Source organism: Malania oleifera, chromosome 6 (genome assembly GCF_029873635.1).
Source record: "Malania oleifera isolate guangnan ecotype guangnan chromosome 6, ASM2987363v1, whole genome shotgun sequence".
Taxonomy (NCBI): Eukaryota; Viridiplantae; Streptophyta; class Magnoliopsida; order Santalales; family Ximeniaceae; genus Malania; species Malania oleifera.
Genome location: NC_080422.1, coordinates 61,337,146 through 61,409,234, shown reverse-complemented (window position 1 = coordinate 61,409,234; position 72,089 = coordinate 61,337,146). Strand labels below are relative to the sequence as shown.

The 72,089-nt window shown below is 36.8% G+C and overlaps 1 protein-coding gene across 8 annotated transcripts; it reads right to left on the bottom strand.

The window, feature by feature from the left end:
• Positions 1–15,436: 15,436 nt before the first annotated feature.
• Positions 15,437–66,280, bottom strand: LOC131158282 (uncharacterized). 8 transcript variants are annotated; one of them, XM_058113032.1, is made up of 9 exons: positions 65,906–66,280; positions 65,246–65,698; positions 58,406–58,466; positions 32,002–32,249; positions 20,406–20,610; positions 20,129–20,260; positions 19,874–19,974; positions 19,665–19,783; positions 15,437–15,884 (listed from the first exon to the last, which is right to left on the bottom strand). In XM_058113032.1, exons 2-9 carry the CDS (start codon positions 65,624–65,626, stop codon positions 15,818–15,820), a joined length of 1,314 nt encoding a protein of 437 aa, XP_057969015.1. In that variant the 5' UTR covers positions 65,627–65,698; positions 65,906–66,280; the 3' UTR covers positions 15,437–15,817. The 8 variants fall into 8 exon arrangements, with proteins under 8 accessions (XP_057969015.1, XP_057969019.1, XP_057969022.1 ...); XM_058113036.1 differs by having other exon boundaries at positions 20,409–20,610; XM_058113039.1 differs by having other exon boundaries at positions 20,409–20,610; positions 65,246–65,806; positions 65,906–66,273.
• Between the last annotated feature and the right edge of the window lie 5,809 nt (positions 66,281–72,089).

Here is a 72,089-nt window from a genome sequence, read left to right as displayed (position 1 = left end):
TTTACATGCTTTTTTATTTACGTTCCTGCTCTGGTTTTCTTTGATTATAAGTAATCATTAGTGACAAACAGTTTGTTCTACAATAAAGAAGCCATCTTTACATGCTTTCTCTTTACTACTTTCCTTTACTACTTTGATTTACATGCTTTCTTTTACAGCTCTGATTGTGATGAACACTTAGTAGACATGATAGCACTTCTACAGCTTCAGTCAGGTACATGTAGTAGGCTACGGTCTCCCATAAAGGTTATCGTGATCATTGTGATAGAGTATATTCTGATTCCTGACCGTGCTCTGTACGATTGGTGCATCCTTGCTACCCTATGCCATCGAATGGCTCCTTGGACCGTTTAGCCGATTCTCAGTTAGCTTAATACAATAAACTAACAGAACTTAGATTAAGCACACGACATCTTGAGTTTGATTAATGATTAAGCACTACTTTGTAGGAGTAGGGTTAATATAGATTTTATTCGCTTTCCGGTAGATTGTTAGAAAACACCTTGAAAAAAACCATCTTTTTACTTTTCTTTCACACAAAGCTACAATAAACTGATTCATAAGTTGTTTGATAACTGTGCTTTAAGTCCCTATGGATCAACACTCGACTTCCCTCACTTTCTACTAAACTTGAAAATAGTTAGGTTTTATAAATATTTTTTTTGGTAGTTAAAGACCCAAGCCTTGGCGAGCCTACCAAATTTTGGCATCGTTGTTAAGGACTTAACTACAGTTATAAGCCAACTTCCATTTTAGAGTATTGTTGCTTTGATTTTATTTTTTTTCTTTATTTTAGTTTTTGTTTGCTGATTCTAAAGTCTTACGTTTGTGTGCTTTGAGTGTGTATGTTTGGTTTGCATTCTTTGGAGCTGGAGATGGTTCCTCTAGACCCCGAGATTAAGAGATCCCGTAGGTCCTCTAGGAAACCTACCTCTAATCTTGACATAGTTGAGTCGTTCGAACTTAAATTCATGGTTGAACGACCACTGGGTCCCGCTGACCAAATATCGGAACCCTAAGCTCCCCGCCTACCTGTGGTGGGAGAGCAACCCCTTCGGCCTCTTAGAGATTACTTTGTACCTAATGCATATACCTCGCCATCTTACATCCAGTTCTCGAATATTCAGGTAGCTCCAATTTGAGATTAAGACTTCTATCATCTCCATGCTACCCACTTTTTATGGGAACTCCACTGAAAATCCTTACGAGCATCTAGATGAATTCTTAGAAATTTGTTCCACCATCCGCATCCCCAATTTTAGTGATGATGCTCTCCATCTTAGGCTCTTTCTGTTCTCTTTTAAGGATAAGGCCAAATATTGGCTGACGTCCTTAGAGCCGAACTCAGTGGCCAACTGGGCCACCATAGAGCATGAGTTCTTGAAAAAGTACTTCCCAATTGGGAAGACGAACCAACTTTGGAGAGCCATCACAAATTTCACACAGACTGATGGGGAACTCTTTTTGAGACTTCGGAGGGCTTTAGGGACTTACTCCGTAAATGCCCACATCAACAAGTCCCAAAGTGGAAATTAGTCCAAACCTTTTATGAAGGGTTAGTTGAGAGAGATAGGTTGATGGTTGATGCATCGTGTAGAAGTACTTTCCCACAAAGCATGAGAATGAGGCTTAGGTTCTCTTTGAGAACCTTGCTGAAAACTCTCAGTAGCATGTGGTTGCTACTCGTAGACCCTCCAACCCCTCCACTTCCACATCAAAATCTAAAGGAGCCTATGAGTTGGCATCAGACCATGACCTCGCACCAACTCTGCACACAATAGTTCAAAATTTAGATTGGTTCTTGTCCTCAAGACAACAACCACAAACAATGGCATGTGCAAAGGTATGTGTCATCTGTTCTAATCCTTCCCATACTTGTTACATTTGCCCACATGCACTCTCCCAGCCTGAGCTTGTGGAGGAGGAAGTTAAATCCACCCACAAGTGGTATGATAAGTCATCTAATGATCCATATTCAAATACGTACAATCCTAGGTATAAACAACATCCTAACCCTAGACATTGCAAGCTCTGGGGTTTCAAATCCAAAGATCTCAAACATCAACCAATGCTCCACCCTCACACCCGTATCATAATTCTCTGAATCCTCCCATGCCTACCCTTCGCTTGCCTTCCTATCGGCAACCGCCTCCTTCTCAGCCAACGTATGATTTTTTTCAAGAGACGGTGCGAAAAGCCCTCAAGGGCATTAAGGCTGACCACTACCTTCACTTTCACTCCCAAACTATCGTGAACCTAGAGGCCACCATGGGGCAACTATCTTCCACCTTGAGTCGGAGAGATGAGGGAAAATTATCGAGTCAGCCTTTGGTGAACCCCAAGGGACAATACGAGGTGAAATGTGAATCAGGCGCTGGTTCCTTCGCCATATCCTGAGCAAGCCTAGGCGGTGACCACTCTCCAAAGTATAGGATGACAGATAATGGAGCCAAAGAGCAATTGAGCAAGGGAGAGAATGAGGAAGAGAAGAGGGTAATACCCAACGTTGATTCTTGCACCCTATCTTCCTCTAGTTTAATACATAAATTGTCTATTCCCACACGTGTCACTGGAGGGACCAAGCCTCACTTTGCCCCTCATATGGCATTTCATGTCTCCCCAGCATTAGCCCCTACAACTTCTCATGCACAGTCTTTATTTAGGAAGGAGACCTCCATTGAGTCCATCTGGGATGCATTTAGAGAAGTAAAGGTTAATAAGCCTCCCCTATATGATGTCAAGAAAACACCTGTGTATACTGAGTTCCTTAAGGATTTGTACATGCAGGAGCACAATTCGAGGGTGCATATGGATGGATTAGTAAAACAGATAGAGTGCATGTGCTCAATGAAATTAGGGAACCTCACTCCTAAACTGAAAGATCCCGATTCACCCACTATTTTGTGTATAATTGGCAATTACACCATTGACAGAGCTCTTTTAGATTTAGGGTCAAGTGTGAACATCCTTCCATACTTGGCTTACCAACAACTTAACCTAGGAGAGCTACAGCCCACCTTGGTTACATTGTGTTTTTCTAATTGATCCAGAAAGAAACCCTGGGGTGTGGTAGAGGATGTAGTGATCAAGGTGGAAGAGTTATATTACCCCGTTGATTTCATTATCTTAGATATGGAGCCTTCTATGAACTCGATCCCTGTCCTTTTAGGACGACCATTCTTAGTCACGATAATGCCTGCACTCAATACTAGACAGGGATTATGGACATCTCCTTTAACCATAGGAAACTTCAGCTGAACATATTTCATGCCCCCCAACATCCACTTAAAGTCATCCAAGTTGTAAACAAAGACTTGATTGATAAAATTCTTAAGGAAAAGGCTCCCTCAATTATATGAAGGGATCTATTAGAAGAAATATTTTAGCTCAAGAGTCCCTCTACATCTAGCCTAGAGGATCCTTGCGAGCTAAGTAGTGAAATTCATAACTTAGACCCCAACCTAGTGGGTAAGTTGAGGGTATGCAACACAAGGGGTGATAAGGAAATGAGGAAATATATTATGAATTTTGAACCAGGATGAGTTCGGAATGAGCTTAAGTGAGTCCAGCTGAAGACGGTAAACTTAGAGATTTCGGGAGGCAACCCGAGAATTTTTCTTCCTTTTTTAATCCTGCAATTAGGGTTTAGTGTTTTAGGAGTAGGTCACAGGTTAAGTTGGGGGTGCGAATGAGGCATGACTAGTTCACACGTGGATGACCTGGTTGAGTTCTACACGTCTGCTGAGCTTCCAAGTTACCACGAAGCTCGACCATATTCATGCTTATCACTTCTTTTGGGGCAACTTGGTAGGGTCTCTAAATTTTTCCGGACTTAGGAATTACCGAAAGGTTCGAAAATGTCTGCGATAAGCACTGCTGGTTGGGTACGACCTAGTTGAGAGTAATTTTTTCCTATTTAAATCAAAGGGTGAGACCACAGGCTACCAGCACAAGAGCTGGTGCACCCTAGTCGAAAAAGTCAAACTTCATTTAAAAACCTATTTCACCCTCGACTCTTCAACTCCCACCCATTCCATCTCCTACCCCCTTTCTCCCTCTATCATTCCTATCCGGCCATGATGTCTCCTCATCCAATCATATGGCATGATTTGTCCAGTGACTCATCCCATGATTCGTCCCATGACTCATCTTAAGTCTTATCCCAACCCACCGCCAAACAGCTGCGGCTTCGGGTCCTGCCATGACAGGGATCTTCATCGATGGGTAGACTGACTCCAAAGGCACAGGAAGGGGCTTCAGATGTGATAAAAGCTGCACGAGTATGGATTTGGCACGAAATTGATCTGGGGTTCATCCTCGAGGCTAGGAGGTCCGGCATAGTTCAAGGAGGTGATAAGGGCACCACGCGTGACCCTCGAGGATGCACAATTACCTTTGATGCCCTCTATTGCGTTGCCTACTATTGAGCAGCCCCCAATTTTGACCCCAAGGCTTTAAGAGGTCAGGTTCCCTCAATCACTTCCATTTTGCACATTCAACCCGACTCTGCCTTATGATTCCACCACGAAGCTTTCGGAGCCCATGCCTGACCCACAGCCACTACCTTACCTTTTTCAATTATACAAGTCACTTCTACCAGCTAACAGGCCTGACCAGTCGGTGCCACTCCAAGTTCTCCATCCGTGTCAACCATGTCCCCCTCTTTCTCCCACTCAGCTTCAATTCTTGAGGGAAATGGCGGTGGCCCATGATGCCGCGTTTGCCACACCACTGATATTTTCCTCTGCTTCGGATTCAGATTCCAACTCCAATTAAAGTCAACTTGGTTGTCTTTAGGATCCCAATTATACCCGCTATGCCAATGTCCTGTGCTTTGGCATTTTTTGTTTTTCTTTTCTTTTCTTTGTATTTTCTTCGGTACCACCATGTTTTTGTTGGCAGTCCTAGCGCTTGTAATACTTTCTATCTACAGTGTATTTCCATTTTTAATTAATGAAAAATCACATGGTGTTTTTGGCCTGAGTCTTTTGTATTTCAGAGTATCTATGCATGCTTTTATCACTTATCATTCTATGTGTTGATGTAGGTACACCATTTACTTCTCATTGCACCATGCAGTGTTTCCTCTACCATGCATCCTAGGTTCTTTCTTTCAAACACCTCAGAAAGGGCACTGAAGTTCTAAGTTGGGGGGTAGGAAACGCTACATGGCACATTTAAGCACAAAAATGACAAAATTTCAAATTTTCATTGAACAATGTTCCTTTTATGCCACACTAAAACTGTTCATACCCTTTATATACTTTTATATAACTTATATGCTACATGTATAAGCTTACCAGTTATATGATTTTATTATGCTCACTAATGAAGTAGTGAGTTACTTATGTTTAGTCTTATATGATATGGTTAATATATGCTTTGAAATTCTAGGATAGTTGACTAAGGATTCATTCGTGTTAATAGGGTGGTGCAAAAACTAGTATTTACATGGTATCTCACGAGGTTAGGATGCACTTACACATGATTTGTTACACTTTGGGTTCCTTGAGAGCACTGAGAGAACAACTATGGCGACTATGACACCTTGTGAGGTATTGTTAAGCCTGTTGATCAATTCTTGAGTTGTTGACGTCAAACTCTGAGTTTATAAAACTTAACTTTCCTTCTATTTTCTGGATATTCCTTGTACACTAGTCTCTTTTCTTGCATTTGCTAGCCTAGAGGTGACATCAAGTGGGGAGATATAAACCTAGGTCTTGTAGCTTACTCAAGACATGAAAATTAAGCCACCCCTAGAGAAAGACTTATTTTGAGGACTCCTATTTGAGCTCAATTCCCATTGGTGGTATAAAGACAACATAAGAGTGTAATGATTGTCCTAACTGACCATGAAAAGAAAGAAAATGAAAATAATGAGCAGAAGAAAGAAAAATAGAAATCGAAATGTAGAAGAATGAAAAGAAAAATATATACCTACTCCAGATGAATATAAAAAGGTCAAACTAGGGACACGACACCACACTTCTACACTTATGAGGAGTTTTCAGCTGACCAATGCATTTTTTGTATTCACGCCTAGTCTATGAATGAATCAATCTAGGGTGGTCTTAGTTGGATGTGGCGAGTAAGTTAGAAGATGCTAGGGTGAAGGACTCGACACCTTATAAATAGGGCTAGATTCCTTTCGAGACTAGTTCACTCCATATTTTAGCGTTGTTCCTTAAAATATGTGAGATATTTGATCATGACATTCTTCCTCACATATAAGAGTGAACCCATTTTATTTGAGTGATTTTGTGGGAATACAGGTGAGGTTGAGTCAAGATGAAAGTTTTATAGGTGTCCAAGGGTACTTTAAGTGTGACAGATCATACACCCTACACATGCCTTGTGACATTGCCTTACACTTGAATTTACATGACTATATTAACTCTTAATTGCAGTTGCTGGTTGATTATCTGTGAGTTATGCTTTTCTTGACAACTATATTATGTTGAGACTTGCATGAGTGATTCTCTTTGGAGTTGTGTGTATAGTGAAGTCATGAAGGACAGAGCTTGTTTGTAATTGGGTGATATACCTGTATGTAAAATGGTATGACAGTGTTGCATGTGCTTTTATCTTATGCTCATTGGAAATGGTGTTTGTGGGCATTGCCCTAAAATCCCTCACGAGACTACAACTCATCCACTAGGGCCAACCTAAGGGTTTAAAGTCTTGTTGCATATGGTAAATGCAAACGTATTTCCCACGAAAGAGGAGGTAGATCGGATTTTGTAGTTTTATTATATTTTTCTTTGCTCGAGGACTAGCATAGTGTAAGTTAGAGGTCATGATGAATCCCTAAAATGCATGATTTTAGACCCTCAATTACCTTTGTTTATTCTCTTTTATCTTGTAGGTAACCCTTTGTTAACATAGTTCAGAGTTATGTAAGGTTTGTTCGTGTTTTATGGAAAACAGGTTAAAAACCATGAAGTTAGGCATTATGAGAAGCAAAGGGAATATTTAGGACACTTAAAGCTCAAGCCAGATGTTTAGCCAAGTCTCTAGAGCTTCGGTGTGTTCAAGGAAGAAAGATCTTGTTCGACCATGTGGAGTGACTAGCTACCAAGAGGGGCAACCAAGGCAATAGATGTAGACTCCAAGGTTCAAGCTTGAAATAGAACAACTGCAAGGTCTGGCCAAGTTATCGACATAGTGACTCTCTAGGGCGACTAGGTCTAAAGACTAAATCTGACTGAAGACAAAACTACTGAGAGTCTCTACCAAATGCTCGACTAGAGAGACCATTATGGGAGATAGAGTCAAGTTCCTGAGATTTCCTAAAGCTCGAGATCCTGCAAGTCTCGACCATCTACTCGACCAACAAGATCCGATTGTGCGACTATGTTGAGAAGATCTGAATTCAAATTCCTACTTTCCCGGGAGCTCCGACCAGGGCGCATTCGAGGAAGAACATGGATGTGACCTGGTTGAAACTGGTGATTTGTGTCATGAGATACTTGCAGAAGTTGCCATTTTTGAATCTCAAATCTTGTAAACTCTAATGGATATAAGTAACAGCTATGAATATGTTCTCTAGGTTACTCTTTGGCCGATTTTGGGTTAGTGACAAACTTGAAACACCATTGAGAACCATTATATATTAGATTTACATGCTTTTGTATTTACATTCCTGCTCTGGCTTTCTTTGTGTATGAGTGATCGTTAGTGAATGACAATTTTTTTTGCAATAAAGAAGCCATCTTTACATGCTTTCTCTTTACTACTTTGATTTATATGATTTCTTTTACAGCTCTGATTGTGATGAACACTTAGTAGATAGGATAGTACTGCTATAGCTTTAGTCAAGTACGTAGTAGGCTACAGTCTCCCATAAAGGTTCTCGTGATTGTTGTGATAGAGTGTACTCCGGTTCCTAACCATGCTCTGGACAGTTGGTGCACCCTTACTACCCTATGCCATCGAATGGCTCATTGGACTGTTTAGCCGATTCTCGATTAGCTTAATACGGTAAACTAACAGAACTTAGATTACGCACATGACATCCTAAGTTTGATTCATGATTGAGCACTACTTTATAGGAGTAGGGTAATATAGATTTTATTCGCTTTCTAGTAGATTATTAGAAAACACCCTGAAAAAGGCCATCTTTTTACTTTTCTTTCACACAAGGCTACAATAAACAGATTCGTAAGTGGTTTGATAACTGCGCTTTAAGTCCCTATGGATCAAAACCTAACTTCCCCCACTTTTTACTAGACTTGAGATTAGTTAGGTTTTAAAAATATCATTTTTGGTAGTTAAAGACCCAAGCCTTGACGAACCTACCAGCACCCCTAGCTCCAAAGAGCAAGATCCAAGTCATATCTCCATATATCAAAAGCATGGATTGAATAGCCATCCACTTGGTCAACCATCTAATTATCTTCCTTTCTAAGCTTTCCTAGACAGTTGCTAAGTCTACCTTTTGATGCTTGGTTGCACAATCTAACAATAAGTTCTTTCCTCACATGAGAGAACTTCAGAACAAGTGAGGTGCTATATTTCCAACGAACCATACGTATAACAGTTGAATGCAATATAGAAAAGCTATTTTCCCTTTCTCCCAACAAAAGTTAAGTGAATACAATGTCTCAACAAGGAGAGTTAGAACCGATGCTTGCCCTTTATGCTCCATTTTTTAAAATACCATAGCAACTCCATGGTCAATATATGTGTGGCTAAAGGGGAGAATAAGTCCATGCATGGCCAATGCCAATAGTTAGAGTCTAAACTTGGAGTCCCAGTCATCAAGATTCTTTTTAAAGAGTTTATCTATCTCACTGCAATGTCATCTTTCGGTCTCATCTTTCTTTTGAGTCTTCCCATATAGCTCATTTGTTTTACCCCCCCCCCCTATGGATTGGATAAATACTCAGACTGATTAGTGTTTGGATCATAGATGAAGACTTTATCATGAGTAGACTTTGGCACTTGTGGCAATTCTTCATACCCTTCAATTAGTGGGACCATGTCAGTTGGTCCAAAGGTGAAGCATCAGTAGATTGGATTCAAATCTTGGATCATGAAATATAAGATCTTCCAATCTAACCCCACTCTAAGTGCATCCGTGATACAACCATAGTTTGTTGTGAATTTCCTTTGATCATCCTATGATAGGCAATTCTAACACCCTAGGATTATGACTCCGTATTGCTTCTTTGTCCATAAACTTATTCTATCCAGTAATGTACTTTAAAGATATGATGGCGTAGCATACCTTTCTATTGCATGTTGTTTCTCCAAAAGGTATGTCTCTACTTTATATTTATTGGTCTCACTAACACGTTGTATAACTATGCAATTCAATTCTACAATAGGTAAGACAATATGCAATGTTATGACATGTTAATATGCCCCTAAGGATCATGTCTATAGCCCTTTTTGTCCTAACATGTTGTTCATTTGCAAACACAGGGTAAAAGCTCTATCTTAGGGTATAAGATAGAGTTTTCTAGTGCATGGTTAGGCTCTACATTTCATAAACTCTAAATGCTCTTAGATTGTCTCAAAGAGGACAAGTCGAGTGAAGGAATTTTCATAAGACCTATACAAACGAAAAGCTCCTTGAAGGACCTCACTACTTCTTCCTTCTTCTACAACCTACGAGGGAATGGATTCGGGCAGAAGACTCATGTGTAGTGAAGATGTGTGAATAGGGCACTTATAAATATGCAAGGATTCATGAACATGACAATGCATTCATAAGATGAAATATCACTTCACAACAACAACATATGTAATATAACATAGAGGAAAACACATGCAAGCACACTTAACAACATAAACAACACATAAAACCACACATAAGAGGTGAACCAACTCTCAAATATCCCCAAGGAAGTCGCTAAAGTTTTTGACACCAGGCTTAGATGACACATTTTGATTTGCCAACATTTGGTGACTTAATAAAATTAAAGTAAAATGAATCAAACAATTGGTACTTTACTTACCCTTCTATTTATAAATGGATTCGCTACTTTATTTTTATTTTTGAAAAGGTAGAAAAAAAGGAAAACATTTTTTTAAGAAAAGATCTAGTTTAGGAGTACCATTGTGAATAGGAAAGGTAGACTTTTAAATCTTCCTAATTTGAGTTTTAAAAGGTCTAACCCCTTAAAGCACCCATTCCAATAATGGTTACTACACTTACCCTGTGTGTGTGTGTGTGTGTGCACCCCACTTTAAAGTTCAACGATTTGAGAAAAAGGATGAAAATTAACAAAAAATAAATTGTACTTCCAGGATTAGGTGGTTGATCACTTGTAGAGAATGGTCAATTGCTTCCTACAGATTTTCTTCTTTGTTGTTTTCTAAAAACCAAATTTTCTACCCTCGACCCCTTTTGAAAAGGCCTTCATAAATTTCATGCAGAGGCATATACCCCATGAGAACTCCACTACTTCTAATTTCTTTTCAAATCCTCAACCAAAACATACCAAAACAAAGAGAAAAGAAAACACCTAGTTTTTTAGTTGTGGCTAAATTTACCAAAGTAGATTGCCTACATATCCTACATTGAAGAAATCAAGCCACTTGTAGTTAACCAAAATATTTTCAAAAACTAATTTTAGAAAACATTTTGATGAGTTTTAAGAAAACATTTGGAAAAACTTGAGTTCTTTGAAATCACTTGAAATCCATATTGAAAAACTTTTTTTTTTTTTTTTTTTTTAGAAAATTGATTTTTCAACAAAAAAAAAATCCATAAAATAGATATTAAATTCAAGTTAAACCTTACAAAAACAATCCTTTTTTTCCACCTTCAAGCCACTTCATGGATGATTGCTTTGAAAAAAAAATTGTATTTTCCTTGTTTAAACTTGAAAAAATGTGGATTTTTTGTGGGGGAACCACAAAGCTGCCTTGGAATATATTTTTAAAAGATTTGGAAATATCCAAAAGTCATATCATGGATGTATGACTAAGAATTTTTGAAAACTTTGTAAAAACTTGAAAACTTTGTGAAAACTTGAGTGAGTTCATTTTGAAATGAGAAACTTATTTTTTTTTTTTTTTTTTTTTTTTTTATGAAAACCCCATGAAAACCTATGGCAAAACAACATTCAAACTCAACCAACTACACTCTATGAAGTGTAAAGAATCAAAAGAACTTTAAATCCTAGGGAAACTATGAAAATGTCTAGAAATGTGCAATCTCTAGATTTGGTGATTGGCCACTTGCAGAGGGCGGTCAACTACTTAATAGCCTAACGATTATTTTTTTCCAAATCAACTAGGGAGCGTTCGACTGTTTGAATAGATAGTTGACTGCCTACAAACAAATTTTATAAAAACAACATTTTTGGCTTTTTGAATATACTTTTTTCCTTGAAATTAAAGTAGAAACATCCTAACACCTTTAACATGTAATATTGATACAAATTAATTGGAAACCATGAAGCATTGAACACGAACATTCAAATAACCACCTTTAACATGTAATATTGACACAAATTAATTGGAAAACATGAAGCATTGAATACAAACATTCAAATAACATCAACATGTCTCAACATACAAGAACCCATAAAACATGTAAAAATAAATGAAGAGAAGGGATAGACACTAACCTTGCTAAAGAAAATGCTTCTGTAGATCAAGTGGATGAACTCTCTTTTGAATTCACTCCCCAAATACCCACAAATAAATAAATAATGAAATATGGAATTCTCGCTTTATTTCTTCAACCAAATTCCCTATTTAACCCCACAATACACTTAGAAAATCATTTCCTTGCCCCTACTTGGATGTGCCCTTATTTGTCTCCCGAGAGGTCATTTATAGATTTTCATCGGAATGAAGAGAAAAGCCTTTTTGAATTTGAATTTTAAAAATTCAAATACAAAATTAACTACCATTAACTCCCAACCACCAACTTCTAATGCCACTGTTTAACATGTGGCAATCTTAGGACATATGGTATGCCTAAATCTCCTAGCTAATCACAAGAGGACAATACAAAAATTTAATTTTTTTTGGGACTGATCGATCGCCTAAATGAGTTGATCGGTTGTCTATTAGGAACATCAAATAGTAATGTTGGGAAAAGGGGTCGGTCAACTGCTTGAATGCACCAGTCAACCATCTTAGGCTGTTTTCTTTTCTCTTTGTATTTTTTCCCTAGTTTTTCATATATTCAACTTGGTCTTCATTTTATTAAGTAAAAAATGACTATCGACAACCAAACCATTGCTTCCTTTTCTTACTTTTTATTTGTAAATCTAGTCGCCACTTTTTTTTTTTTGTTTTTGAAAAGGTAAAATAAAGAAAAACCTTTTTTTAGGAAAGATTTAGTTTGGGAATACCGTTGTGAATAGGGAATGTAGACTTTTAGATCTTCCTAATTTGAGATTTCAAAGGTCTAGCACCCTATAGCACCTATCATGATAATGGTTACTACACTTACCAAATGAGTGAGTGAGTGAGTGTGTGTGTGTGTGTGTGTGCGCGCGCGCGTGTGTGCATGTCGCTTAAAATTTTTAAAATTTTGAGAAAAGGGTAAAAAATCAGCAAAATATGAACTTTCTAGATCAAGCGGTCAATCACTATGGAGAGTGTTTGATTGCTTCCTACAAAATTCTTCTTCGCTTGTTTTCTGAAATCCAAACTTCCTACCCTCGACCCCTTTTGAAAAGGTCTTCATAGAGTTCATAAGAGGCATATGCCCTATGAAATTGTACCATTTTTAGTTCCTTTTCAAGTCCTCAAATGAAACACACCAAAACAAAGAGAAAAAGGGCGCCGCGCCGGGGGGGGGGGGTGGGGTGGAAGGGGAAGCAAAGAAAATGCTTAGTTTTTTTAGTTGTAGCTGAATCTATAAAGGCCCATATATTCTCCATTGGAAGGATCAAGACACTTATAGTTCATCAAAAAAAAAAAAAATTCTGTTTTAAAAAGACAAGTTTTATAACACATTTTGATGAGTTGTAAGACAAAACTTGAAAACACTTGAATCCTTTGAAACCATTTGAAGTTTATGTTCAAAAACCATTTTTGCTTTTTATTAGAAAACTAATTTTTTGACAAAAACTCAGTAAAATAGAGACTAAAATAAGGTTAAACCTTAAGAAAAACTCATTTTTCCACCCTCAACCCACTTCATGGGCGATTGCTTTGAAAATGATATTTCCCTTGTTTAAACTTGAAAAAGTATAGATTTTTGTGGGAGAACCAAAAAACCACCTTGAAAAATGTTTTAAATGGTTTTGGAGAACATCCAAAAAGCCACATAACAGGTGTATGACTCCAATAATGTTTGAAAACTTTGTAAAAATTTGAAAACTTCACATGAATTCTTTTTTTTTTAATGAAAATTTTATTTTTAATGGAAAAACCATGAAAACCCCTAGCAAAATAGCATCTAGACTTGACCAAACACACTTTAATGAGTATGTAGACTTAAAAACACTTATCTATAGAAAACTATGAAAAGTCCAAAAATATGCACTCTTGGAATTTAGCGGTTGACCGCTTCTAGAGGGTGGTCAATCGTCTAATAGCCTAATGACTACTTTTTAAAATCAACCAGGAGTCAGTCGACAGCCTAAATGAATTGGTTGATCGCTTGTAAGAAAATTTTAAGAAAACATGCATTTTTTGGCTTTTAGACGTGACTTTTTCCATGAAATTAAAGTAAAAAACAAATCCTGACACATCTAGCATGCATTGTTGATATGAATTAATGGAAAATTCATGAAGCATTGAACATGTAAATCCAAGAAAACATTAACATGCTTCATTATACAAAACTCATAAAAACATGTGAAAATGAATGAAGTGAAGGGTCACACTAACCTTATTAAAGGAAAACCCTCTATAGATCAAGTAGAGGACTCTCTCTCTTTAATTCATTGGATGAGAGATGTGGTTGTCACCCTTTCTTCCTTTCAACAAAAATCCTTTTTTAACCATACGAAAACTCTTGGAAATCCTCTCTTTGCCCCCATTTGGACCAACCCTCATCTCTCTCCTAAGAGGTCCTTTTATAGACCTCTAATGGAATGGAGGGAAATGACTTTATGCATTTGAATTTTGAAAATTCAAACTCAATTTAGTTATAATTAACCATCAACCACCAACTGCCAATACCGTTGCTTGACATGTGGCAACCTTAGAACACAACATACCCAAATCTCCCAACCAATTATGAGAGGACAAAACAAAAATTCAAATGTTGTTAGGGTTGATCGACCACCCAAATGAGCCAATCGACCGCTTGTTAGGGCGCCAGCAATAAATGGTGAGAAAGGGGTTGGTTGACCATTTCATGTTACCTTCCTTTCTCTTTGTTTTTTTTACCTAATTTTTGTATGTTTAAGCTTGGTCTTCATTTTATTGGGTAAAACATGACTATCGACACTTGTAAAACTATAAATAATGTTGTATATTTAAAAAGTTTATTTTACTAGGCTTAATAAAATAAGGAGGTAGAGGAGCATATATTAGTTTAGAAAATATTAAACCTTATTTAGAACTACTTAAAAATAATTAGTGCTTACTCCAAAAAAGTACTAAATATAAGTACTTGTTAAAAATATTGTTTAGCTTGCACCCAAATAAGTAAATACCTGCTGCATAAAATACTTTTTCAAAACTACTATTTTAAAGAAAAATAAGTGCTTTTTGAGGAGTAATCAAGAATTAACGATCATGTATTCATTACTTGTACATGGTTTAAATTTTTTGTATTAGTTTTATTAATATGTTGATGATATTGAAACAGTATGGTTCTTGATGCAAACAATAATTCAACACTAATCTTTTCATAAATTTGTAAATTTTTTGTAAGTACAACATTTTCTCAAAAATACTAGCACCATGTCAAAAATAACTATTAGAAGCTCTTAGAGTCAAAGATTATTGAGTTTTTATATCTTTAATTTTATTGAATTTTTTAAGCTAACTCAAATTCTATGAACAAAATTTCAAGGAGATGCCTTTCAATGAGTCGTTTTTTTTTTTTTTTTCCCCTTTCTATAATTGCTTTGGATTTTAGTACACATACTACAAGGAAAACTGTTGCATATGTTTGCAAATCTGCACGTAAAATACATTTTTAAAATCATTCTGCTCGATTTAGGGTGACAACTTTATTAAATCCTACATTCCAACTTGTGACATTTGACAATCATTTTTTTTGGGATGGGTGCCTTCCGCCCGGCAATCACCACTTTTTCAAATTACATATATTTTTCGCACTTAAATTGGAAGCAAAATGGGACCGTGAATTTCTCACATTCCAAGCAGTGGCATCACATTCCATGACACGTTGAAATAAAGGGTAATGGTCATTACTGCTGAAGGCGAGTCTTCCTAGAAGACAGCAACAGCCGAAGATTTCTCAGCTAAAGAAATTCGGTTCTTGGGTCGGTCAAACAACACTTACATAATTGATTTAACATTAGATAATATGATTGGGGCATCATGAGGCAATGTAGATTTATATAAGATCAAACGCTCCTTGTATAATACCAATTCTCTCTACAAGTCATTATGCAAGAAGGAAGAGAGGATTTGCCCATGTACAAAAACGCAGGATGTAACGTGATATGATACAAACCTGCAACCCCGCCCTGAGCATTTTTGCCCATTTTACAAAATGTTGCATTGAATATAATCGATGCTTTAAAGTGTATAACCTAATATCTCAAAGATAGTATACAAAGGATGGCTCACATCAACCGACTTCAATTCCAAGCCAACATTTTTCACAATACATGGTTGGTGCGAAGGGCCAGCTTCATCGCCCCTTGGAGCCATCATGTATACATCTACCGACTTTCCTCTATAATGTACAATTTACGGCTCAAGATCTCCTATCCAACTTCCTTTCGCTAGATCTTTTCTCTTCTGCCTCTCGCCGTCTTTGTTGCCTGGCATTTTAGAAGATAACACATAAAGCACAAGTACATCATAATGACATTCAATGAGTGAGAAGCAAATATAAATGCATCATGACTAGCACTTGCATCCAAAATTTCTAAAATTCAATAGTAATACGATAATCTTATCGACTCCTGCTAACCTAAAGAATATTAATACTATAAGATTATCAACTCCTGCTAACTTAACTTATATTAATCCTTTGAGAGACATAATACACCATTTCATATTCTCTCCTTTAACATTGCTAGATCTGCCTTCATGATTTAACGCAGCCAAATGTTATAACATAAATTATGCAATGCTTGCCTAGGCCATCAGGGTCAAAAGATAATTTCTGTCATAGTTTGCTCACTTTTGAAGATCTCTCACTCACACCTGCACCCACATCCAAACAAACACCCCCCCCCCCCCCCCCCCCCTTTTTTCTTTCCCCAAAGAGCCCATGCATCCATTTAAATGGATGCAAACTCCCTCCTTACTCTGGACATGTCTCAAAATTATGATAATCTATTTGAGGAAAACAAACAAACACCACCAGCCATCGAAGCTAAGATTTGTAGACATATTACTTGATCTTCTGTTTGGATACTTCCGCAACATGATAGTTGTCACAATCCTACGTTGGATGTGTACTAGAAGATCTTGGACTCATAAGGGTGGTTTGTGCTCCAACCATGTGAGGTGCCTTTATAGGATAAAACCATGAGGCTAATGGGCTAAGGCAGACAATACCTCACTAGAGTTAAGCTTGAGACCAGGAATTTAACGATACATGATTTTCTATTTGGTCATTTATATATATGAATACTGTTTTAAATGTCCCCATGTCACTCCTTTCAACCTTATATCGCGATGTCATAAATCAGGGTGGATTCACAATTCTTTATTTAACCAGATTATGCTAGTATAAGCTAAATATTTAATTTTAGATTTGTTGACAGCATTTGCAGTATTCTTATTGATCTTCACTAATTGCAAATGCAACATGACATCAGGGGGGAGAGACAGAGAGAGAGAGAAAGATTCATTAAGAGAACCAAAAATTGAATATCTTCTTCAGTCCCATCTTTAATTGTCAAATCGACGAGTTAAACTGATAATTGAAAAAGAAACCTGTAAGTTATAAAGAATATACTACACATTGAAAAAAAAAATTAAAAAATAAAAAAAGAAACAAAGAAAAAATCCCAAAATTAAAACAATTTATTTAGGAAATCTTTCTTCAACCCCTTCCCATTGACGCTCTGCCCTTTCTTTTTCTTACTCTTTCTTAGATCCAGCCCCAAGTTCTTAGGGATTAACCTCCTCCAAGACCAGTCAATTACAAGGCCTTTTTTCTCCAAAAGATCTTGATCTTCCTTATCATTTGCCTCCAACTGTGGCAGGATGAGATTTGTCCCATGATATCAGTATATCCTGCTTCCTCCTAACCTAACAACTAAAAGTATGTAAATCAATTGCTTCACCTTAAAGATTGGATTTTCTTTCCAACTCTATGTTGGATTCATTGATATGCAAGAGGCATTATCCAAAGAATAATCCAAGTTACAACCATAGTGAACACAATTTTCATCCAAACAATAATCCATTATCAAATATAAAATGGCTGTCAAGATCACTTTCCTCATATGACTCGTCCCCTAATTTTTCATTCACAACCTACACTCCACTTTTACAAATATTCTCTCCAAGGCCACTCTCAGCAGTAGACTGAGACTCCAGAAGCAAAAAACTATCATCATCATTCCTTCATTCCTTTTAAGCATTTTCTATGTGCACAACTTTGCATAAAAAATTTGATAAAATATCTGACACATCAGTTCCAGAATGAATTGCCCTCATGCAACAAGCCTCCTCTTAGAAATTTCAGCCCTATATTGAGAATCACCCCTTACTATTAATACCAGAAAAGCCCTCATGAGGCTACTGTTTAATGCAATCATATTCAACGTGGCCTCCTTGATCTTTATACATAACCCTGCATATCTTCACCTCTAGTCTCTTGCAAGTTGGTGGCATTTTCTGGTAGTATCAAATGTTTATTCAACCTCTATTCACGTGTTCATAAAGTTCAGTCATGCAAAAATTATGCTGAAAACCCTGACATCAAAACACACATCAACTCATGAAGGTAGGTCGTTTGATTAGCCTATAAAAATAAGTGCATCACTCTACACATTTTAAGTATACAATCAGCTTCACCAGGAAACTAGAAATAAATACTCATAAATTATTAGACAGGTGAATTATGTCAAAATCAATCTGGAAAATATTTGCCATGTCAGGCAACACCCATTCCAATAAGGGTGGGATGTAGCTCAATAGACATCCCAAATGTTGGATCATAATCCTGCAAAGGTGCATATAAGGACACTAATAAAATTTTTCAATAAAATTATTAAGAGCACCATAATCACTCAATTAATGTTGATTCAAAAATTAAAATTGCTGTAGTGAAGAAATTCAGATGACTGACTCTAATTCCAAAGAAGTTTTTGTAATAGCCCTGATAACAACAAGATTAACATATTTTGTTGGCCATTCATGAAATTATTTCTTATGACAAGAAAACATGGACTATTAAAAAACTATTTGAGTGCAAATTTTTTTATTGAAATGGAAGACAGCTGCATTGAAGGATTTAGAGAATAATTCAACAATTTGAGCAAGTCCTCCTTCAAGCAATAGAGTCTCACGATTTAAAAGGTGTAGTTTTTCAAGCCTCAAAGGATTTTCAAAGACTTTGGACAACCAGTTACTTATTTTCCTTTCAATGTTTAAGGCTGTAAAGGTTGTGCACATTCAAAGCTCGAGCCAAGTTAGAATCAGTGTCATCTTGGGATCTTAATTTACAGTTAATAGGCCCATAAAATCAAGTTTTAGGTTAGTTTGGGCTGAATTGGAAATGATCAGATGTATTATATATTTTTTTATAGGCCAACTTATCAAGAGTATAAATTCACTGCCAGTAAAGAACGGTTGATAGACCCGTGCACAGACCAAAAATTCTGTTCAGCAAAATTGGTCTTACAGTATCTCTAAATGAAACAAACAATCCAAATTGGCTTCTGCGAACAGGAATATAGGTTGACCAATTGGCCAAAAGACCATTCAACAAATACTTCTCCTTTGCTGACATAATGGCTTGTTTTTGGAAAACCAATATTGGACTGATCTACCAATTTGTTGCAGATTCCTTCACAGAAGCTATTTTCCCAACTCTAACTATTATAGACTTCTCTCTTCTAGGCTAGGGTAATGCTTATCCCCTGTATTTTTTCCTCCTTTCTTCTCTCAATAAATTTCTTTTCTAATAAAAAATTCTAAATAGACCACTCTAAATTAAATTTAGCACCCTTTTTTCTCTTTTTTTCTTTTTTTTTTTTCATTTACTGAGCCTCAGTGACCTTTAAGAGTTCAACAAGCTTTAATTTACACATTCTCATACTATTTCTTGTAAGTTATCAGATGTAAATTCGCATTCCAAGAGTGTTTCTTCTGCAGCCTTTTTGCTGCCCATTATGTAAGTGTGAGTTAAGGGAACTCTTGTTGCAAATTGTGAAGGTGCAGGAGGCACCACGCATGCTTGGGGAACAGAAGGAGCCATGTTTCATGTAGGATGCTTAGTGGAGAAACACTCAAGAAAATGCTCACTGAGGAGAGGGCACATGACCAGAGTAGTGCAAGCAAAAACCCTAGCACACGGAGGAAAGGTACTATGAGCAAATACAAGCCTTGAACAGTTGAAACTAGCATACAGAACTTACGCAAAAGCAGTGTATCCAGCACCAGCATTAGCAGCAGATAAAAGTGCTGCATGTCCACCAACAGCAGATGCAGAATCTTGTCCTGCAGGTGGCACAGGATTCCTTCTATCACCATCCACCTGAAACCAGAAAAAAATGGATAAAGAAATGGTTATTTACTAATTTTGTTTTGCATTGGCAGGACACATGCCCATACAGTAGATGAACACCTTATCCCACTTTGATTTCTTATTCTGTCTTGCATCACGAGACCCCACATCAGCAGCAGTTGGAACTGATGGCAACCCACTAGCAGCCACAGTCGACACACCTGCAAATTAGAGTAATCCATCAAGAAAGCAATGCAGTTAGACATTCTTCCTACCAACTGACAAAACAGGAAACTTCTTCCATAAGTCACCATGTTCTTCTTATGAAGGTTTATTTTGGCCTTTATGCCACAGAGAAAGAAGGATATTATTTACCTGGCATGGGCAAGTTAATTTTTGAAGCTGCCGCAACACTTCCAGGTTGTGATCCTGCAGGAACAAATTCAACTTTTTGATTCTTCTTCTTTTCTTGCTCTCTTCTCTCCATTTCACGCTTCATGTCAACCTCTATTTAAAAAAGGAACAAAATTAAAAATATGAGCAGTTGTTAGGTGGAAACATTCTAGATAATATATGCAGGCAGCCTTGTATGGTTCATCATTAACTTCAGAAAAGGAAAAGTGAAAGAGAGACTGAAGAAGAAAGTGCTAACCACCTATCGCATCATAGTAGTCACTTTTGTCAAACCCATGAGGGTCAAATACATCTTTACTGAAGCACGACCCTATCTGATCAATATCTTGATACCTAACTGCGTGCAGCAAAAAATCAGGATTCCGATAATCCTTCCTATTGCGGACTTCTGCATTGAAGCTCTTTCCAAATCTCTTATATGCAAGGAACTTGTTTATTTTCTCCTGCATTTGAAAAAAGATGAGTGTCAGATAAAAATTCTACACTAAACGCAAAAGATGCATCATGAAAAATAATTCCAAGGAAGTGGTGTCTGTTGGAATTACCGAATTAATTCTGGATGTTTCAAATTAAAAAATATATATGTTTAATAAATATTAATTTAATATACATTAAATTTAATATATTAGTTTTAACGTTTTTAGAATATTAACTATTACTTTAATTATATAAACAGTGATCCAGCTTCATTTCAATATACCAGTTTTCTTCATTGAAAGAACTTTATCTTCTAATCTTTCTTGAGATTTATATTTTTTTAGGTAGCTAAATGACATTACATCTCCTATAGCTTTGGTGTTTGTGAGTGCACACAAAACCGAGTCATCTGAGTAATCCACAAGGTCGTGCGCGTAGTGACTATATGCACCTAGAAATGTTCTCCGTAGGCGCAAAATTGTTTTTAAAGACAGTGGTCCTTCCACACCTAACTCCTAATAAGTATCTTGTTTTTATCTAATATTAATTTTATTAGTAAATATTTTTTTCCTTCTATTATATTTCCGACAATGTTTTCCAAATGGTCAAATAATGAAAGGTAAGCATGAATTATTAAGCTAATAAATATAATATGGATGTACCTAAAAATTTGGCAATATGATTGCTAGTTTCATTTTTGGCCAAGACTATGCATTCACATAAGCCATGTCAAAGACTTAATAAAAATGGATTCACACATGTTTGCACTAAAAATCTAAATCTCTAGGTTCTCAACAGGACTATGGTTGATGTACAGAGACTGAGCTTCATCTTGCAAACATGGAAGGGAGCAAGATACAGATTAAAAGCACAAAACTGTTGATTCCTTAGCAGTTGATTCTCATTGCAGCTGAATTTGTTACAGGCTTTTTATGTCTATTTAGCTCTGCTAAGTTATTTTGGATAACTACGATCATTTAAAAAAGGGGAAAAAAATACTTGATTTTATTTGAATTTTATGATTTAATGTACCTAAGAACCACAACTGATTAGTATTCAGATTTTAATAATTATTCAATTCAGAAACTTCTCTTTCTTACCTGTTTAGCAGATATAGGACTCTTCGCCACGGTTTTGATCCCTATGCCTTCATTTCGATTTATTTAGTATCTCTGGTTACAACCAGGTTTCTAAGTACATCCAATTCTTCTCTATTGTGCATTATGAGACTAAATAAAAATATTTAAGCTCATCTTACTCATATGTAGGAACAAACTAAACATGATAACATATATCTTAGCCTCAATCTAGCACCAGTGGAAATTTTCTGAAAATTGAACAATGAACTCCCTCCCTCCCCCTCGCTCCATGATTGCACTTTTCAAGAGCGAAAAGAGAGAAAGAGATCACCAAAATACAATTCAGATAGAAGGTAATCTGGGATTAGAATATATAGGCTAAAGGAAGGTGGTGGGACAGCGAACACAGGCAGTGAGCTGTGGACAAGGGTTGTGAGGGTGAACATTAGATGGAGAAAAAAAAAATGACGTTATAAATCAAAGAAAAGCAAGGTGAGCTTGAGTGCAATGGCATTTTATCATCAGATGAATTTTGCAAAGAATACAGTTGTGAATTGGACATTTGGACAGACCATTGGATTTCTGTGGATCACACCTTCCATGTATCAGAGACACCTATTATAAGTCTGGAAGAGTTACAATTTTTGAGAAACAATTTAATGAAGAAGCAGTTAGTTGTCAAGTTGGTCAAAAGGGAGTAGTATTTTTTACCTGCACCAATTTCTCTAGAAAGAAGGTTAATGAAAAAAGATATTGAAACACAAACTAATGGCTAAGATGTACATGTGGCTGTGTGCACCCAGAGGGCTAGCAGTTAGATTTGATTACGAAAAAAGCAACATGATGAAAGATTCTTGAATGCTCTATAAACTATGATGGAAAGGGTTTGAAAAGGGGATCCTTGAATTAGTTGCTCAACAGTTTTTATTATTTTGAATTTTTGTAGTTTTTTCTTCCTTCTCCAATTTTTAATTATTTCCTCATTCAGATTGTATTTCTTTCCTCTCTTCTCTCAATAAATTTCTCCAATTATTACAAGAGGCCCTAACTTAATGAGACGAAAACCGAAGTTTACTCTTCTTCAGGTCATGATATAAATGTCTTCATCAAGTACATCCCATTAAGCAGAACTGTCTTTATTCATAGTGTTAAGGTGGTCCAAAATACAAGAAATTCCAAAGGGGTGGACTTGGGTTTGGCAGCATAATGGCAACACTGTTGACGGGCACAACTACGTTATTGCTCAGATTGTTCAATGGCAGTCAACTTTGTAAAATCACAAGGGCTCTCTAGCAAAGGAGGCTTCTCTCATAAAAGGGTTCTCTCGCAAAGGAGGCCTCTCTCATAAATAAGCATGGGATCTCATATTTCAATAATATTAATGACCATTGATAATTATCAGAAGGGCCAGGGTGGCTCCCAAAAGGGTTCCTAAGTTATCAGCAGACAAGTATTGATGATTCAAGGATTAAGGGTGATAGCTCCCAGGAGGTTGTGGGATTAAGGGCAATTCAGTTAAGGTTCAAGAATCACAGGATTTTGTCACCTTCTTTTAGACGTATTCTTTCGGGATGTTGGGGGGTACTTCACTGTCCAATCTTCAAATGGATTGGGGGTGGCATTAGCGTAGTTAGTTGAATTGTGAAGAATGTCCTATCCTCCATCTACCACACTATGCTTTAGTTTCTTTTTTTGATCAGTAAAAAAAGTATATTTTAGAAGGGCATCAAGGGAATGCCAAACCAAAGTACAAGAAATCAAGCACCCTGAAGGGTGTTAGAAAGATCAAAAATTACAGTAAACTCATTTTCTACTAGTCCACTATACCAACTACTAACTACAGTAAACAATTGCTCTTTGCTAAACTAAACCATCAATCTTGAATTTTTGAACTCTTTTCTGTTCTCTTTCCATACACATCATAAAAATGCGAGAGGAATGAGAGAAAGAATTACTCTTTTCCTTTGTTGCCCGAATCCCTCTCCAAGCCCAGAGCTTCCCTTTAACAGATCTAGCCATAACCCACCTTTGCCCGATAAGAGTCAGCCAGATTCCAAAGATTTCTAGTCCAGGGGCAATGGAGGAGGGTATGGTCTACTGATTCAGCCTGCACCATGCAAAGGGCGCATCTGTTGGCAATAGAGAACCCCCTACTCTGCAAGTTGTCCAAGGTCAAGATCTTACCATGAGCTGCTTTCCAGGAAAAAAATGCAACCTTATTTGGGGCAGCTGTCTTCCATAGTAGAGACCAAGGGGACCAATGTTGATTCTCCCAAATAAAAAGTTTCTTGTAAAAAGATCTAATAGTGAAGACCCCCTCCTTGTCCAAGGACCAAACAGGAAATTCATGAGTGTTTTGAGGCTGGATCTTGTAAAGATGGCTGTAGAAATCAGCATGCTGGTGCAGTTCCCAATCTTCCACATTTCTATGAAAAGGGATATTCCAAAAAAAAAAAACCCTGAATTGATGCTTGAAGTGTCGACTAATGCAAGCATCTCTATCACAAGCTATGTTGTAGTGGCCGGAAATGAGACACTAAGAGCCTCTGAATAAATCCACACATCATGCCAAAAATAAATGTTGTCTTCATCCCCCCACCTGAAAGAGAAAAAGTCATTCCAGCCTTTCTTAATGTATTTCCACACCCCTACGCCATATGGTCCTCTACCAGCCGAGGAGAACAACTCATTGTGCTCAAGCCCATATTTCATTGCAACAATTTTCCACCAAGGTGATCCTTCTCAGTCATGAATCTCCAAAACCATTTTCCAAGAAGGGATTTATTGACAAATGCAAAGGGACTTTAAACCCAAGTCTCCTGAACTGATTGGCTGTTTCACCAAGCCCTATTTGACTAGGTGGAATTTGAATTCTGCCCACAAGTTCCCCAAAAGGAACCTCCTTTGAATCCTTTCCAATATTTTGGCAACAGAAATTGGGAGTGGGAGAGGAGACATGAAGAAAACCGGAAGGTTCATCAAGATGCTTTTAATATGAGTCTCCCTCCAATTGTGAAGAATTTCCTTTTCCATCCTACTAGCCTTTTCTCAAACTTCTCAATGATGGGGTCCCAAACTCTTTTATCTTTAAATCTTACTCCAAGAGGTAACCCGAGGTAGCTGATAGGGAAGGATCCTAATTTGCACCCCAAGAGACCTGCAAGGAGAGATCCTCCTGAACTGTCACCAATCGGAATGATTTAGCTTTTCTCAAGATTGACTTTCAAGCCTGAAACAGCCTCGAACGCTACTGAAATGCAACACAAATTTAGAATGTATAGAGGATCATCCTCACAAAAAATGATGGCGTCATATGCAAACAAAAGGTGAGAGACCTCCAAAGATCTTCCATTACTGCCGACTCTAAGACCTTTAAGGAGACCTCTATCAGAGGCTTTTTCCAACATGAGGCTCAGCACTTCCATCACCATAATGTATAAGAAGGGAGACAAAGGATCCCCTCGTCTCAAACCTCCAGAGGAGCAAAGAAGTCAGAGGGGCATCCATTTATAAGCACTAAGAGGCTTGGAGTACTTATGCAATGGGTGATCAAACCATGGTTTTAAAACCTAGTGAAGCCACCGGGTCCGTCCAACCAGTCCGACCAGTGGTCGAACCAGTAGTTGAACTGGTAATGTCTATACAGTATAATATGCAATATGTATATATAGGCATATATACAGTATAATATATATAATATACAGTATAATACTAGGCATATATATATATATATATATATATATGCCTAGTATTATATGCAATAATATTTTATGGCAAAAATAATATTACACCACATACATAAATATTATAAAGACGTTAATTGTAATCTCACACATTAGTTCATTGAAAGTCAAAAAATAATGACTACTGGCCATCTTATTTAAAATTTTGAATTACTTTTCTTGTTTTCAAAAAATATTCTTTATAATTTATTATAATTTTTTATCCAAAAAAATATCAGCTGAAATTGGTGTATTTGTCGTCCTTGCACGTGGCTATTTTATTATTTTATTTATTTGTTATTTTATTGGAAGAAGATAGAATTTATTAGCTTGGGAAAAGTAACTTGAACACACAATAGTTAAAATGTGCTCCATCATTTAATGTAGCCAACAAATCAGTGCAGGGGCAGGACATATGATACTCTCTCTCCCCCATGCGTCTTGGGTTCAAGTAAAGCCCTACACTTCTCTAAACATTGTTTTTTTTTTAAAGCAAAGGACCAGGTTGACCCACCTTGGCACCTTCAACCCCTATTTAGACCAATTATGGCCGGTTTGGACCAATTTGACCAAGTCTATCCCAATTCAACACATTTCCAGTTCTGGTGAGCTAACCAGACCGGCCTAGTGATTGATTCCAATTGAACTAGGTCGAACCAACCAGTCCAGTCCAAGTTTTCAAACCATGGATCCAACTACACCATCACTCCTTGAAACCCGTCTTTCTAATAATACAAAGAATAAAGTTCTGGTTGACGCAATCAAAAGATTTCTCCATATCTAGTTAACACACTACACCACACCACTTCTCCTTCCTCTATGATAGGTATCCGCCACCTTATTAGCGATGAAGGTTGCATCCATGATTTGTCTTCCGGCTACAAAGGCATGAGTGATGCTCGATAACTTCTGAAATGGTTCTTTTGATCATTTTAGCAAGGGGGGCTTTAACAATAATCTCATACATATTCCCACTAGGCTGATTGGGAGAAAGAAAGTCTTCGATGTTAAAAGCCCATATTTATTTGAAATCAGAGGAAAAAACAAGGCGTTAATGTTGCGCAAGAATCTACCTAATCTAAAAAGTCCTCAAAAGTGTCAATAAGGTCTTGTTTGAAAGTGTCCCAATTAGACTAAATAAGGATAAGGAGAAACCATCAGGGTCAGGTGCTTTATCACGATCGCAATCTTTGATAGCTTAGAGGATTTCAGTTTCTTCAAAGGGTCTCTCTAGCCACTCCGCAGTAGAGGGACCAAGCGATTTAAAATTAATTCCATCCACAATAGGTTATCAGAAAGGTGAAAGGGCTTCAATTAAGATTGCTAAAGGGTTGTTTAGTGGCTCTAGGAATAAAGAAATTTAAGAATTGGGTGGAATGAAAAATAGGGGTGATGATTCATATGTGAGGCTTGAGTTTCACAGTGACTTTGCATGTGATAGTGGTTTATTATTAGATCAAAATGTGATGAGTACATAGTTAACAGAAAGCACTAAAACCATAGCTAACCACGTACTGGTTCAAAAGTTCCAAAATGTGCTACGTTTTTGTTCCAAAACACTAAATCTAATGCTACAAATATTTAATTTAGTAGAAAATCTCGTCAAGATTTAGGAACACCTCAACCTCTCCAAAATATACAATTGCCATTACAAGGTTACACTTTTTTTCACCAATGTATCTAATTTTAAGTATACCCGTAACATTCTACATTTTAGAGCATGTGCAGCTCTATGATCCCATTCCTACCCCACAACCCAAAATGTTCCATGTTCTAGGTAACATTGGTTCAATATGATTGTAATCCTTCAATTGGATGATGATTCTCATGCATCACAATGTTTGACACCTCAAATGGTAGATATTGAGGGGGGGGTTTAAAGTTTAAATTTTTAATGCCAAGGGAAATACTTTAACAAGTATTAATGGACTAGTAAAGAGTAAACAAGAAAATGATCCCAAATTGCCTAGAGACGGACGTCCCTCCCCTTTGGGTCTACTGAATCAGCCAGCTAACAAGATGATCTCTAAAGCATATACTTACTCCCAGCCACAAAAGTCCCTCATCAACTAGTGTAATCTATGAACCACCCTAACAAGACTTCTTTTTTTTTTTAAGAAAAATAAGAATTTTACTCATAGATTAAAAATTCACAACCAGAAGAATAAGACATCTCCTTATAAAAGACTGGAAAAATCCAAACAAACAACAGAGAAAAATAAAACCAGCGCAATCTTACATATGCATATCTAAAAAGCTCACCCTCTTTCTGATGACCCACACATGAAAGAGAAGCCAAATAATGCAAAGAACACACTTTTCCAGAGCGCAGCCCTTTCCTTTTTGTTGCCCTTTTTGTTTCCAAAACCAACAAAAAGGAACTAGCAAAAAAGTCCTCCTCTGACTCTGAACTCACCCAACATTCACCAAACAAACCAAATAACTTATTCACTCTCACAGCAATTTGAAAAGCAATAGGCAGTAGTAATACAGGGTGGGTAGAAGAAAGATGGGCATGAATAAGAGTAATCAGCCCTCAAGAATGAAAAATCCTCCTTTCCACTCATCCTACTTTCTGGCAACTCTCTCAAAACCAGGTTTGGAAAAGTATCAGTAGAGGGGTTATCACCTACAGGAGCGCCTCAAAAAGGCCTGAGGTTGTTCCAATACCCACAATGCCAATCTTAGAGAAATTAATCCTACGACCTAACACTTTTTCAAAGACCTGCAAATTAATTAACATATTGGAAAGGTTACCCATATCCTCCAAGAGAAAGAGAAGCGTGTCATCAGAAAATTGCAAATGTGATATGTGTAAGCCCCTATGGCCCAGCTTGATCTCTTCCACCAAGCCTCTATCAACCCCCTATCAATCATTCTACTCAGAACATCAACTATGACAGTGAAAAGGAAGGAGGAAAGAGGATCACCCTGCCTTAAGCCCCTAGAGGCACTAAACCAGGGTTTAGCCTCCCTGTCCAGCAGAATAGAGAACACCACTAATGAATGTCACCCCGTAATCCATTTCCTCCATCTCACATCAAAACCTTTTTTATCCTGAATGTCACCCCTTAATCCATTTCCTCCATCTCACATCAAAACCTTTTTTATCCTGAATGTCACCCCTTAATCCATTTCCTCCATCTCACATCAAAACCTTTTCTGTGCTGCATTCTATCCAAGAAATCCAACTAACATGGTCATAAGCTTTTTCAATATCCAATTTCAAATTCATGCCCTCTGTTTCTTCCAACAACATCTTCAACAAGCATCTAAAACTTATCACCAATGAACACACTCTACCGATGCATAACAGTATCCAAAGACACAAGACTATCCCTTAGATAACACTTTGAGAAGGATCTTATACACACTGCTCACCACAGTAATTGGTCTAAACTTGACTCTAGAAGCAAAATCTTTTTTAGGCACCAAGGAAATGAATGTGGAATTAGTGCTCTACCAACAATCTGATTATGAAAAAAACTGATGAAAAAATTTAAGAAAATCATCCTTCAAAAAATCCTATTATTGAATTAGTTTTTTCTTTTATTGCCTATATGAGATAAGTTAGCATAAAAAAAAAACTCGAACTTGCACTTTGCCTATGTAACACAAATTATCTTTGTACACACAGTTGGTTCCAAGCTTGGATAAAGGAGCAGGGTTGCATTGGGCAGCTAATAACCAGCGTAAAACTTGTCAGATCCTTATATCATGAATGTTACCAAATCCACCCGGGTCAAGGGAATACCCCAAATCAATATAACTAGGATTAGATTAGCAACTTGGAATATAGAGACACAAGCAAAAGTATGGAAACAGTGGAAATAATGTTTAGAAGCAAAATTAACTTAATTTGCCTTCAAGAGATTGAAATGGGTAAAAGAAAGCTAGAGAAATTGAAAAGCTAAGATTTAAACTTTGGTACACTAGAAAATAGAAACATAAAAATAGGGTAGGAATCATTGTAAACAAAGGCCTAAAAGATAATGTAGTAGATGTTAAGAGAACAGGGGATAGGATCATTAAAATCAAGATAGCTCTAGGCCGAGAGATAGTAAATGTCATTAGTGTGCATGCTCACCAAACAAGCTTAACAAAAAACTTTAAAATACAATTTTGGAAAGATATGGATAGTATTTTAAGGGGATACAAACGTCTAAAAATACATTCATAGGAGCTTATTTGAATGAACATATTGGAAAAGATAATATAGGTGAGAGGATACATGGATTTGGAGATAAAAATGAGGCCAGTGATACAGTTTAAGATTTTGTAATGTCTTACAATTTGGTCATATTGAATATTTGCTTTTATAAGAAAAGAAGAACACTTACTAACTCTCAAGAGTTGGCAAAATAAAGGCCATATTGATTTCTTCTTAACTAGAAAGGGCGACCGTCTATCTTGTAAGAATTGTAAAGTTATTCTAAGTAAACGTTTGACCACACAACATATAGGTCAGAGCTTAAAGCAAGAAAATATAGTAAAATTCAAAAATAAAATGATCAAAGAATGTGTTTGGACAATACGGGGTAAGGTAAATGCTAATACTGTTTTGAATAGGATGGTTAACTCTATCATAAAGATAACAGAAGAGATTTTTGGTGAGTGCAAAAGAAGATACTTCGATAGTAATGAAAGTTGGTGTGGGATCAAGAAGTCCAAAAAGTTGTTAAGAAAAAAAGAAACTAGTATAAAACGTCACAAAGTTGTATAAATATAGAAAACTTTGAAAAGTATAAAGAGGCAAGAATAAAATGCAAAACAAGTCATTGGTGAGGCTAAACATAGAGCTTATGATGCTTTATACACTAGACTAGATGCAAAAGAAGAAGAAAGAGACATTTATAAACTTGCTAGATCTAGAGAAATAAAATGCAAAGATTTAGCTAAAGTAAAATGCATAGAGGACAAGAATGATAACGTCTTAACTAACGAAGAAGACATAAAAGAGAAGTGATGAAGATACTTTGATAAGTTGTTTAATGAAAACCAAAATGAAAGCTTGAATTTGGAAGTGAAAAATGAGGAAAAGACTAAAAATCCGAGATTCATTTCGCAAAATTAGAGTCCTTGAAGTTAAGATGGCTTTAAAAAATATGAGATATGGGAAACATATAGGACCACATAACATACCAATTGAAGTTTGGAAATGTTTAGGGGATAAAAAGAAGTATATGGTTAACTAATCTATTCAACACTATTATAAAAACAAAAAAAATGCTAGAGGAATGAAGTAAAAGCACATAAATACCTTTATACAAAAACAAAAGTGATATTCAAAATTGTAATAACTAATGCCGAATTAGGATTATAAGTCATACCATGAATTATGGGAAAAGATAATTGAACAAAGATTAAGACTATAAACGAGGGTTTTAGAAAATCAATTTGATGTTATGCCTAGGAGATCAACAAGAGAAAATATTTATCCTTTTAAGAAGATTAATGGAAAATTTTAGGGAAAAAAAGAGAGACTTGCGTATAGGTTTTATTGACCTAAAGAAAGCCTATGCTAGAGTATCTAGAGAAATTCTTTGGTGGGTCTTAGAAAAGGGGGTATGCAGTAGTTATACTGAGGTCAATAACGATATCTAAGATAGAGCAAGGACTAGCACTAGGACTATAGGAGAGGAATCTAGAGATTTTCCAATCACAATAGGTGTACATCAAGGTTCTACTTTTGAGTCCATATCTTTTTACTTTAGCAATTAATGAACTCACTGGGAATATCCAAAACGAGATCCCTTGGTGCATGTTATTTGCAGATGACATTGTCTTGATTGATGAAAGTAGGAGTAAAATGGAATCTACGTTAGAATTTTGGAATACTGCTTTGCAGATGACATTGTGGGTGACCTCTCAGGCCGTGAATGATTTTGTGATAGTGAAGTTTTGGGTGCTTGGTAAAAGTAAAAAGAGGAAATTTTTGCGGAGTAGCACCACGCAAGCTATATCTGGGACCTTGTGGATGGAGAGGAAATTGAGGAATGCTAAAATCTTCAAAGAGCAAATCATACCTTCCTATTTATTATAGGATAGAGTAGCAGTTGTCTTTCTTGCTTTATTTTGATAGCTTCAGCAGAGCTCTGAAGGGTTTCTTTAAGCGCCCGCCGCGCTGGGGGGGGGGGGTGAGTGGGGGGTGCGGGCGCGGTGGTGATGTTGTAAATTCTTACTTCTGTTTCACTTGTAGAAGGATATCTTGTTTTCTAGCTTTTATATCTCACTTTCTTCATCAATGAAATTTTTGTTCTATCAAATATAAAAATAAAAAGCTTCATCTCTAATAACCCAATAATGTACCAAGTTTTGCAACAACCGCATGCATATCACGGATAATGCTTCGCAAACATTTCAAAAGCAAAAGATATTATCACTTCAGAGCACATATTAGTAAAAGACATTCCAGGGCAACGCCTGCAACAGTAGACACTACTAAACAAATCAGAAATTAAAATTGAGGGAACGGTTCCTAGTTCCATTGATCTAGATGTCGCAATGATGTTTTTAGAAATCCCACTTTAAAAAACCCAATAGGGTGCAAAGTTTACACTTCTTCCAGTGACACCTTTCCATGGAACATATCTGCTATGCATAGGGGTGCACTTACTTGCAGCTCTTCGGAGCATTTGGTTTTCAATGGCAGGGGAAGAAACTTATCCAACAAATCAACATCTTTTACTGCTTCTAGAGATGTTTTGAAAGCTTCATCAGCCCCCACAGGTTCTGATTCAATTACAGCATTGTTCAGTGTATCAGAATGGGACAGATCTAATTGATCAGAAGATTGAGGAGTAGCTTGAATGCTTGGGGTTAAAACCTGAATGGTTCCTGGAGTAGATTTTTCTAGGACATCACCTGTAAATGCAGATAGCTTTTAGAAGTCAGGGACAGAAAGTAAAATTCAGATAATCAATACAAAATATATCGTCAGGAATGCCCCAACTTCCATCTTTCATTCTAAAATTATGTTTCCAACCTCAGTGGATATTAAAATAATCATATTCTGAGACAAAGTCACTCCAGGAAAACTAATGCAATTACTAAAGGAACCTGACTAAATTACAAAGAAAATAAGTTCAAAAAAAGAAGATCTAACGTCCACAGGGTTACTAGAGATTAAACACTTATATTTACAACAGCAAGCACCATCACAGAGAGCTTTATAGACAAAAAGCAGAACAGAAAATCCACAAAAGGAGCACTCTTTTCCAGGAAACAACACAAATTCCTCCAACACAACATGACACGGATTCCTCCAATAGAGGGAATGGGATGCAGAATTTAACGAATAAGTATCAAAAGTAGACAACATTAGGGGCTGTTTAGTTGTGGAAATATTTTCCATTTCCCATTACCCATTTTTTAGTTTTCAAAAGAATTATAAAATTTTTTAAGTTATTTTTTAGTTTTCCATTCACATTAAAAAAATACAAGATAAAGAGTTTGTTTAGTTGTGCAAGGCAACTTTTTTATTTTTTATTTTTTATTTGCAGACTTCAAAATAATTACAAAAAATACTTGTTTTCCAATTTTCAAAAAAAATTATACAAGATAGTAAGTGGAATCATGGATTTTGAGGTTTGAATTTGGATTTTTGTAAATTTGGAAGAAACTCAATACATGAATCACACAAATCTAAGTCCAAAATCCGAATTCCATTCTCTCATATGCAAAGTAAGAAATAGAAATCAAGAAAACAATAAATAAATAAATAAATAATTCCAACTTTTCTATGCAAACCTTGAAAATTGGAAAACACGGTATGATTTTCGTAATTTTTTGAAAAATTAGAAATGGAAACTAAAATTATTTGCACAAGCAGTGGTACCAAAATCTTTTAGTATTGTTCATTTATTTCATACAAATGTTGAAAAATTAAATAAGTAGCTAACTTTTTAACAATTTTTTGAAAAAATAAAATTGAAAATGAAAACCATTATCCACAACTAAACAGGCCCTTAATTTTTTTGGGATCATAAAAAAGGTCAAACGCCATTGACCTCCCCCTAGCTAAAAGACAAGACCTCCTTTGAGGCTTCAACAATCAAATGAACCTACTATTAGGATTCCCAAATCAATTGGGATTTCTAATTAATATGATTTCCAAATCAATTAGGATTCTATTTAATATTAGGATTATTTAATGTTTGTTAGTTAGGATTCCCAAATCAATAGGGATTTTTAATTAATATGAGTCCTAAATCAATTAGGGTTCTATTTAATGTTAGGATTTTTTAATGTTGTTAAGATTCCCAAATCAGTTAGGGATTCGAGGGGATATTTTACAGTCTTAATAGGAGTTAGTTCCTCTAACCTATATATATGTGACCCCTACGGGGCTTTTTGGCATGGAAGCAAGCAATGAAACAATAACATAATTCATAGCCTTTGGCTAATTTGGAGGCAAATCCCCTTGAAGTGATCAACCCTATTTCTCTTATTACCTTCCATTCTTTAAATTTCCCCAATTTTTGACAACAAAACCCCAAGGTCTTATCATTTGGTATCAGAGTAGGCATTCCTGTGGATGCCATTAGCCCGCGAACAAAAACAAGATCTTCGAATTCTTGATCTTCACTCATGCGCAATAGCCTCAGAAAATTCAGCAAAGCCCCATATGGAAGCTAGGCTAAAGGCTGAACTTAGCAATATGTTTAAGTCTCAATTTCAAGAGATCTAAGCATCATTCTCTAAACTACTCAGTATATCATCCCATAAAGAGAAAGCAGAAGATGTCTCTACATCAGCTAATTGTAGGAAGCAGCCATACATGCATGAAGGAGGCTACTAAGGAGAGCATGAATATTGTCCTTCTCATATGAAGGTGGAATTTACTCGATGGGACAGTGATGACCCTACTTGGTTGGGTGTGTAGGGCTGAAAATTACTTTTGATTTCACCGCACTCTATAAATATCTAAAGTTGAGATTACTTCTCTTAGTCTAGATGGGTGGTATGACAAATTTGAAGTTCGTTATGGAGTGCCTTCATAGGAAGAAATTGTTTCTGGATTACTTATCCGATTTGGACCCACTAGATAGGAAAATATCGAAGGAGAGCTAGCTAAAATATGCCAAACTAGCATTGTCATGGAGTATCAGACACGATTTGAATGGCTATCAAACAGAACTAAAGATTGGAATTGTACTAAAAGACATGTTTTATGTAATCAGTTTTAGTATTTATTAATAACTTCAGTTATTCCATTTTAATGAGAATCTTTGTGAGCAATGTTTGGCTAACATTATTTATTTAATGATTATGCATCTGTGTCTTTATTCTATATAATAGGTGATCTAGTGTGTATAGTACGGCTTATACACAGAAGATTAGATCATCAATTCTTATAGAATATAAGTTTATTGTTCACAGTCTTAAATGAAATTGGACACACCATTGGTAGGGCTGTTGCACTAGATTTTAATAGGTCTGTCTTGACTATTGGGAATGGTACAGTTCCAACTCCTTGTGCTAGTACACTTTGTGTGTATTAAACAAGACCGTCTTCGGGTAATTGTTTTTATACTGACTATATAAAACAATTAATCCCTCATGGTTATTACGAGTGCTTATGCTCTTGATCCTAATATGATTATTGGACACGTGCATATAGTGTTTATTACTTCGATTCATAGAAGAGTGAGATTCTTTATGGGTCAATAAACTCAGTGAGTTGGGTGATGACGTTATGTGTATGGTGAACATTAATTATTGATGGAATCCACATCCTTGAGGAAGCTTATAAGTTTTGATTGTGCCAAACCCTGCAAGTGGATTTTGAATCCGACACATCAAATAAGTTAAGTTGAAGGTCTCAGGTAATTAATATGTCAATTAATTAAATTGTCAGTAATTTAATTTAATAGATGGGTATCTATAATCTTTATGTGGGGAGATAAATAAGCATTTAATAATAGGAGCTCGAAATTTAATTTCGAATATGACAGGGTGTACAATTATAATTCTTTAGTAGTATGAATTATAATTTACGTAATTAAGGATGAATTCGGGTTGGATTAGGAATTATTAATTACGTGCGAAGCCCTAGTCATATTTGCCCAAAGGTCCCTATTGTAGCCTATATACACATGCTCCATTCAGTAGCTAGGGTAAGATAAGCGAACTCTCATAGAGGTAGACGTTTTTGTGAGAAAAGAAAATCCTAGTAGCCGCTTAAAAGCCCACTCTCTTAGGAGCAAGGCATGTTCAAGGAATACAGTAGAAGATTCCTAGTTGTCTTCAAGAGCTCGTTTCCATAGTTGTAAATTTGGGATCAAACCAAATAGATCTCGTAGGTATAATCCTAATCATGGAATTAGGGTTTGCATGATCAGATTTTTCTTTTCTTTTTTTTTTTTGGTTATCCGTATGCACTACAGCTGGATTTTAGGGCTATTTCGCAAGTCCCTTCAATTGGTATCAGAGCTTCAATTGATATTGTATACGGATAATAATACCATGTTCTTCAAAAATTGAACCACTGCATGCTTAGGGTAGAATGTGTGTATGCACTAACCTCTAATTTGCAACGTTCATTCCGACAATTATGGTCACACGAATGTATGTTTTGTGATTGCGATTGTTTACTACAAGATTCGTAGCATGTGACTCCGGTTATAGAGGCATAGGATTTTGTAATCCGATGTAGTTTCATCCGAGAATGAGGCACAGTTGCGGTGTGTGAATAGTGGTTGAAAACTGGGAAAAACCCTAGTTACAGAATGATGATCAGATGGTTTGTAGCAGTGCATAGTAGTGGCGAAAAAGGATTCACGATATTATGATGCAAGCTGCTTGATCATAATAGCCGGAATATTTATTATATCATATTTCTTGTTTATATATGCTTGTTTGGCATGTTTGTTGTTCTTGTGTTATGTCATTAGCATGTAAAATTTAAAATTTCAATGTTGGCTTATGCATGTGCAACTAGAGAATAAAATTAATTCCCAAGTTATAATACAATTTTTTTTATATAAAAAAAAAATTAAAGGAATTTGGAATTTTATCTGTTGCGTGTATTTTAGTTACCAATATTGGAATATTAAATTTATTGGAATATTAAACATATGTTTGTATCCCTCATGAATTAAATAACTAAGTGGATGAGGGAATTTATTACGTATAAATCCCATGGTCTCCGTCACTAGTTTATAGGTGCAGTAATTAATTTTATGTGATGATATTATTATCTTCCTCCCCATCGGATGGAATTAATTATAGACTCACCAAGTATAAACTCTAGTAATTGTTAGTATTGGGTCACCTCTCCATTTGGGGATTCACTACGGGACAATAAGTCTAGTATTATGTGATGGTATACATTTAACTATGAATAATAGTATCCTCATCATCTGAGTCATTGCTATTGTTTATAGGACCGAAGTTAAGTCAGAAGTTAAATTTTGCTTGGCATAGTTACTTGCCTAGATAGTAAAATTAATAGGTCCTCACCTGTCTACACAAATGTTGAATAGTAGACGACCTCCCATCGAGGTATACTACTCACGGTGTGCTAGGTTGCTAACAGATTCTTTAAAAGAAAATAATGGTAGAGGGAACCATATTCTTTTAATTGAATTAAAAATTTATTATTGCTCATCATATTTTGTTATAATACGTGATTCTCAAGATTAAAATGGCTTTCAATCCCCTGGCTGTTATTCTCAAAGAAAACAAACTGGTTGGATCCAATTATATTGACTAGCAAAGGAACTTGGATATTGTACTGACTGCAGAGTACAGGTATGTGCTCATAGAGGTATGTCCACAAAAACCTAGTGAAGGGGCAACCGATGAGCAAACCCACGCTTACCGAAATTGGATTAATGCTGATGAGATGGCGCGGTGTTACATTTTGGCATCTATGTCGAATGTTCTACAATATCAGCATCAGTCTATGTCTTCTACCTATGATATAATGCAGAACCTCAAAGAAATGTTTGGGGATCAAAATTGTGCTGCTAGGCAAACTGCTATGAAGAAACTTATGAATACTACTATGGCAGAAGGAACCCTAGTAAGGGATCATGTTTTGGGGATCAAAATTGTGCTGCTAGGCAAACTGCTATGAAGAAACTTATAAATACTACTATGGCAGAAGGGACCCTAGTAAGGGATCATGTTCTGAAGATAATTGGTCTTCTCAATGAGCTAGAGATCCTTGGAGCTAAAATTGATGGGGAAACCCAGGTCGATATCATTCTCCAGTCGCTGCCCGACTCTTTCAAGCAATTTTTCCTGAACTACAACATAAATAAGCTCTCTTACTCATTGGCAGAACTACTTAAAGAGCTTCAAGCAACTGAGGGCCTCATCAAGAAGTCAACTATTGCTCTTGTGACTGAGAAAGGTTCTTTTTCTAGGCCAAAAGGCTGAAAGAAGAAGAAAAAGGTTCAGAAACCACAGGGAGCTCCTCCAGTAGTATGTGCGCTGCAAGATGGAGTTAAAAAGCCTATGGGCAAGTGTTTTCACTGCAAGCAGTCAAGGCACTGGAACTCACAATGTCCAATTTATCTCGCCAAACAGAACACAAAGGTATATCTCATTCACTAGTAAGCGGTGATATCTACCAGTAGCTAGTGTCGATACGGGAGCCACTAATCATATTTGTAATTCTTTGCAGGAGTTCCAGCAAACCCGCCAACTAAGTGATGGGGAGATTTACATATTTCTGCGAGATGGCACGAGAGTGTCAGTGGTTGCAGTAGGAGATATTCGCATTTCTTTTGGTAAAGATAGGATTTTAGTATTGAAAGACTCTTTATGTACCTTCCATTAGAAGGAATTTGATCTCAGTTTCCAAGTTGGTTGATCACGGATGTTCCATTTATTTTAATAACTCAATTGTTATTAAGTCAAATAAACGTTTTATCTGTTCTAGTACATTGGTGGATGGTCATTATATTATTAATCATGTTTCTCCTACAATGCAACTAAATGAATTGAATAACACTGATAAACTACCATGTAAGAGAAAGAAACCTTATGAATTGAACCAAACTTATCTTTGGCTCTTATGCCTATGTCATATTAGTCTAAGACGAATTTAAAGGCTGGTTCAAAATGGACCATTAGGTTCATTAAAAGTGGAGGCACTACCAGTCTATAAATCCTGCTAAGAAGACCAAGCGGCCCTTTTCAGCCAAGGGCTATAGAGCAAAAGAGGCATTATAACTAGTTCACTCTGATTTGTGTGGCCCCATGAATATCGAGGTTAGAGGTGGCTGAGTATTTCGTAACTTTCATTGATGATTACTCAAGGTATGGGTATATTTATTTGATGCGTCGTAAGTCTAAATGCTTTGAGAAATTCAAGGTATTTAAGGCAGAAACGGAGAAGCGTCAGGGTAAATGTATCAAGACACTACGATCTAATTGTGGTGGCAAGTACCTCTTAGGAGAATTTGTGGATTACTTATCAGAGGAGGGAATTGAATCCCAGTTGTCTACACCAAATATGCCACAACAGAATAGTGTAGCAAAAAGAAGGAATATGACTCTTATGGACATGGTCAGATCTATGATGAGTTATTCAAATTTGCCTAATTCGTTTTGACGGCATGCACTAGAAACAGCAGCCTATATTCTGAACTTGGCCACATCTAAATCAATACCTACTACACCCACAGAATTGTGGACTGGGCACAAACCTAGGCTGCAGCATGTTCGGATATGGGGTAATCCAACATACGTGCTAAAAGGGAAAACAAATAAGTTGGAATCAAGGACAGATGTCTGTTTATTTGTTGACTACCCTAAAGGAACGAAAGGGGGTTTATTTTATTGTCGTAAGGATCAAAAGGTCATTGTTAGCACCAATGCTTGATTCTTGAAAGAAGACTATGTAATGAACCACAAACCCAAAAGTAGGATTGTTCTAAAAGTGTTGAGATGAGATATACCAGTTATACCAATAATGTAAGAAGAACCACCACAAGACAGAGTTATTGACATTCCATTGCCTCGTTGTAGTGGGAGGAATGTTGTAACTCGAGCTAAGTTTGACCCATCACGTGCAGCTACCATCAATACGCCGGTTGTACAACCAGGGCAGAATGATGGTGCACAAGGATCAAGATCAACACAACAAAATATGCCTCGTCGTAGTGGGAGGGTTGTACACCAGCCTGATCGGTATTTGTTCTTCGGAGAGTCTTATGACAGGATCCCTGATGAACTGGACACCGAACCCTGCAACTACTATGAAGCACTTTAAGATAAAGATGCAAAACTCTGGTAGAAGGCTATGAAATCAGAGATGGAGTTCATGTACTCTAATCAAGTCTGGAATCTTGTAGAGCCACCCGAAGGGATAAAACCCATCAGATGCAAGTGGATCTAGAAGAAGAAGAGAGGAGGAGACAAGAGGGTGAAAACCTTCAAAGCTAGGCTCATTGCAAAAGGGTTTACTCAAAAAGAAAGAATCGACTATGAGAAAACTCTCTCGCTGGTAGCCATGCTAAAGTCTATCTGATTCTCTTATCCATTGCAGCTCATTTTGATTATGAAATTTGGCAAATGGATGTCAAGACAGCTTTCCTTAATGGAAGTCTTGATGAGTATATCTATATGGTGCAACCAAATGGTTTTGCAGCAGTAGGCCAATAGCACATGTTGTGCAAGCTTAAGAAGTCCATTTATGGACTTAAGCAGGCATCTAGGTCTTGGAACATCCGTTTTGATCAAGCCATTAAATCACATGGTTTTAATCAATACCCTGATGAGTCATGTGTACACAAAAAGCATGATGGAAACGTGGTGGTATTCTTAGTGCTATATGTGGATGATATCTTGCTCATCGAAAACAATGTGGGGGTATTATCTTCGGTTAAGGTATGGTTATCCAGACAATTCTACATGAAAGACTTGAGAGAAGCGAGTCACATCCTTGGGATCAAGCTTTTGCGAGATCGCAAGCAAAGGATGTTGGGCTTATCACAAGCTATTTATGTCAATATGATTCTTGCCCGTTTTAGCACGCAGGATTCCAAGAAAGGGTTGCTCCCTTTCAGACATGGAAGGATCAATGTCCTAAAACACCGATTGAGGTAGAAAACATGAAAGCAGTTTCTTATGCCTCAGCAGTAGGAAGCCTCATGTATGCTATGCTTTACACTAGACCTGACATCTGTTTTGTCGTAGGCATGATCAGCAGATATCAATCTAACCCAGGGTAGGAACATTGGACTGCGGTAAAACAAAAAGGACTAGGAATTATATGTTAGTTTATCAGGCAGATAGTCTAGTACCCATTGGGTACACAGACTCGGATTTTCAATTAGATAAGGATTCCAGAAAATCAACCTTGGGAAATGTGTTTACCCTAGGAGGTGGAGCTATTAGTTGGAGGAGTATCAAGCAATCATGTATTGTTGATTCCACTATGGAGGCCGAATATGTGGTAGCCTCTGAGGCAGCCAAGGAGGTTGTTTGGCTCAAGAACTTTCTATTGGATCTAAGAGTGGTGCCTTCGGTAAAATCGCCTATTGCACTTTACTGTGATAATAGTGGGGTGGTTGCTAACTCAAAGGAACCTAGGACCCATAAGAGGGCAAAACACAGCGTAAGTATCACTTGATATGAGATATCGTGCAGAGAGGTGATGTAATGGTGATCAAGATTGCATCGGCAAGTAACCTGGCAGACCCGTTTACAAAGAGCTTACAAGCTGGTACTTTTGATAGTCATGTAAAGGGAATGGGAGTGAAATGTATGGCAGCATGGCTTTGAGTCTAAGTGGGAGATTGTTAGGGATTTATACTAAAAGACATACTTTATGTAATCGGTTTTAGTATTTAATAATAACTTCAGTTATTCCATTTTAATGAAAATCTTTGTGAGCAATGTTTGGTTGACATTATTTATTTAATGATTATGCATCTGTGTCTTTTATTCTATATAATAGGTGATCTAGTGTGTATAGTACGGCTTATACACAAAAGATTAGATCATCAGTTCTTATAAAATATAAGTTTATTGTTCACAGTCTTAAATGAAATTGGACACATCATTGGTAGGGCTGTAGCACAAGGTTTTAATAGGTATGTCTTGACTATTGGGAATGGTATAATTCCAACTCCTTGTGCTAGTACACTTTGTGTATATTGAACAGGACCGTCTTGGGGTAATTGCTTTTATACTGACTATATAAAAAAATTAATGCCTCATGGTTATTATGAGTGCTTATGCTCTTAATACTGATATGTTTATTGGACACATGCATATAGTGTTTATTACTTTGATTAATAGAAGAGTGAGATTCTTTATGGGTCAATAAACTCAGTGAGTTGGGTGATGACGTTATGTGTATGGTGAACATTAATTATTGATCGAATTCACATCCCGATATCAGGATTGATGATACCCCCTTGAGGAAGCTTATAAGTTTTGATTGTGTCAAATCCTGCAGGTGGATTTTGAATCCAACACATCAAATAAGTTAAGTGGAAGGTCTCGGGGAATTAATATGTCAATTAATTAAATTGTCGGTAATTTAATTTAATAGACGGGTACCTGTAATCTTTACATGGGGAGATAAATAAGCATTTAATAATAGGAGCTCGAAATTTAATTTCGAATATGACAAGGAGTGCAATTATAATTCTTTAGTAGTATGCATTATAATTAACGTAATTAAGGATGAATTCGGGTCAGATTAGGAATTATTAATTACGTGGGAAGCCCTAGTCATATTTGCCCAGAAGTCCCTGCTGTAACCTATATACACGTGCTCCATTCAGCAGCCAGGGTAAGACGAGCGAACTCTCACAGAGGTAGACGTTTTTGTAAGAGAAGAAAACTCTAGCAGCCACTTATGAGCCCACTCTCTCAGGAGAAAGGCGTGTTCAAGGAATACAGTAAAAGATTCTTGTTCGTCTTCAAGAGCTCGTTTTCATACTTGCAAATTCGGGATCAAACCAGATAGATCTCACAAGTTTAATCCTAATCACGGAATTAGGGTTTGCATGACCAGATTTCTTTTTTTTTTTTTTGGTTATCCGTATACACTACAGCCGGATCTTAGGGCCATTCCGCAAGTCCCTTCAGGAATGAGAGCTAACTTGTCAGTACTTTTATTGAAAAGGTCTCTTACCCAACATTAAAGTGCATCGGCCACGGACTATGACAGCTGCAATTTCATTTGCATGATTAAAAGAAGAGAAGTTGGGAGAAGAACGACATTACTCCAATAAGACCATTAGCAAGCAGAATATTAGCAGCACTATGACACCACTTGCTCACCACAATTCTCCCTCCAAACGATTGACTCAAGAGGAACTTAAAGAGCGAATGACAAAACATTTGTGCTGGCATTGTGATGAAAAGTGGCATAACGGGCACTGTTCCAAAAAAAAACGGTTCTTGATGATTGAACCATTGGAGGGGCCAAAAGAAGTTGAGGATGACCCCCCTTATTCAAATTAGGAAGGAATGAAATCTGATGATAATGATGAATCTATCACTTCTTCAATCCATGCTTTAGCTGGTTATGCCAATCCTCGAACCATGAAAATTAGTGGCTTGTTAAAACGCCAACTTGTTACTATGCACTTATAATTTCACGGACACTAAAATTGCTAAACGACTAGCCTATCCTATGGAGCAATGTGAAAAGTTTGATGTGAGGGTTGTACATGGAAGGATCTCAACATGTCAAAGCAAGTGTCCAAAGGTCAAACTTACTATGCAAAATCATGGGTTGTATGTTGATTTCTTTTTACTGCCACTAGAAAACTATGAAGTGGTTTTGGGTATTGAAAAATTAAGAACATCGGGTGATATAGCTTGGAATTTCTCTAAACTAATTATGAAGTTCACCATGAATGGCCAACGAGTGACTCTTAAACGCAAACAGTTTTGTAATGTCACTACAATTTCAAGCCATTGTATAGAGATGCTCCTTAAAAAGGAGCGACATGGCTGCTTGGTACAACTTCCAACATCAAAATAGTTACAACATCAATCTGAGCAAGATGAAGGGCTAGAATCTCTTATTTCAGAATTTTCTGACCTATTTGAGGAGCCACAAGGATTGCCACCTCAGCAAGTGCATGATCATCAAAATTCTTTATTGCCAAATCATTTAGGTCATTTGCGAATTGTACTCGCCACTCTTCGTGAGCATATCATCTGTTTGTCAAGAAATCTATATATAGTTTTGCTCGACCGCATGTGGAATACCTTGGGTATATTGTTTTTCAAGAAGGTGTTTCAATTGACCCTTCTAAAATACAAGTGATGACAAACTGGCCTATTCTACAAACAATAAAAATGTAGCAGGGATTTTTGTGGTTGACTAGTTACTACCGCAAGTTTGTCAAGGATTATGGAACGATTAGTGCTCCACTAACTACTCTATTGAAAAAGAATGCATTCAAAAGGAGTAAGGAAGCTGAACAAGCCTTTGTCAAGCTCAAGCACACCATTTCTTGCCTCGCTAGATTACAAAGAGGTGTTCATCTTTGAGTCGGATGCATCCAGAATTGACATTGGTGCAGTTTTAAAGCACGATAGACGCCCCACTGCTTTTACCAGTAAAGCATTTTCTCCATCCCACATTGGCATGAATAACAAAGAGATGCTAGCCATATTGCAAGCAGCTACAAAGTGGAGAGATTCTTGAAGTTTATTGCTACTCAACCTTGAGGACAAGGATGATTTGGAGGAGGTGTGAATTTTAGGATTCCCAAATCAATTGGGATTTCTAATTAATATGATTCCCAAATCAATTAGGATTCCATTTAATATTAGGATTATTTAATATTTGTTAGTCAGGATTCCCATATCAATTGGGATTTCTAATTGATATGAGTCCAAAATCAATTAGAGTTCTATTTGATGTCAGGATTATTTAACGTTTGTTAGGATTCCCAAATCAGTTAGGATTCGAGGAGATATTTTATAGTCCCAATAGGAGTCACTTTCTCTACCCTATATATATGTGACTGCTATGGGGCTTTTGACATGGAAGCAAGCAATAAAATAATAACATAATTCATAGCCTTTGCTAATATAGAGGCAGATCCCCTCGAAGTGATCAATCCTATTTCTCTAACTATTTTCCATTCTTTAAATTTTCCCAATTTCTCCATGATAAAACCCCAAGGTATTATCATTACCCAAAGGCTAAGAATTATGTTATTGTTTTATTCCCTACTTCCATCCCAAAAGCCCCATAGGGGTCACATATATATATAGGGTAAAGAAACTAACTCCTATTAGGACTGCAAAATATCCCCTCAAATCCTAACTAATTTGGGAATCATAACAACAACAACAACAACAAAGCCAAGTCTTAAGTCCCACCAGGTGGAGTCAGCTATAAGAATCATTTCCCACCAATTTATGTGATCATGGACAATTTCTTTCAACAAATTTAGGCATATTAAATCCTTACTCACTATCTCATTCCTAGTAATTCTAGGTCTACCCCTACCCCTTCTACTACCCCTCACAACAACTCACTCTCTCTTCCTCACGGACACGCTATGTGGCCTACGTTGCAAGTGCCCAAACCATTTGAGTCGTCCCTCCCTTTTCTTATCTTCTACAAAAGCTACGCCTAACTTACTGCAAATGTGTTCATTTAGAAAAAGAAAGTAGAAACTGCCAATATATCCATATTTTCTTACTTCAATTCGTACAAAGCAAAATGCATTCTTGGAGTCACATGAGAGAGTGAGAAAGAGAACCAAAAAGAGAAGGGAGACAAAGCCAAGGCCAAAAAGTTAAAAGAGTTTAATAGTGACAACATCAAATAGACAAATTTGGACCTGGAAAGAACAAGCTCAGCCTGCAGTGTGCAGAAGATTGTCTAAGGAGGTTGTCTTGCATAAACTGACAACTTTTACAAATAGATGATGAATGTACAGTTCATATACTCAATAAATGAGCGATGAATTCTAGGAAGTAATGATTAGAGAATTTAGTGCTATAAGAACTAGTAAGGCTATAAACCATGAACAGCTTGGAGTTAGGCTTCATAAGCACTCCCTCAAGCTCCTTCTTTACAATTAATTAGTCAAATCCCAGCTAAAGAAGCAAAAAGATTCATTTTAAAGGCGCCTAGGGGGTGCCAATGCAAACACAAGATTTGTTTACAAGTCAAAAAATAAGGGCCTATTTGGTATCGTTGTTGTTTTCTATTTTCTGTTTTTGTTTCTCCATAGTGAAAAAATAAATTATACAAATGCATTTGTTTCTGTTGCCAGTTTTCAGCTATTTGCCAAAAAATTCAAAACCAAATTCTGTGGTTTTCAGTTGTTTTGGCAACTTGTTGCTAGAAATTTTAATATCCAAAAAAAATTTTGTTGAATAAATTATTCATTTTATTAAATTAAAATCAAAATTAAATGATCATTTGAATTTAAATATAATTAAAAGAAAATAGATAAATTTCAAAAAATAATAATAAAGTCAATCACAAAATACTTGTACTATTTTTTAATTGTCATGTCCAATAAAATTTTTATTATAAAGTAAATTTTGAAAGTAGAGAAATTAAATAAAATAATTATAATAAATTTTATTTTTATTATAATAATTTTCTAATGTGTATTATTTGTAATTTTATTATTTTAATCATATTTTGATTTAAAGATGAAAATGAGCATTTTTTTTAATTAAGTTTTTTTAATTTGAATTAGTTTTATAAATGTTAACCAAACAAGTTGCTCGTTTCTAGTTTTTAGTTTCTAATTCTGGCTTTTTGTTTTTGTTTCTGGTTTTCATTTCTCTAATTTTGACAATGATACCAAACAGCCCCTAAATAAATATAACATGAACTGCAAATGCACATCACCACAGCTAGAATGCCAAAAAAGTCTTTAGATACCTATCCTAGTCCCAATTCCAAAAGGGACAATTCCCTCCCTTAAAAGCTCATGTTTCTTTCCCTCCACACAACCCAGAGAACAGTACAAAAGGCATGAAGATAACAATTTTTATTTCTGTCTATGCAAGTCTTAAGCCCACAAACAACAACAACAACAACAAAACCAAGCCTCAGTCCCATTAAGTGGGGTCGGCTATATGAATCATTTTCCGCCAATTTATATAATCATGGACCATTTCTTTTGATATATTCAAGGATATTAAATCCTTACTCACGATCTCCTCCCAAGTTATTTTAGGTCTACCCCTACCCTTTCTACTGCCCCTCACAGTAACTAAGTCACTCTTCCTCACAAGTGCACTATGTGGCCTACGTTGCAAGTGTTCATACCATCTGAGTCGTCCCTCCCTTATTTTATCTTCTATAGGAGCTACACCTAACTTACCACCACGAATATGTCCATTCCTTAATTTATCTTTCAATGTTATACCTCACATTCATCTAAACATTCTCATCTCAGCAACTTTTACTTTTTGGATATTATGTTTCTTCGTCACCTAACATTCTGGTCCATATAGCATTGCTAGTCTTATAACTATCCTATAAAACTTCCCTTTCAATTTTAAGGGTATTCTACAATCACATAGCACACTTGAAGCACTTCTCCATTTTACCCAACCTGCTTTAACTCTATGCATTACATCATTTTCAATTTCTCCTTCAACTTGCATAATAGATCCAAGGCATCGAAATCTACAAGTGTTATTTATTTTTCCATCATCAAGTTTAACTTTGTCTCCAATATTCCTTCTATCATTACTAAAATTGTATTTCATATATTCTGTTTTATTTCTACTTATCCTAAAGCCTCTAGATTCCAAAGTTTTTCTCCATAATTCTAACCCAGCCTCTACTCCGTCCTTAATTTCGTCAATGAATACAATATCATTTGCAAACAACATACACCATGAAACCTCCTTTTGAATACTCTTAGTCAATTGATCCATCACTAAAGCAAAAAGATAAGGACTCAAAGCAGATCCTTGATGTACACTTATGGTAATTGGAAATTCTCTAGTTTCTCCATCTATAGTCCTTACACTAGTTATTACTCCATCGTACATATCCTTAATAACATCGATATACCTACAACATAGACCAATTTTTTTTCCCTAGGTATCCAAACATATGCTTTCTCGAGATCAATAAATATCATATGCAACTCCCTCTTCTTTTCCCTAAACTTTTCCATTAATCTTCTTAAAAGATAAATAGCTTCTATGGTAGATCTCCTAGGCATAAAACCAAATTGATTTTCTAAGATTTTCATTTTTAACCTTAATCTTTGTTCAACCACCCTTTCCATAGTTTCATCGTATGACTCATAAGTTTAATTCCACGATAGTTATTACAATTTTGAATATCTCCTTTATTTTTGTATATAGGTATTAAAGTGCTTTTCCTCCATTCATCTGGCATTTTCTTAGCTTTTACAATTGTATTAAATAAATTAGTTAACCATATAATTCCGTTATCACCCAAGCATTTCCAAACTTCAATTGGGATGTTACCTGGTCCCATAACTTTCCCATTTTTATATCTTTTTTAGTGCAAACTTAACTTCGTTAACTCTAATTTTGCAAATTTTAGTCTTTTCCTCATTTGACAATTCTAAGTTTAAGTCTTCTATTTGGTTTTCGTTAAACAACTTACTAAAATAACTTCGCCATCTTTCTTTAATATCTTCATCCTTAACCAAGACAATATCATCCTCACTTTTTATAAATTTTACATTTCCTAAGTCCTTGCTCTTCCTTTCTCTAGCTTTAGCAAGTTTAAATATATCTCTTTCCCCTTCTTTTGTACCTAATCTATCATACAAACTATTAAATGATCTATATTTAGCTTCACTAACGGCCTTTTTTGCATCTTTTCTTCCCTCCTTATATTTTTCAAAGTTATCTCTGTTTCTACATTTTTGCCACGTTTTATACCAAATTCTTTTTGTCTTTATGATTTTTTGTACATCTTTATCCCACCACCAACTCTCTTTGCTATTCGAGAATCTTCCCCTTGATTCACCTAAAATCTCTTTTGTTATCTTTTTAATAGAGCTAGCTAATCTATTACAAAGAGTATTTGTATCTATCTCATCCTCTATGGTCCAATCCCCATCTTTGATCATTTTACCTTTAACTTTTATTATATTTTCTCCTTTTAGGTTCCACCGTCTAGTTTTCTTACACTAGTTTATTTTATCATTTTTCTTCCATTTTTTAATACATATATCTAACACTAAGACTCTATGCTGTGTGGTCAGGCTTTCACCTAGAATAACTTTACAATCCTTGCATAATAAACGATCTACCCTCCTAGTTTAAAAAAAAAATCTATTTGACTTCTATTTTGTCCACTTTTAAAGTTTATGAAGTGGTCTTCTCTCTTCTTAAAGCAAGTATTCATTATACTAAAATCATATGACATAGCAAAGTCTAAGATCATCTCCCCAAACTCATTTTTGTCTCCATATCCATATCCTCTATGTATCCTCTCATAATTTTTATTATCTCTTCCAACATGTCCATTCAAATCTCCTCCTATAAATATTTTCTCAATCCCTGGTATGCCTTGTATAATTCTATCCATATCTACCCAAAATTGTGTCTTAAGATTTTCTGCTAAGCCAACTTGAGGAGCATAAGCACTAATAATATTTATTATCTCTTGTCCTAATACCATCTTGATTTTTATAATTCTATTTCTTACTCTAGTTACATCCACAACACTATCTTTTAAGTTTTTGTCTATAATAATGCCTACTCCATTCTTATGTTTTTCTTTTCCAATGTACCAAAGTTTAAATCCTGATTTATCGATTTCTCTAGCTTTCTCACCCACCCACTTAGTTTCTTGAAGGCAAATTATATTAATTCTTCTTCTAATCATTGTATCCACAATTTCCATACTTTTACCCGTAATTGTCCCTATATTCCAAGTTGCTAATCTAATCCTAGTTTCCTAAACTAACTTCTTGACCTACCCACGTCCAGAATGATGCAGGAACCCTCGCATATTTGACATCGTACCCGGGCGCCGACACGGCGCGTCGCTTCGAAGTGACGACCTAACCCACCCTCGAGCACATTTCGCTACACCCGGGTGTTTCAAGTGCAATGCGTCGCTCGTAGGGGATGCCCTAGCAAATGTTCAGTAAGGATTCATATCATAGTAATCTGACAAATTTTACGCTGGCTGTCAACTACCTAACGCAACCCTCCTCCTTTACCCGAGCTTGAGCCCAGCTGTGTGTGAAAAAATTAGGACATTAAGTGCATCACAGACGAAGTTAAGTCTTAAACCCACAGCTCCCTAAAATTTAAACCAACAGTTGCCCATGAAAGAACCAGCACTGAGTCGCATCCCACAACTCCCTAGACCATTAACAGTGGAGGATAAGATGATAAACAGTTTCAGCCTTGCCTTGGCACAGAAAACATCTGTTCATCAAACCATAGAAAACACCTGTTCATCAAACCTCTTCCCCTTCTTTTTGAAATTTACTGAAAAATATTTTCTCCCAAGCTGCTTCCCAATCAAAAGGGAAAAAAAAAAAAAAGGCAAAACTCAGTAAGGCTACCATGTTCCCAAATTGCCTCCAAGGGAAGTTAACATATCCATCATTCCCGTCTTCTTTTGCAATCTCCCTATAGTGTGAATCCACATTGAAATATTCCCATTTTTACAGCCTTCATATGGCATCATTTTCCATGCATAAATCAATCAAATTCTTGACAAGAAATTAGATTCAAAAATATTCCACTTCCAAGTCTTTATCTAAATTTCAAAGGAACTTTACCACACCATTTATCATGCTAAAAAAACATCACCTCACATTGCCTAGCATCACGAGCCAAGCTTTTTCAAGGTATTATGCTTGCTTGTGACCGCTTGTCTCATGCATTTAGGATGGGTTTCCATCATGTACATACTAACGTAGGGTTATTTTTCAGCGATTGTTTTTCCCTAGGCTGAAAAGGGGAGTATGACTTCTCAGTCATATTGATATTTCCTAGTGCCATAGTAAGAATAGCATAGAAGGCTCTTTAGGAGAGGGTGAGTGTTCATCAACTTGTAAAACTCACTAGCTATTGTCAACATGTTTAGCCTACTTGCCTTCCTCTCTAGACACACATTGTTAACCGAAGTGTTAATAATGAATTGCGTTGCTTCAATGTTTACTGCTTAAGTATCATTGCTTCCATAAGTTGCTTATTGCTTCCGCTTATATCTACTTGAATGACAATGAAAGTGCTTTGTTGGTGAATTGCAGTAAACGCTAGGCTGGCTAGTTAAACAAGAGGACTTTAGCTAGCACCGCTCAGTCCATTCACAAAGGTGTGAAATATTCAGCCCGTAACACCTAGTATCAAAGTTTGGTCAGTTACTATGTGAATTCAGTTGCCTTCATTGTGGGATTGTAAAGCTTTGATAATGACCATGCCGACAAATGCCTAAAGAATTAATGTGATAGAAGCATAGGCTGAGACGACAGCCAACAACGTGGCCATAAAGATAGCCTGACTGACAGAACGTGTTGATGAATTGGAGGGATCACAAAAGCACCAACAAAGTTCGATGGTGAAAATGTCAGAGGACTTTCACCACACTATGGAGACCTTGCCAGCTCAGATAGCTGATCTAACTGCAAAGTTGAATGTGATGGTTCTTGCTATGGGAAACTCTCACACTCGGGGGTTTAGCAAGACCAAGGTACCAGAACCCAGGACGTATGGGGGTGCCCGTGATGTCAAGGAGTTGGGGAACTTCTTGTTTGATATGGAGCAGTACTTCCGCGCTTTGAGGACGGACTTAAAATAGGTGAAATTGGATACTATGACTATGTACTTGGTTGGTGACGCCAAATTGTGGTGGCGTACTAAGTACAGTGAAATTGAGAATGGAAGTTGTGTAGTGGATTGTTGGGTAGACCTGAAGAGAGAGCTCAAGGCCCAATTCTTTCCTGAAAATGTTGAGTACAAGGTACAATGCTAGGAAGAAGCTGAGAGACCTCAAGCATACTGGGTCAATCAAGGAATATGTGAAACAATTTTATGCTTCGATGTTGAATATCAAGGACATGTCAGAATAGGACAATTTGTTCTATTTTCTTGAGGAGTTGAAATCGTGGGCAAGAACAGAACTTCATAAGCAAAGAGTTCAAGACTTGTCTATCGCACAAGCTACCACAAAACACTTGACTGCCACACTAGTGATAATACCGCTTCGTCCAAAGAGAGGCGTAGGTGGAAACAGCGAAAAGTCTTTCAATAAGGGCAAACCCAAGAGTGGGGGAGCCGACTATAAGGCATCAACTTCAAAAGAAGCTTCATTGTCTCGAGAGTTCAACACACCCACTAGAAAGGGTAAAATTTCATGCTACTTATGTCAAGGCCCTGTATAGTTGTTGAGTGCCCTCATAAGGCATCACTTAATGCCTTACAAGCTTCCACCACGGAACGGGCATTGGAAAGAGATAAGGAAGAGGAGGATACCCCAAGGATGGGTGCAATGCAACTAGTGAATGCATTGGAAAAGCAAGCGAAAGCACCAAAAGTTACATAAGCAAAAGGATTGATGTTTGTGGACTTGAGGATCAATGGGAAGAGTACCCATGCGATGGTGGATACCAGGGCTATCCATAATTTTGTTTCACAGGCAGAAGTAGGGCAACTCAACTTATCCTTGGAGAAGGATTCAGGACACATGAAAACAGTGAATTAGGTAGCCCAGGCTACTCTAGGAGTAGCCAAGCAAGTGACTGTGAAGCATAGGCAGTGGGCAGATCATGCGAATTTCACAGCGGTGTTGTTGGATGACTTCCAAATCATTTTGGAAATGAAATTCCTATGGGAGACTAAGGCAGTGTCGATGCCTTTTGCCGGTTCCCTGTGTCTGATAGGAGATCACCCTTACATGGTGCAACCGGTTGCAAAGAAAGGAGACGATGATAAGTTCCTTTCAACCATGCAACTCAAGAAGGGATTGAGAAGGGGTGAGCAGACATAACTAGCCAAGGTGGTGGTAGAGGAGAAGTAGGCCAAGAGTTGGTGCCTACGACCATCCAAGTCGTGTTGGATGAGTACAAGGAGGTGATGCCGAACAAGCCGCCTCACAACTTGCCTCCACGACTTGCCAGAAGTGAAATCACCTGCTAATGGGCCATATCAGATGGCGCCTCCAAAGCTAGCAAAGTTGAGATGACAATTGGATGATTTGTTGGATGCGGGATATATTTGCCCTTCCAAAACACCGTTTGAAGCATTTGTGTTGTTTCAGAGGAAACATGATAGGAGCACACGGATGTGTGTAGACTACCGCGCACTTGACAAGGTGACAGAGTGCGCAACAAGTATCCTATTTCGTTGATTGCCGATCTATTTGATCAGCTAAATCATGCCAAGTACTTCACTAAACTCGACTTGAGGTTCAACTACTATCAGGTGAGAATTGCTTATGGGGATGAGCTGAAGACAACTTGTGTGACGCGGTATGAAGCATATGACTTCTTGGTAATGCCATTCGAGTTGACGAATGCACCTACGACATTTTGTACCTTGATGAAGCAAGTATTTCGTGAGTACCTTGACAAGTTTGTCGTGATGTACCTAAATGATATTGCTGTCTACAGTTCCACTCTAAAGGAACATAAAGAGCATCTACGGAAGGTGTTTGACAGGTTGAAGGAGAATAGTCTGTATGTGAAGGGTGAGAAGTGCTCTTTCGCTCTGCAGAGCATCAAATTCCTTGGCCATGTGATTGAGTAAGGTCATATCAGGATGGATATGGAGAAGGTGAGAGCGATTCAAGAATGGAAGATCCCAATGACAGTGAAGAAACTGTGTTCCTTTCTTGGTCTTGCCAACTATTACAGGAAGTTCGTAAAGGGGTACTCAAGGAGAACTTCTCCTTTGACAGAACTAGTGAAAAAGGGTCACGAGTGGAACTGGACAGAGAAGTGTCAGGGAGCCTTTGATGACTTGAATGATGCCATAATGAGGGATCCAATACCTGCACTTCCGGACATCATGAAACCCTTCGAGGTACTAACAGATGCATCGGACTACACCCTTGGAGGAGTCCAATTACAAAAGGGACATCTTGTTGCGTACGAGAGCCGTAAGCTTAGTGAAGCCAAACGGAAGTACACAGCTCAAGAGAAGTAGATGGTAGCAGTGATACATAACTCAGGTGTTAGCCACTTCTTCACACAGCCGAAGTTAACACCCAAACAAGGCCGGTGGCAAGAATTCTTGAAGAAATTTGATTTTTCATTGGAGCACAAGGATGGGCGCCTGAACCAAGTTGTTGATGCACTGAGTAGGAAGGCCAAGCTGGTGGCCTTGCAGATGGTAACACACTTGACAGTGAGTATCGTTACCATGACGATGCGAGAGTGCATCAAAGAGAATTTAGCCAAAGATCCAGTTGCACAAAACCTCATGAAGTTGACTGAAGAAGGGAAAGCATGTTAGTTCTAGATGGATGACAGATTGTCGATGACCCATGGTAGACGACTCTTTATGCCACGAGTTGGAGATATGAGGAAGACACTAGTGAAAGAGTGTCATGATACCATGTGGGCTGGACATCCCAGATGGCAGCGCACTTTGGCATTACTAAAGCAGAGGTATTATTGGAAGCACATGCGTGATGATGTGGATGATTATACCCGGACTTGTCTCACCTACCAACAAGACAAGGTGGAGTGAAAGAAGATTGCAGGGCTGCTGGAGCCCCTACCAATATCATCCAGACCGTGGGAAAGTGTCTCACTGGACTTCATCACCAACTTGCCCAAAGTGGGAGATGTAGGGTCCATATTTGAGGTTATAGACAAGTTCTTAGAGTACGATACGTTTATACCCGCACCAAAGTACTGTTCAGTAAAGGAGACGGCACAACTATTCTTTAAGAATATTATGAAGTATTCGAGTGTTCCCCAAGATATTACTAGTGACCAAGACTAAAGATTCACCGGCAACTTCTGGACAAAACTTTTCAGAATCCTTGGTTCACAACTTGACATCTGTTCGAACTACCATCCACAGAAAGAAGGACAAACGGAGAGATTCAACGGGCTACTAGAAGAGTACTTGCGCCATTTCATCAATGCCAACCAGAAGAATTGGGTGCAACTACTTGATGTGGCTCAGTTTTGTTTTAATGCCCAAAAGAGCTCAACAACCAACAAGAGTCCTTTTAAGCTTGTTACAGGCCAGCAGCCATTGTTACCTCACACAATGGACGAGCCGAATAAAGGAAAGATTCCAAGGGCATACATCTTCACCAAAGAATGAAGACAAAATGCAAAGATTGCCCGACCCTACTTCGAGAAAGCTTCTACGCAGATGAAGAAGTGGGCATATCAGGGGAGAAGACCATAACACTCCAACGTAGGAGACTTGGTGCTCATTAAGCTCAATCCTAAATAGATCAGGTCACTATGGGGATCAGATAGGCCTACTTCGTAAATATGAAGGACCAGTCCCCATCTTGGCCAAAGTCGAGAAGGCTTCTTACAGAATTGACCCTCCGGCTTGGATGAAAGTGAATCATGAGTTTCACGTTAGCTACCTCAAGTCATTCAACACCGACATCAAAGATCCAAGCAAAAGTTAGTTAACCAGAGCATAAATGAAGACAATGCAACCCGACAGACAAGAAGTTGAAGATATCCTTGCAGACAGAGAGTTCACATCCTCAAGGAAGAAGCAGCAGGGCTTCTTAGTCAAGTAGAAAGGCCTTGGCAACGAAGAAATCAATTGGGTTTCTGCAGAAGATATACAACCATTCGTGAACAAAGTTGAAGTGTACCTAGCGTCAAAGTCTACGAGGACGTTAACTGCATAAGTGGAGAAGCGTCATGAGCCAAGCTTGTTCAAGGCATTATGCTTGTTTATGACCGCTTGTCTCGTGCGTTTAGGATGGGCTTCCATCATATAAATACTAGTGTAGGGCTATTTTTCAGAGATAATGTTTCCCTGGGCTAAAAGGGGGAGTATGATTCCTCAGTTATATTGATGTTTCCTAGTGCCAGAATGAGAATAGCATATAAAGCTCTTTAGGGGAGGGTGAGTGTTCGTCAACTTGTGAAACTCGCTAGCTATTGTCAACGTGTTTAGCCTACTTGCCTCCCTCACTAGACACACATTGTTAACGGAGGTGTTGATAATGAATTATGTTGCTTCAATGTTTACTGCTTAAGTGTCATTGCTTTCACAAGTTGCTTATTGCTTCCACTTATATCTGCTTGAATGACAATGAAAGTGTTTTGTTGGTGAATTGCAGTAAACACTAGACTGGTTAGTTAAATAAGAGGGCTTTAGCTAATGCCGCACGATCCATTCACAAAGGTGTGAAATATTCGGCCCGTGACACCTAGCATATACTCCACATGCTGTTGGAAATCTTCCAAAAAGTTTCAAATGCACTTTGAAACTCCAAATTCATCCCTAGACTCCTTAGTGACCTGCACATTACCATGCTTAGCACCAACAACGTTTCTTCAAATATGTTCCTTCTCAATAATAAAACAACAAATCCACTTCCCAAAGAGTGAGGACTTCAAACCCAAACCTCCTAGATTTAGTCATTGTTTCACCATCTACCATGCTACTAACCTGTATTTGAACTATTCTCCCACATTGCCCAATAAAGCCCCCTTTTGTACATCTTCTTATCTCTTCACAACTGAATTAGGTAGTGTGAAGAGAGAAATGAAGTAGATTGGCAGGTTCGGTTATGTATTCCTAATAAGAACATATTACCCTACCCCACTCCCCTCCCCCTAAAGAAGGAAGAAGAAAAATATATATATATATACATATATAAGAAAATATATATATATAATTCCTTTCCCACCTAGCCAACTTCTTTTCAAACGTTTTAAAAACACCACCCGAAATACCTCTCTGAACTCCACTCCAAGGCACAGCCCCTAATACATCAAGGGAAGGATACCTAATTTACATCCCAAAATGTTTGCCAACGAGTTCCCTTGCACCCCTACCCAAAAGGAATCATTTCACGTTTGTGCAAATGTACTTTCAAACCCAAAACCACTTTGAAGCATATGAGGACGCACCCAAGTTTTAAAATCCAACCAAAATCAGCAACACAATACAAGATCGTATAAAAGCAATTGAGAAATCCTCATTTCCATGATTTCCCCTCCCCACATCAACCCCTTTTAAAAGTCCTACCTCCATATTTGTGGGCACATCCGAAACCAAAATGAAATGAACAATGAAGGGAAAAACAAGCATTTGTGTCTAAAACATCTTGAAGACTTGAAAAGACCAGAGACAAAAAGTACACCCAATCATGCTTTGGTTCAAAAACCACATTCCCGAGCATGCTTCCACCAGCCTCACCATTTTGAATTGTTTGCCTACTCTTGAGAGGCTCCTCAAGTGGGAAAGTATCTCCTCAAGCAACTGCCATCTCTATAGCTCAACCAATGAAACAAGGAGCCATCTCTTCTTCTTTTCCCCTTTCCTTAGAGACGTGTACCTCAAAGCTGCCCTCTCCCCTCAACATTCAGAGGTGTCACGGGCCAAACTCTTCACGCTGTGTGAAGGACAATGCAGCACTAGCTACAACACTCTTACATAATTTGTCAACCAAAAGTACACCTCAGTTTCATCACAAGAACACATTCACAAGAATCACAACCATCAAATGCAAAGTAAGAAAATGACTAAGCAATCATGAAAGTGAACGAGAATCACGCAGCAAAATGTAAAGCAACACAATTCATTATTCAAACCTACTTAGGCAATGCATGTTTAGCAAGGAAGCAAGCATGCTAAACATGTTTACAAAAGCTAGTGAGTTTTACAATGATTAATGAACATTCACCCTCCCCTAAGGAGCTTTCTATGCTATTCTAGCTCTGGCACTAGAAAGCAATAAAATGACAGAGGAGTTATACTCCCATTTTAAACCAATGCATTATCCTACTCAAAGAATAAAACCAACAACACGATTTATATTAGGGTTATCCATCCCATAATGCCTTGGACAAGCTTGGCCTATGAACAAGACTAGCAGTCACAAGCACACGCATAATGCCTTGAACAAGCTTAGCTTGGCTCATGACACAAAGCTAACTTGCAACCATGACAAAATTCACTTGGATATCTTTCCTTGGTCATACAAGTCTATACTCCTCCTTGGCCTAGAAGCCCTTTTGATCAACTTCAATCTCCCATATTAGGAGAACCAAGAATTCTATATTTCATGATAATGCTTCTCCTAACATTACCAAGTTATTTCCAATGTTAGATTTGAAGAAAAAGCTAGGTTGTGTGATGACCCCAACTCTCTTTAACATAAGGCTTTTATGTTTCCCATTGTATCTTTCCTCGTGCTAATAAAATCTTCCTATAATAAATAAATCAATAAATAAACCACAACAATACCAATGGCCTGCAAAGCTTTAAAACCAAAGAGGTCATACATTCTAAAATGTTTAGTCACCCTTTCCAACTGCTCTCATATTTCTTCAAAATTGCTCTTGGTTTTCTTCTGACTCTATCTTATTGTCTTCCATTCTCAGCATCATTGGCATAGGAAAATTTGTAACAGGATCCTCCCTCCCTCTCATGGTCTCACCCTAACTCAAAGTCTGGATTTTCACACAAATACTGATTCTCTGTGCCAAAGGCATAACAAATGAGGCAAAACCATGCATATATGCTGCATATTCCTATGGCACTGTTCTGCCATCTCTTCCTCTGTTTTGAATTTGGATTAGTAACAGCAATCTCACTCTCACAAAAATGAAACACAATTTGAAGCTGCAGATTTAAACAATTCTATAAAAATAAAAAATAAATATTCTAAATGATGCCTAAAAAGTCATGAAAGGCAAATTCATTTTTCAGCATTTTTTTCAGTACCCACTGTGGACAGTGTAGACATGATCACAATGTATACACAATCATTTCCATGACTGCGTTGAGTTTGTATAATATAACCCATTATAACAATTTGATCTTATTGTCTTCTCATGTACATTGCATGTGACCTTATAGTTTCACACAATCACACAAGACTTAACATTAATGTAGAGTACAAATACTAATACAATGGCCACGTATAAGTGACATACCATTAATAGTCTGGAGCTCTGGATCAGACATGCCCCAGCTAGTGGTCACTATTTCCCCCTCCTGCAATTGAACAGTGCAAAATAAATAATCAATTTGATAAAACAAATATTGAGTACCAAACAAACTCTTAAGCTCAAAACCAATCAACCACAAAGATAAGTACAAGTGCACATTCCTAAAACCATCTCCATTTAAATTCAAGAATTCCTAGATCAGCAATAATAATGGACTTCTATTTATCAATAATAATATTAAAATGCTAAATTTTCTTACCCAAAAAAAAATGAATTCAGAAAGCCTAGTATCTAAGTGTATCACCATGTTGAAAATTTTAGATAAGTTCCAAAACCTCTCAAAACTGCCCCTATTTTAATTTTTCAATTTTATCTTACTCTCCAAATGTACCTATTCCTTCCTGTATATTTAATATTTATCTCCTTCCATAAAGAGATACCTATTCATAATGGATATCATCTAAGAGATGTTTCCTTTCATGAAAGAGGGCCTCAAACTCTATATAATGAGATAGTATTTATGCCTTAAACACATACGAACATGTGCAATAAAAACATCATCTCCTCTTTCTCTCTCCTCTCTTCTTCATCCATATTATTGATTTTATATGTTTATTTTTAAAATTTGGGCATCGGATATGGACTGTTCACCCATCTCTTTGTTGATAAGCCAATGGAATGAGATTGCTGTGAGTATTCCTGGGTTTTATATGGGAGATGGTGTTTGCCCGTATTACCCACACAGGGAAGCAACACCATCTTTAGGACAGCAGTTATCCTGTGATTTTATTGCATTAGAATACACAGATTAATCTACATATACTTTTCCAACAATCTAAAGATGGTATATGTGGACTAATCTATTATCTTTGGTTTTATTTTATTTGATTGATTTTAGCTTTGATTACTTCAGAAATTGGCTTCTTCCACTGTAATGGTTTTTCATCCTAATCTAACATCCAAATATTCTAGCATCTTTATCTTCTGTTTCATTGGTCCTTTGATTATTATATCTATCAAAAACTCCATAAGGATCTATCCCACAGTAAAAATATTTCAAGTATCTCTTATGCATGTAAATTAATTTCTTAATTTATGCACTACGCTGCAAACTGACCAGCGCCCACTAATTGAGAACAGTAGAATTTATCAGGGTTCTCTCCTTTCCAAGAGAGTTGGTTGTTATCTTTCAAGCATCATAAGTTCATAACCCATATTGCTTACTTTCACACTTCTGAATATGCTTGGATATGATATTTAATTTCTCCTTGCAGCAGAATTTTTCTGTTTGTTGTTCCAACAACAATGATCCATAACAATGACAAAGGCAAATTTTCAAAAACGATCACTATGGTGAAAATGGTTATGGAGAAGGTGACTATTTTATTTGCAGTAGTGGGCTTTAAAATTGATAGAAGATGTGAACAGATAAAAATTATGGTGATAGCCATGGGTGTTCAATTTGAATTTTCATGGGAATTGCGAGAGGCATTGCCAGAATCAATGGGAACAGAAAGAAAAGACAGAAATGGGCTCACAAATGACATCTCTGACAAAAGAGAAGGCAATGTATTCAAAATGATCCTCCATTAACCTCTCATAAAAGAAGTTTGGTGTGATGATGATCTGCACCATCTTTTGAAATGGCATTCTTTACTGGCACTGCACAATTTCATTAGGATTGATGAATCTGGTTAGAATAGAATGACTCCAGCACTGGTGGACAGATATGGTCGATCTCGTTTTGAGTAATTATATTCCTTGTCCTTCTTAGTTCTTCCCCCAAATCAGAGTTTTGATTTGGTTGAACTCAATGTTTTAAAAGGCAAAGGTGTAAGTCAAGGTGTTTTACCCTCCCGGAGGCGAGGTGTAAGCCTCAAGGCATTGAGGCGTAAGCATTTTGGGACTGTATTTTTTAAAATAATTAATAAATAAAATAAATTTACATATAGTATTAAAATGAGAAAAATTTTAGAATAATGAAGAAAAAAATAAAAAAAAAATTCTTAAGTATCATATAGGCCAATTTAACTAACAAACTCAAACAATGCATGTTAAAAATAAGCATGAGCCATAACTTTACAAAAAGAAGAGAAAAAGCCAAATTAAAGCATCACAAAATGCAGTGGCAAAGAGCCTCGTGGGAGTTTGCTACGACCAACACTGGAGAGTGGAGGGAGTGAGAGTTGAATACTTGAGCAAAGACCTCAGACTGAGATGAAATCTCGAAGCAGAGAGGTTGTATAGGGACGCTGCAAAGAGATGAGAGGTTCGAAGGACTCGTCAGAGGTAGATCAAAGTTTGGAAGGGCTCCATGACTTGTCGAAGAGAGACAAGAAGCTTGGAGAAATCGTCTGAGAGGGAGAAGGAACTAGAGGAAAGCTATGGAAGCTTCGTCCACTCGTCATAGAGGGAGAACGAGATGGAGGAATCATGGGAGAGCTACGGAAGCTTCGTCGAGGGAGGGAGGAAAGAAGCTTCATCGAGGGGATTTCGACGCTCCAGGCTGCAATTGTTCTTTTTTTTCCTTATTTATCAGGTCCTCCAAAAACATGTACGCCTTCCCAATTGAGGCGTGAAATGCGCATTTTTCTTCCTGAGGCGTATGCATTTTAGGCTTTACGCCTTTCCAGTTACACCTTAGGGAATTTTATGCTCAAAACGCCTCAAGGCGCGCCTTACGAACGCCTTTTAAAACACTGGTTGAACTAATTTACTCTTTGCAAGGTTAAAATATTTTAATTTACTTTATTTATTAGCCATATAACTTAGCATCTAATATCCCAAAAAATATTTATAGACTTGATTAATTTATAGTGATAATAAATATAAATATTGAGATTTTGATTTGTAATTGTTTCAATGCTTCAATTTGTAAAATATTTTGCCATCTCAGTTCTTGTATACAATCTTCTATGTTTGGACCTTGCAGGGAGATACCCAATCTCTTGCATATAGTGTGACAATACATAAAATTAAAAAATTATTATATTAGTAGATATATATATATATATATATATATATATTAAGACTTGCTATTTGCTCTGCTCACTAATTCAATTTCCTTACCTCCATGTAAAATTTTATAAAGGCTAAATATTTTATGACAGCATATGGCATGGTAGACACGACATTAAATCCCATGATGTTATTCAAAAGGATATTTAAACTGCGACTTCACCTCCCACATATGACTTGTGACATACAAAAATATTGTGTTTACCAGCAAGTTAATTATAAGCTGCATACGCCTATATATACACACACACACATATATAGAAAATATCCTTTGTGAATAAAATGTTTTGTGCATAATTATGTACTATGATATTCATCTCATGTAATATTGGAAATGTGGGAGTTTTCTTAAGAGAAAATTTTACAAATATGGAGCATTATATCATATTTTATGAAGCCTATGTTATATAATTCTTGAAATTGTGAGGGTTGAATTTTGAACACTCAAATTGATGCATTTTTATAATCTATCAGCAGTTCCTAGTAGATTAGGCTATTGGCTGCAATAGCCCAAAAAGGGCATGTGATTGATTATTTTAGGGAAATGGGGTTAACCCATAGGGTACCACTGACAAGAGAAATCCAACCTCTATGATTGGAGACCTCATGAAGGAGGTACAACTTGTAAGAGAGAGGTTCGTAACAAAAGCACATTATTTATGAGTGTCTCCTCCCCTTTTCTATGATAAATGTGCTTATAGAGTGACAATAAGGGTTTATGTTGAATGACTCAAGGCAAGAATTCTTTCGAGCTAATGTCATATGTACCCTTGAAAGACATAGTGATAGTGGCCATGAGGCCGTCACGGTGGGTATTGGGCTTTTTCCCTAGATTACCATGGGAATCAAGATCAAGCGCATGGCCTTCAATAGCCTAACCTACTAACAAGTCCTATGGCTGGTACTGTGAGTGCAATTAGTTGAAATTTGGTCAAGGAACCCAATTCAAGGCTCAAGTCCATTATGGTTCCTTGAAATGGAAATGATTAACACTAAGCTAAGTTCAAGTTAAACACAACTATGCCCATTTCACAGTGTTTATTGTCTAATATTATTTTCTAATATATCTTTTTATCTAGTGATTTTACTAGTTTTGTGAACCTACATACAAAAATAAAGGAAATATTCAAAATTATAATAATTATCATGGAATTAAACTTATGAATAATACAAGGAAACTGTGGGAAAAGTAATTGAACAAAACTAACTTAGAAATGAGGCTTTTAGAAAATCAATTTGGTTTTATGCGCAGATTGACTATAGAAGCTATACATCTTTTGAGAAGATCAATGGAAAATTTTGGAGAAAAGAAGTGGGACTTGCAAATGGTTTTTATTGATTTAGAAGAAGCCTATGATAGGATATCTAGAAAGTTCTATGGTGGATTAGGGGGAAAAATGCATATGCAGTAGGTATATTGATGTAGAGGTCGTGCCTTGGTGCGATGGCAAGTGCCTCCGCCTCGGTACAGGTTGTCTCGGGTTCAAGACTTGGGAGCAGCCTCTCCAAAAATGGGGGTACAACTTGCCGACATCCACCTCTCCCAGACCCCTCTCAAAGTGGGAGCCTTGTGCACTGGGTACAGCCCTTTTTTTTTTAGTAGGTATATTGATTTCACAAAGGATATGTACAATAATGACTGGCATTAGGACAATTGGTGGAAAGCCTGGGAATTCCCAATCACAATAGGAGTACATCAAGGATCTGCTTTGAGCCCTTATTACTTTGCATTAGTGATGGATGAACTTAATAGGAATATCCAAAATGAGGTTTGGTGCATGTTTTTTGCAAATATATTATCTTATTTGATGAAACTAGGCGTGGAGTAGAATTTAAGTTAGAATTATGGAGAGAATCTTTAGAGGCTAGAGGTTTTAGGATAAGTAGAAATAAGACTGAAGATATTAAGTGTAATTTTAGTCATGGTGGGAGGAATCTTGGAGAAAATATTAAAATTCATAGTGAATAAATTAATAGTCCTAGTAGATTTCAATACCTTGGATTTATTATGAAGGAGAAATTGAGGAAGATGCAATGGATAGAGTTAAGACACTTTGAGTAAAATGGAGAAATGCTTAGGGTGTGTTGTGTGATTGTAGAATATCCTTAAATTAAAAGGAAATTTTATAAGAAAGTGTATATGCATAAAATTACCACTTTGCCCTAGATTGTTGAATTGATCAATGTTAAACTTGCACATACATATTAATTAAATTAAGAGTCAATTATATCATGTTTTCATTCTTGCAGAAGGTCAATATCAACAGCACATGCTAAAATTGGTAATAGAGACACGTGATGGGATCTCTACCAATTTCGGTCTTGAGATGTTCAAGAGAGTTTTGACTTGGTAGGGCTCAAGTTAGGGTTCGCTGAGTGGGTTTCTACCCCTTAGCTTTTCTCAAGTTGCTCAAGCGTCTACACATCATTCGTGACTCGCACTTCTTTTCTTTCTTCTCATCTAAACCATGTTTCATTGTCAGATCACTCAAATAATATATCTTTTTCATTGATTGAGACGTGACGTGTCAATCTATTATTGGAAGATGGCAGCTTGCAAAATCTTGTCTCTCCTATATAAATACCCCTTGATTATTCTTCACAAGGAACCTTCTTTGACACTAGAATGATCATGCTCTTTCTCTCTCTCTCTTTCTCTACTTTAGATTCCCACTAGTTCAAGGAATCCCTTCAGCCATTAGAATACCTTCACCTTCCACAATCTATGCTTGAGCTTCTTGGAAATTGCTTGGCTCTCCTGTCTAAACCCTCTCCAATTAATCCATTACTTGTGTACAACAAAACTCTCCCACCTTCTCAAGACCCTCCCCATAGACAACAACAAGATCATTACGATATATGGATCAAAATGTTGGACAACTAAGAAACAACATATCCAAAAAGTGTGTCGAAATGGGAATGCTTAGGTAGACGAGTGGTACAACACTAAAGATAAATTTAGGGATAAAAATATTCACTGTTTGTTAGGCATGGCACCTATAGAAGATAAGATAAGAGAGAGACAACTCAGATTGTACATAACCTTGGCCAAATGGTGCACCAATGAGGAGGAATGAGCTAGTTGGCAATAAAAGGGGTAAGGCTAGACCTAAAATAATTTGGAATAAGTTAGTAAGGATTTAATAGCCCTCAAATTGTCAGAGGAAATTGCTTACAATTGTGTAAATTGGTGAAAAAGGATTCATGGAACTTAAGGCTTGATTTGTTGTTGTTGTTGATATTTTGAAGTTTTGGAACTTGTGAGGGACTATTGGAAGTTCTCCAAACTATCCCTAATAATTTTACAAATTTATCTCACTCTCAAAGTACCTATTCCAATAGATGTTATTTAAGAGTTATCTGCTCCAACGTGCCGATGGAATGAGATTGCTGTGAGCAAACTGGGTTTTATAGACGGTGCTTGCCAATATCACCTGCATGTAGGGAAGCAATACCATCTTCACAACAGCACTTATCCCATGACTCACAAACCAGCATACATCATTTTATTGTAATTTTTTTATTTAAATATGTTGTCTTCTTGGATTTATTGCAATTAGAATATACAGATAATCTACATGTATTTTTCTAACACTCTCACTATTTAGAACCCCGTGAAAGCCCAAGCCCCCACCGACCAAAGTTAAATGCAACTCTTTGTACAAGTGGGGGTGAGTCTTTTAATAAAAAACCAAACCAACGCGAAAGCATAAGATTTAAATGTTCTTTTATATTTTTCCTCAGCTTTCTCTTCAACGAACCAGAAATTATCAATCCAAACAAACAAAAGATAAGCTATACAAATACCTCAGCCTCAGGAGACATTGCAACCTCATCGTGCCCATAATCAACAATTGTAACCTTCCCTTTTCTGTGCTTCTGTAACTCCAAAGTAGGTGGCTGTGGCAGAGGCGATGATTGAGGAGGCTGAGAATGTGACGGACTCAAAGGTCCAAATTTATTGGATTTTGGAGTTGAATCATCAATAGCAAGCGGTGGCGTGTTCTCTTGAGCAGAATCAGTAGTAGCCATCGAGTCCTTGTTATTGGAATCATCCTCTCTATGGCATGCGGTTTTATATTCTTCCTCTTCTGCGTCTGCTTCATCCAGATCCTCCATTTCGTCGTCTTCATCGTTGTACATGGAGAGTAAGGCGATACCTTCTGATTCTTTTTTCTTAGACGCCATGGAGCCTAGGGCTTAGTCCCTCAAATCTGGTCAGCAGCTGCAGCTACAGGTCACGCTAGGGCTTTTCGTAAACTAGAGAGGGAAAGAGGACAGAAAGATAAAGATGAAGTAGCAGAGCAAATAGAAAGACGGAGGAATTCTTCAAACATCAGTGTTGTAATCATTAAATTGGCATTATTACTGTTAAAAATCAAACCACAAAGAAAAAATCATTAATTTTCAAAAGAAAATCACAAATTTAAAATATGTGAGTTGAGATTTAAACCCCGGCGGACACACCTCTTCGCCGGTATAAATGATGCAGCGAACTGAAGTCTCGTGCAATGTGCACTGTAATTTGAAGGTGAAGCACTGAAGCCACCCCCACTCAAGCCGTGCGGCAGTGTGGCACTGCGCGCGCGCGAATGTGAAGGTTGAAGTCTAAAGGTGAAGCACTGAAGCCCTCAAATCGGCGTGGAGTCCGGTGAAGGATTACACAGAAGTCTAACTCTTGAAGATGAAGCCTCACCCTCCCCCGTGCGGCACTGCGGCGTCGCCGGCGTGCACGAAATATGAAGGCCGGAGCAGAAGCTTTATCCGGTCTAGGGCTTCTTCGGTTTTCGAGTTCCGAACCTGATTTGAGAATTTTTCAGTACTACTGGTGGTGCACGTGCGGACGTGCCCATGCTAATTTAAATGCAAATATTAACTCTATTATTTACTTTAAAATATTATTTTTATTGAATATCTTTTGCTTTCACTCATTTTAGTAAAAATACATTTATTAAATACGACATATCTATAAAATAAAATAATTTCCTACTTGAAAGTACAAGCATAGTTTACATGCTATAGATATACTAATTTTGTATGTATGGTCTAAGCATATTGTCACAAACCATAAGTGTTGTTTATTACATTTATTTTTTATTAAAAATCAAAATTAAAATTTATTTTGAATCAAAATGTCTTAATCAATGATATTAACTTTTTTAGTCCGATCCCTATTTTGATTATGACAAATCACTATATTTCATCTGTGTGTTAAGTGTATAAATAAGTTCATTTTTCTAAGCACGGATGACAGATGAGAAATAAAAATCGAAAAGTATTTGAATACGCACACCATTCAACGCAATCTATGAAATTGCAAATGTGCAGAGCATGAAATTTCTTATTTGTTTCAAGTTGTATTATATTTCATTATCTTTTTCTTTAGGTCTATAATAATCCTTGATCTGTAATAATTAATGCATGGTAGGACTATAAGCGCAAATGTTCATAAGGAAATCAATGACCATAAAAAAGACTTCAATTGACCGACGTCAGGTTTTTAGACTAAATTAAAAAGTTTAGGTCGTAGACTAACCATAGGTCTCTACATACCACATGACAAATCCTCTATATCTCAAAAGTTATACTCATATGCAAACAGGGGTAACTTATGCTCAAAAACAGGACCTAGGTTTAAGTTTTAAAGGGTTCCAGGCGACCGAACCTAGGGCGTTAAAAATGTCTCGGTTGACCGAACTGGTAGAAAATCAACATGTTGACTAAGGCCTAGTTGACCAAACCTAAATTGAACATACTGTTTTTGATCAACCAAACGTAAAGGCTGACACTTTCTACCATCCCCGAGCGCACGAATACTAAGTTCAATTTTTACCCCGAGTGACCGAATCATAAAGTTCGGTAAACTGAACTACGAACCGGGCGACTGAACCTCAAGCGTTTGGAAAATCGCCTTGGTTCAGCCACTCGAACCTGTCCTCGAGCACCCGAAGTTGAAAATTCAACTTTTCCAATTGTGAGTGTTCGGGCGACTGAAACTTTCAGATTGTCATATTTTTTAACCGCGGTAACTATGGTTAATTAAAGGTAAATTAGATTAAAGGCTTATTAAACATTTTTAATATTTCCCTTTATATCCTAACGGTCATATTTTTATTGAAAACTATATATATATACCTTCATTTGGAAATGTTAAGCATGGATTAGGAAAATCATTAGCCAAAAATTTCTCTGAAATTTCTTGTGCCTTTCATTTTCATACAAGCCCATATACTCTACCCATTCTCATTCCTTTGCTAAAACATCTTTGGTGAGAGTATTGTTAGATACCCCAAATTGTTTATACCTGCTTGTACTCTCAAATACGTGAATTGATTGTTGATTTTTGTGAGAGTAAGCCAAGAGGTCTTTCCCAATGATTTAATTCATAAATTCATTTTTGGGAAACCTTCTTAAGCTTGTGAGTCTTTGCATCTTTATTGCAAGACTCTTGAACTTATCTTGTATTTTGTAGAAAAAATTTTTGACAAGCTTGTTTGCTAAATATCTCTTGTGCTTAAACTTTTGGAAATCTCTTTTGAGATATTTGATTATACTCTTGAAAATCTTTAAAACCTTATTTGTGGTTGATATATTTATATATATTGTTTCAAAGAAACTTTGCTAAACTCACTCTCACACTTTGATTACATATTGACATTATATTGAGAGTAGTTTCATATATCTTCACTGAGCTTATATTTCCTATCATATTGAAGTGCATTGGTTAGTGCTTGTGCGTATTTATACAAATCTGCTTGTATTAGAAGCATCTTTATTTGCTCGCAAATTTTATATTTATTGTTGTATTCCAGGCGTGACTTGAGGGGGTGTTGATCTAACCCGCAAGGATCGGTTGTTAAGGCCTTCTCGGCCTCATAAGGAGAGTGTGTAAAGGTTGAGGTCAACCTTGCTAATTTGACCTGGTTGTAACCAGTGTCGCTTAACCCATTAAGTGAGCATTAGTGGAATCCTCAAACTTGTGAGTTGAGGCGGGGACGTAGGTAGTATTGGCTAAACCTCGATAACATACCGTGTGTACACTTTATATTTCCGCAATTTATTTACTGCACTTGTATGTTATTTTTCAATAGACTGTGAATGCTGCACATGATTTAATTTTCGCACATTATATTTATCTACGCATTTGGGATTGCATAGACAGACCATAGGTTGTGAAATACTGCAAATATCTTAATTAAACTTAGGAAGAGGTTTAAATTTCCAATCACCTCCCCCTTCTTGGGAATACACCAATTCAAAAAAATGGATTCAATCCAACCAACAAGCAAAACTATTTGCACAAAGTAGAGCCAATAAAAAAAAAAAAAAAAAAAACTTTTTTGCTTGATGAAAAATTAGAGCATACTTTACAAAATGCTCATAAGAACCAGATACATAAGAGAATGTCCTTAAGAAGCCTATAGAGTCGTGGAAACACATGTCAATACACTCTAACAACTACTAAATCTTACAAAATAAATATATAGGAATGAGATATATTTGAGGTTAATCCCCAAAAAAAAAGTCTTGTTTAGTATTTCTCAGCTTAATAGTTCAAGGGTTCCTAAATCCTGATATTCAATCATACATCTCTTCCTTTCCTCTTGATTACAGTGAAAATGAAAATCTCTATCTCTATCTAATGCTTTTATGAGAAGACATTGGCCAAAAAGTAACTAGACTTACCCTTAGAGCTTTCTTACTTTGTTTTTGCTAATTATGAGTGTCAATTATATAGTTTACAGGTCTAAGCCTTTTGGTCTTTGGGGTAGTAAAATTATCAAATTTCCCCTAACCCCAAGGGGTTTATTTTCTTTTTATTTTGATTGTAACATTAGTGGTGCCTCTATTGTTTCATGTCGTCAACATTTTAATTAAAAGAATTATGCAAATTAGCTCTTCAAAAATTCCTTCGAAAAAAAGTGGCAAAAGCCATCCTACACAACACAAAAAATAAAAGCCACACATATGTGCTTAATATTATCTAACTTCGATAACTAAAATTATAGTAACTATTTTTGCCCCGACATCACATGAAAATTACGTTCCCATTCATCCCTATAATTGCAATAAAAAATTAATCACAACTTATATTGAAATTTTTTTCATCAGAAGACAAAGCATATATAGTAGTAATTTCGAATACTGCTTCTAATACAAGAATTGCACAATTAGCTTTTCCCAAATGTTCTTTAACTATGACTCATCTATAGATCAAATTAACTGCAAAGGTTATTCACATGAGTAGTAACTCATGATTTGTTTGGTAGATAGGAATGGAATGGAATAAAATAGAATTTTTCTTTACAATATTACAAATTCGTTGTACTATTTATTTATTTCATTTTTCTCTCAATCCATTCTATTCTAGTGTACCAGACATAGGATTAATGCTTCATAAGACTTGGAAGAATTAATGTATAGTCACTCGACAATAGTAATAGAAGTATTCAGTAAATTTATAACTATACAGCATAACTCCACCTTCTCTTGTTCTTTTCTTCTTGGGCATGGGCCACTATAACTCATTAATATTCAACAAAATCCAACACCCAATATCCATGCATGTTACTCATTAAGCTCACCATTACCCATATTAAATATTTGAAGTGTCAGAAGTTCTAAAGGCTCATAAATAAAAGCATAGGGAAGGTTGTTGAGCTAGAGAATCTCATGTGATGAAATGAGCTGAAAGAGTTTGTTATTTAGTTGTAAAATTATTTATTCCCACCATTTACATACACCAAAATACAGGATTTCCACAATCAGCTCTGCCTTGATTGAAGGAGCCGATAGTGGAAATCCTCAAGTGGTTGTCTTGAGGCAAGGACGTAAGCAGGTATAGCCGAACCTTGTAAAATCTCAGTGTTGTTTTCTCTATCTCTACACTCCTTTAAATTTTAGCACTTGTATGTTTATATATTTGTGGTATTTGTGATTGTACTATAAACACAAAACTAAAGTTGATCAAGATTCATAAATAGGCTAAATATTTGACCTAATTTTTAAATAACCAATTCACCCTCCTCTTGGCATATCACTAATTCTAGCAATACTTAGTGGGATGCATGTATAAGGAGAAAACATGGTGTAATCAGTGTGTTGGGGCCTTACTGGAGGAAACCGTCGACTGTTTGTTTGTTGTCGTTGACGGGTTGTCTGAACATTTAGAGAAGGTAGCCCTCAGTTTGTCTCTTTCCATCAATGGCTTGACTAAAATCATCAATGGGTACTCTCGAGGAACTAGTGCAGATTTCAAATTTTGAATAAATGGACGTTATTTTGGTTGGGGTTTGGAGGGAAACCCTCTGAGAACTTTATATATATAGTGTTCTGGGTGTATTTGTATTGTAATAAGATCATTGTAAGTGTCTTTTGAAACCAAGATAGTAAAGTACATTATTGATTGATCCTGTGGATGTAGGTATTGCCGAATCACATAATTCCTTGTGTCGTTATTTTTGCTTTCATATTTACTGTGTGGTTGTGTTCTGTATTTGGTTTTCATTGATTGCTGCATTGACATTCCACTATGCAAATATAATTTATACAACAAGTTGGTATCAGAGCAATTGTTGTAATGGCTTCGATACTTCATCTGCAAAATTTGATGTTGTCAAGTTTGATGGAACTGGGAACTTCAGTTTATGGTAAAGAAGGGTGAAAGATTTGCTTGTGTAACAAGGGATGGTGAAAGCCTTGTATGGTGTTCAACCAGAAGGTATAGATGAGGCAAATTGTAAGGAATTGGAGGCAAATACAATGGCTACTATCAGATTGTGTCTAGCTGATGATGTGCTATATCACCTCATGGAAGAGGATTCTCTTGCTGCTGTTTGGAAAAAGCTTAAAAGTCGGTACATGTCTAAGGCTCTTACAAATAAACTCTTTCTTAAGCAAATATTATATTGGATTTAGATGGTGGAGGGTTCGGATTTGAACCAACGCATCAATACATTCAATCAAATCATAAGTGATTTAATGCCGGTTGATTTGAAATTCGAGGAAGATGACAAGGCATTGATGCTACTGAATTCCCTGCCAGCGTCTTACACATATGAAAACTTGGTTACAACTCTTACATAGGGTAAAGTGACCCTGAATTTGGAATAGGTAATAAGCGCGTAGTTGGGCAATCATCAAAGAAAGAAAGTATGCGATGAAATTTCACATAGTGAAGGGTTTTTGGTGAAGGGTAACCATGAATGTGGGAAATAAAAATTCAGAAATGGATTGAGTAATAAATCTCGATATCAGTCCAAGAAGAAAAAGGATATCTGGTGTTTTAAGTGCGGTAAAAAGAGGCACATAAAACCAAAGTGTTCGGATTGGAAGAAATGGAATGCTAAAAAGTAAGAAGGCACTTCAAAATCAATGAATGTAGTTGAAGAAGGAAATTCAAAATGCGGTGATGGTAACATACTTTTAGTTTTTTTAGGATTGGATCACCTCACAGACTCTTGGAAAAGGAAATGTATGAATGAAAATGTTTGATGGTGCTATAAGAACTCTGAAAATGTTTGATGGTGCTATAAGAACTCTATGTGATGTAAGATACATTCTGGACCTAAAGAAGAGACTAATTTCATTAGGTACTTTGGATTGTAATGGATTTAGTTACAAGTTCGAAAGTGGAGTTATACAGGTGTGC

Coding starts and splice junctions, on each gene's coding strand:
- LOC131158282 (XM_058113032.1), bottom strand. CDS start 65,626: ATGGCGTCTAAGAAAAAAGAATCAGAAGGTATCGCCTTACTCTCCATG. Junction 32,250..58,405: donor AGAGCTCCAGACTATTAATG/GTATGTCACTTA, acceptor CTGCATTTACAG/GTGATGTCCTAGAAAAATCT. Junction 19,975..20,128: donor AATTAACTTGCCCATGCCAG/GTAAATAATATC, acceptor TCTAATTTGCAG/GTGTGTCGACTGTGGCTGCT.